Source organism: Ambystoma mexicanum, chromosome 1p (assembly GCF_040938575.1).
Source record: "Ambystoma mexicanum isolate Mex_15411 chromosome 1p, UKY_AmexF1_1, whole genome shotgun sequence".
Lineage (NCBI taxonomy): Eukaryota > Metazoa > Chordata > Amphibia > Caudata > Ambystomatidae > Ambystoma > Ambystoma mexicanum.
The window spans coordinates 213599900-213671988 of NC_090921.1; the positions used below are offsets into that span (position 1 = coordinate 213599900).

At 46.7% G+C, this 72089-nt stretch overlaps 1 protein-coding gene across 1 annotated transcript; it reads right to left on the reverse strand.

Moving 5' to 3' along the window:
- Positions 1–18320: 18320 nt before the first annotated feature.
- LOC138567876 (ribonuclease kappa-A) lies at positions 18321–34005 on the reverse strand. Its single transcript, XM_069646370.1, has 3 exons — positions 33669–34005; positions 21618–21697; positions 18321–19908 (listed from the first exon to the last, which is right to left on the reverse strand). The coding sequence occupies exons 1-3, from the start codon at positions 33744–33746 to the stop codon at positions 19764–19766; spliced, it is 303 nt and encodes a 100-aa protein (XP_069502471.1). The 5' UTR covers positions 33747–34005; the 3' UTR covers positions 18321–19763.
- Positions 34006–72089: the final 38084 nt, after the last annotated feature.

Here is a 72089-nt window from a genome sequence, read left to right on the forward strand (position 1 = left end):
CACCATGGGTCTGGCATGGATTCAAATGCTCCTGAATATTCCCCATCAGGCTGAGAGTCTTCGGTAAAAGAAATAATTGTTTCACTTTCACTTACAAACTGTATTTTTCCTCTTAACCAATCACTGCACTCTGGGTCATACTGCCCCCAGCCAATACCTACCCTCTCACTAAGCCCCTCCTCTGGCAGCCATCTTCAGATTTGGTAAGCACATAAAGAAGCAGTATGAGCAAGAAGAGCCGCAGAGGGGTAGGAGGGAGGGTTTGCATGTGAATCCATGGCATACCCATGCTGGAGAACAATAGTTACAGGTAAGTAACATGTTCCTTCTCCAGCATGGGGTCTGGCATGGATTCACATGCACATGAATACAGAATACATAGCAGGATAACATTACACAACCAAATGAGGTGGCAAAGCTCAAAAGAAGCAATTACTCTTACCTCCGGAACAAGCTCATTTCAAGCAAACAGGTTGCATAGCACTGCTTGGACGACTCTGGACTCCTCCCTGGAATCCCTGTCGACGCAGTAGACTCTAGTGTACATGGACCTCCAACTAGCAGCCCTGCTGATGTCCAGCAGGGGTACACCAGACAGGAACGCCGTTGTTACAGCAATCGCTCTGGTGGAGTGGCTGTCTGACGGCAGGGCAATGGTCAGTTCGCCAACCGATGACTGTGCGTGATGCAGCTGAGTGCCACATTGAGATGGAAGCCTTGGACAAGACCTTCCCATGGTTCACAGGTTAAAAGTTCAAAAACAGTTGAGATGTCTTCTGAAAACTCTTTGTGCATGCCACATAGAACTTTAGAGCACTAGCAACGTCCAGCAAGTTCAAGGCCCTTTCAGCAGGTGACGAAGGCTTCAGAAAAAACACAGGTATCACCAAAGGCTCGTTGAGGTGGAATTTCAACTGAACATTCGGCATGAAGGAGTGGTGCGTCCGCAGCAGCACCCTCGATTCGTGGAATGACAGATACGGCTGCTTGCAGGATAAGGCCTGGATCTCACCCACCCTCCTGGCAGAGGTGATGGCCACAATGAAAACTGTTTTCCAGGAGAGGAACTTGAGAGGGGCCTAATGCATCAGCACGAAGGGAACTCCCATGACCCACGTCAGCACCACGTTGAGTTCCCGCGCCAGGTCAGGAGCCTTATCCGGCAGGAAAGATTGAAACAGTCCTTGGAGGAACTCCTTGACGAGACGGTGGGACCAAAGAGAAGATCTTCCTGGAGACCTGGTGTAGCGGGAGATAGCTACCAGATGCACATTGATAGAGGCAAGCGCTAGCCCCGCCTTGGCCAAGGACAAGTATGGAAGAATCTGCGTGCCGTGACCCTCAGAGGAGTGATCTTCTGCGTCCGGCACCACATAGCGAAAACGCTTCCACTTGTGACTGTAGCACTTAACAGTCGACGATGCTCTAGCCTTGGCAAGGACCTCCCTGCAGTCTGCTGGCAATGTGTATCCCCAGAACTCTAGGGCAGCAGGAGCCAAGCCCTCAGGTTCAGCGATCCTGGGTCGTGATACAGGATTGTGCCTCCTTCTCTGGCGAGCAGATCCACGACCACCGGTAGCTTCCCCAAAGGCGACGCTGGCAGGCTGAGAACATCCAGGAACCATATCTGCCTCGGCCACGCTAGGGCGAGGAGTATCATCCTGCATCGGCACTGTTTGAGTTGATTGATGACTCACAGCAGGAGAGGCAATGGAGGGAACGCATACAAGAACAGGCCTTATTTATTTGTAGTTCCTTTATAGCGCTACTAGTTCTTATATAGCGCTACTCGCCCATGGGACTCAAAGCGCACAGAAAAGGATGTGTGCCCCCTGCTTCCCGGCTGGCGGAACCTGCTGGCAGATTTCTGCAATTTGGAGTTCGCCACCGCCGTCGCAAACAGATCAAATGGGGCCTGCCCCACCTAATGAATATACGGTCCACCAGGTCCCGCCGAAGTTCCCAGTCGTGGCAGAAGCGCAACTCCCTGCTGAGGGAGTCGGCAATGGTGTTCTTGACTCCCGCCAGGTGAAAGGGGATGATGAACATCTCTTGTTCGACGGTCCAATGCCAAAAGTTCTGTGCCTCTTTGGAGAGCGCTGCAGATCGAGTGCCCCCTGCTTCCTGATGTAGAACATTGTGGAGGTGTTGTCCGTGAAGATCCTAACCACCTTGCCCTTCAGAGACGGAAAGAATGACTTAAGGGCCCACAACACTGACCGTAGCTCCCAGATATTGATGTGGAGATCCTTCTCCTCCGGCCGCCCCAGACCTCTGCCGTGCAGATGTGCGGTGTGGGCTCCCTAGTCCCGCAGGAAAGCTCTGGGGTGACCGTTTCCTGGTATGGGTGTTTTGAAACCCTGTGCCCCGGGGGATTTTGGAGTGTACACCCCAGCACATTATCACCCGACGGAACTCCTCATCGAGTGAGATCTTGACCACAAAGCTTCTGGAAACTTGTTGCATCTGTAACCTGCAATGCCGAATAAGATAGATGCAAGACGACATCATGCTGAGCAGAGACTTGCTGGCCCACACCATGGCGGTCTTCAGTTCCAACAGCTGTTGCGCTTTCCCTAGCATGGCCGCTACCCTCTCCGCCGAGACCGTGTTGAGCCTGGCTCCTAGGAACAGTGCGTTCTGCGATGGTGTCAAGCAGGACTTTGGATAATCGATGGAGAACCCCAGATCCATCAGCAGTTGAGAAGTCGTCATTCGGAGGCTACCTCTCGTGAAGAGCCAGTCGTAAAGGTACGTGTACACGTATATCCCTCGTAGACGTAGATGGGCTACCACTGGTGTCAGGCACTTCGTGAACACCAGGGGAGCCACTTTTAGACCGAGAGGGAGGGCCTTGAACTGGTAGTGCCTTCCCTGTAACTCGAAGCGTAGAACTTTCAGTGCTTCCTGTAAATGGGCACATGAAAGTAGGTGTCCCCCCCAGGTCCAACAATGTCAAGAAGTCTCCTTCCTCTGGTTGGCCAAGTATGTGCCACAACGTGACAGTCCTTAATTTTTGGGACTTGAGGTACTTTTTGAGATGCTGCAGGTCTAGAATGGGCCTCCAGCCCCCAGTCTTCTTTTTGACTAAGAAGTATCTGGAATAGACTGCGGAGCTCCAGTGTCGTCTTGGAACTAGCTCCATCGCCCATTTTCGTAGCATGGCCCCTACCTCCTGCTCCTCCCAGGAGTTGGGGGATGTGTTGCTCCTGCTGGGCCACTGGAGGGATCTTCAGACAATTGCACTGAAACTCCAGGGTATGTCCGTGGGCGAGAGTGTCCAGCACCCATCCGTTGGTGGAGATCTTCTCCCACTGGCTGACAAATCCAGTCAGCCGGCCTCGCACCGGGATGCATGGGTTGGAGCCCAGCATTGTGACCAGTTCAGTCCTGCTTCAGCGACTGCGTTTGGCCTCGGGGGTGAAGACGGCATTGACCACCTCCACTGAAGGCCTTGGAACGACCTCTGTAGGCCTCCTGGATCATGGACCGGGAGGGCTGAAGGTACGAGGAGAAACCTTTCATCAATTTGCCCGACTTTCCTCCAGAGGCACGAAAGTTAGATCAGTGCTGTTGGAGAGCGCCCAGGGTACGAGCCGTCTCTGTATCCGTCTTGATGGCCTGCAAGGACTCGTCGACAGTCTTCCCAAAGAGGCTATCCCTGTCGAAGAGCATGTTCAGCACCCTCATCTGGACCTCCTGGTGGAAATTCGTGGCCTTCAGCCAGCCTCAACAACAGAGGTAGACACTGTTACCCATCTGACGGAAACCTGTGTCAGCGATGTCCAGGGCCACTGTGATGCCAGCCGCTTCACCTTCCTGGAGGAGTGCAATCGCCTCCACCCTCTTGTCGTCGGGCAGGAACTCCAGAATCAAATAATAATGGCCAAACAGGAATGACATGCTGTAAACAAGTGCACAGAAATGGTAAACATTCTTAAGTAGTGTCCATGATCAAAAATACAATCACATCATCTGTATTGCTTTGTAGTAGAATCTTACCTGGATTCACAGATCATCTCAATACTTTTCACTGGATTCCCCTTGTGCATATAAACGACCTCTCCAAGAACCAAGGTCGCTCAAGCTGAGCTACATGATGGGAGGAAAATCATTCTGTTCCCCCGAGACAGAAGTTCTTTTCTTGTTTTCTTGAAGGAAGAAGATCCAGAGAACTCAGGCATGAGCAGCAGATGCAGTACCAGAACTGACAAGGGCAAATGGACTCCTCACAGCAGGATTACAGAGTCTGAACCTGTGCACGATATTCAGTGAACTACAGATACTGTGGAAACAAAATTGCAAAAACAAACTTCTAATCCATTTCTATCTAGTAAATTCTTATATTGCGCCATACGCATGTGAGCCTCAAAGCCTCCGAAGAATGCCTTTGAAGATGTACCCGGTGGTCTAGCGTGTCAAACGCTTCCGAAAGGTCAGCCATTATGACATGTGAGATCAAATTGTTACTGAGGTTCCAAACATCTCCTACCACCTTACACGACACATATGGCTGCCAAAGGCATATCCATTAGCACATCAACACTTATCGAGCCATGGCAAAGCTCTCCACTTTAGCCCCAACACATGTTCCAACATCAGCAGCTAACCAGACCAGTGTGTTATAGCCCGTCGAATCTTAGGCTCTTCTTTGTGGATAATGTACTTTCAATGTCTTCACCAAACCTAAACAAAACAGATCGGTACACAGGAACCTGGTAATTTCTAACCTGCACCCATCAACATCACAGGTTTTGCGCCTGCCTCTCCCACTATTGACAGGAACTTCCCAATCCTACTGCATTCTCCATCTGTCCTCTTCCTTCCCTGGCTCTCTACACTTCACTGGCCTCTCACTTCATTACTAAAACTCAGGACACCCTGTCCTCACTCTCTGCCAAACCACTCCCTTCTCCCTCACCCTCCCTCAGGCCTCCTTTGCCCCCTCACTGCTCCCTTTCCTCCTCCTCTCCTCTTGCTCTCCCATATTTACTGAAGTTTCTAGACAAGTCTGCTATATAAAAGTCTCCTCCAAACAGGTGCTCCCCTGCTCCTCCAGAACTATCAAGGACAACATTGTCTTGCTTGCTCCAGCCTTGGCTGATTTCTGCAATCACTCCCGTCACTGGATCCTTCCTGTTACTCCTCAAGCACTCCCTTGTGCACCCGCTCCTCAAAAAGCCTTCTGCCGACCCTTCCTGTCTGGCCAACTACTGCCCTATCTCCATTACCCTCTTGCTGGGCAATTTCCTGGAGAAGATGTCCATCTCCCAGCTGATCCACCACACTGAATCTGTTGGTGTCTCCAAGACCACCAGTCTGGCTTCAGAGCTGCCAGGGGCACTGAAACTGCAATCCGGACCACCTGTGAAGACTTCCTCTCTAATCTTGATTCCAACTCTCCTTCCGTTCTCATTCTGCTTGACATTTCCTCTGCCTTTGATACGGTCAATCATGCCACCCTTATAAATCGTCTCTGTGATACCATGGCATCACGGACCTGGCTCTGGACTGGCTGATCTCTCACCTCTCTGACCGACCTTCCCAGGTTCAACTGGGCCCTTTCCTCTCCAACATCTCACTCTCCACCTGTAGAGTCCCTCAAGGCTCTATCCCCTCTCAACATCTATCTTGCCCCTCTAGCCTATTTGAGCTACTTCTCTCCTAGCTTCGTGGTATGCGGATGACACACAGCTCTCCTTCAAGCTTCCCTCCTCCGCTCTCATTCCCGACTATCTGCCTGTCTGCTATTCAGGCATGGTGCACTGCTAGCAATCTCTGCCTTAATGCCAATAGGAATGAGATCATTCTCATTGAGACCCCAGCTCCCTCCTACACTCTGGCCACCCTCCATGGGCCCCCCTCCATCCTCCTTTGAGGCACAAAAACCTTGGTGTCATCTTCGACTCCTCTTTCTTTCCTCACATCATGGAACTTGACAAGAAGGCCTGCTTTCTGCTGCACCTCCTCGGAGGTAGTCTCCCTTTCCTCTCCTTCCCCCAGAAACTCAATGCCTCCAGAGCTCTGGTCCTCTCTAGGCTTTACTACTGCAACAGCCTCTTCCTCATCCCCAACCTGCCTAATTCCTCCCTTCGCCCCCTTCAACTAATCCAGAATACGACTGAGAGACTTATCCTTGGCATCAAGCCCAGGGACTGCATCTCTCCAGCACTAAATTCTCTCCACTGGCTCCCGATTGCTGGGAGAATCGAGTTTAAAACCGTCTGCATCATTCACAAGGCTTTCTGGGGCCTGGGCCCATGCTACATCCAACTCTCCCGCTCTAAATACCTCCCTGCTAGAGCCCTTCAGTCTTCAACTCCAACTCTCTGCAGATCAGATGTTTTTCCAAGCAGAGATTGGGGGTGTAAAACTCTCTCCTCTGCAGGTGCCTCCCTTTAGAATGGCCTCCCTGCCCCTCAGACTTGAGCTTCTCAAGACCCTCCTTTTATTGTCCGTCCTTCCCTCTCTCCCTCCCCTTCTAATGTCCCCCTCTGCCTCCTGACTGGCCACCTGGTTCCCTCAGATTCATACAGGCCTAGTCAGGCCTGCATTCTTGAGCCCTCCCAGCCCTGTTCCTCACACTTAGCACGTGGACCTTCTTCCCCTGCACGCTCTGCTTCCAAACCCGACTTTGTCCACCTGGCATCCCCTGGCACTTGCTAACCATGGGTCCTTCCACCATGACCGGCACGTCCCCGTCCCGCGCACTTCTTGTTACTGCACTTGCATGATCTAAATGTCACAAGGCCTAGGAGGACCGTTTTTTGTGTCACCCATGTTCCACCCCCCTCTTGTCTTGTTGCACCTTGAAACACATTGTGTATAGCCGCATTATAAATAACCAATAAATAAATGAACTAAATAGACCCCTAACCTGCTTCTTCTTACAGAGCCAATCACAGTGAAGCCACAAAAAGTGGAAGAAGGGCACTATACAAAAATGGCATTACATTTTAGTAGGAAGGCATCCCCATAGAGCAAAGACCTTTCCTTGCTTTCTTTCCTTTCCTTGCCCAGGATGTGCACAACAGGCCTTTGCATGCTGCCTGGTGGCAAGAAATCCCACCCATGAGAAATGCCATCATTGCATCATGATTCAACTCTCAAATACAAGGCCAATGAATAAGTCGACAACCTACCTCTGTTGATCAGACCCACAAAATGCACTGCCGTGTTGAAAAAGACCTTTGAAATAGTCCAATGCCAAATAAGAGAGACCATCAGAGAAGGACCGGGAGCGAGCATCGGGCATTCTCAACTGCTTCTTCAGATAAACATGTACGTGCAGTGCCATGCCGGATCTTGGAGCACCAGATTAGAAATAAAAGACTTCTCTTTTATGAGATGGCCAATAGGTCTTGGACGTTAAGGGGGCCGAAGTGAGCACACAAACTCAAACTGGAGGAATCTGCTGTTACAAATGACTGCGCAAATTCTTATGAGAACATAACTTGATGAAGACAACTTTGAAAAGGACACACAGATGTTCCCTTTCCCAGAGTCGTTTTGTCAAAGGCCCTGAACAGCAGCAGATACATCCTGAGATTATCCTGGGAGTTCTAAAGCTGATCACACTGATCATTAGGACAAGATTAATGTACAGCTGTCCAAAGTCTCATAAAAAGGAATACGCAGCCGCAAGAAGGAACAGGGATCTGGACATCCTACTGCACGACGACAGTCAAGTTTGTTCTCAAATACAACAACGTTTTCAAGTTAGTTTGTCCGCTGCACAATTAAGCTCTGGCATGAATGCGTGCGATTTGTTTAGGTGTCCGACAAGTGGCATTGTTGTCCAAAAAGTCACTAAGGATCAATTGTGCACACTGGTGATTCACATCCTGTTGAACATTACATTTTCCTTGTATAATGTTATTCAGGGGAAAATGTGCAGTCTCAAGTTGGCGATTATGTCCGTTTTACCTCTACAGTGTCACATTTTAGTGCGGCTATGAGTCAGAGTAGAAGAGAACACGAACACACACACCCCGCCTCCCCCCCCCAGCTTCCAACCTATGCAGAGAGGGGAAATTCCAGCCACATTCGAATGTCCATGCTCATTGCAGCAGTATAGCTGCACCACTCTCGCACGTGGATGGGAGACTTGGTTGGGTTCGTCTCTCAGTGCTCGAGCTGGATCACAGTTTAGGGCTTAGGTTGCAGCAGGATTCCTTTCTGCTGAAGTGGTAAGAGTCTATGTTTGTATACATTTGGACGATAAAACATCTTGAATGTGAGCTATTCATATAAGTTTAGAGTGAGGCTTGTAGACAAGAGAGTCAGGACTGGGATACTTCGCCCATCAGCAACATATCTGGAAGGGGAACTGAGATTCATATCTTGTAGGTTGATTGCAGGAAAGTGCATACATGCAACTTGTGCCGTGCAGCCGGTGGAATCTCTGCAGGCTTGTGCAGTTTGCCCGCCAGGGAATGAGCTAAAGTAAAGCTGCTCTTTCATGCTGCTCTTATTTCGGAGCATGCGCACTGCCGGTGAACCAAATGCACACTATTCTCCTCATGAGTGGAGTTCCAACCAGGAACCAACCAGGTAGAAGAATTTCCTTGTAATACAATAAAGAGCAAGATGATACGTGTTGTTTACTTGCCTCCAACCCCCTCACACAGGAACTCTATAAGGTTTTCCAGCAGCACTAGTCCTGAAAAAATGGACCATCTGCTATAACTTATTTACACAAATGTATAACAAGTTTATTATTCAAATAATTCAAACTGAATTTAAACAGAAAACACTACCCTCACCTAACACAGTGTACTAAACATTAAAAAACAAATATAAAACATCAGATAACTTATTTATACGACACAGAAGATATCACATAACACACAAAAAAAATCTCAATGTGTCACTAAAACAACAAGCATCCCAACATGTTTCTGTTCTTAACTGCCCAGTTCAGGCGAACATTCTTCAGGGGATAAATTTAAAAGCATCCACTAATCTCTTCCACACCGTGTTGAAAGGGTAGATTCAGGCACCCAAGAGGGTAAAAGGAAAACAACCTCCAAGCCTTTAAATGGTGAAACTTCAAAGCACGTCACAGGATGACAAATTTGCTGGTTTCCCTCCAAATGAGAAATCAATACTTCAACAAAGCGTCACAGTCCGCTAGAGTATCGCCACACCTCCACAAATGTAGGGATCAAGACTGCAATTCACAATTCAGTAATGAACAAGTTGAAATGGATACGATGTTGCGAATGGGCCAACTGAAATTACCCCCAGATGCTTTTCCTTTGGAGGGAATTTACTCTTTTTAACATTCAAATCCAAGAAGCCATCTGGACCAAAAGGCACACATTATGAGTTTGCAGACATGGCAGTGCTGGGGGCATGGGGGTGGAGGGGGTAATCAAAGAGGAGTGCCAGAAAATCTACACTACAGGAAAACAGTCGGTCTTTGGGGCAAGAAAGGTGTGCCTTCATGTAGAGGGATCTACAGCCTCACAAACATCCGGATGCCAATTAGACGTCTTATGGCAGGCATAACACCTCATAACCAACCCCAGAGATAGTGATTTGAGTGTCCCAATTTTTGTTAAGAGAACAATGCTGAAAGGAACATACAAAAACTCATGAGCTGTATCAGGAAGGAGCAATTCTGCAAGACACTGCAATTTAAGCCTGTCAGATAGCTCACAGATGGCGAAACCGATGAATCTGCAGGAAAATCAGACTGCACAAGAACAAAAATCTCTCAGCTTTGCTACCAATAGATGTAAAGGTCCGGCCGAGGATAAAACATCAAGCAGTCAGTCACAATGTTGCAAGCTCTCCCTTTCATCTAATGAGCACCAAAAGGACAAAGGTGCACAAGAAGAGTCCAACCAGACCAGCACATCTTCAAAAGGCACTTCTAGAGAAGGTAGCACCGATGTTGTGCTTACACAGCCAGAGCCGAGAGTAGGAAACTGTTATATAATAAAAATAGATCCAAGACAATGCACAATACTGCTAACACATTGGGGGACGTGTGAAGAGGAGAAATCCCCAGAATAGGAGAAATGTTACTGCAACAAAATAGGAGTACAGTCAGTCCCAATGCAAGTCTCACTGTCGCACTGCAAAATACCCTCCGAACCATCCAGAAAAGAGTAAGGAACCAGGGTGGAAATCAACGCATCTGCAATGGAGCCCAGTGTAACCAGCTAGATGTCTTTCGGTGTGTGCTTTGCCCAAGGCTCCCGCCTCTTCTTATGGCAAGGACAGGAGCAGGCAACGGTGGAACTACACATGCACCATTAGTATTGAGACTCCTTTTCTTACCCTTCACAATGGATTACGGACCATGGGTGGCAACGGAACTCCTGCAAGTGGTAAATGGGGAATTGTGTAAGCCAACAGAGGCTCCTCTACTGAACTAGCAAGATCCGTCAAGGCGTAGAGCTCAATTTTCAGAGGATGGACGTGTGGTTGCTCTCCAGGCTTTTGTGTGTGGAAATGAGTAAAGGTCTTAAAGCTCTTTTACAACACTGACCTTGCCTGGATGAGAAGAACCTTCAATAGCAAAGGACTGGTACAGACACAACATGCATCAGACCCTTTAGAGGGTACTTGTGCACAGAATGGTTGGTCAAAAGCAGCATTTTAGATATTTAAAAAATAAATAAATAAAATCACATTTGGACTCCTGGGATAAGCTCAGACAGGTTTGGTCGGATGATTTGAATTATGCAATTTCACCTAGTGAGCGGGATGGTATGCTCAAGGTTGGTTTCAGGACCAGACTGGACATGAGTTGAGTTTGATCGGACTGATGATTTTAGGGCGACTTTATTGGATGCCTGTGCAGCTGGATGGTTTGAGGCTGTTGGATGAGGATATTTGCTGGGTTGTGGTGGAGATAGGGGCACTCTGCTTCATATGCTTTCAAACTGCTCGAGAGTACCTGGGTTCTGGAGGGGAGAGGAGGGGAGGGGCGGGTTGGATAGGGTAGATGTGGTGCTAAATATCGAGTTCCTCAGATCGCCTGCTCAAGTGGTCTTGTTGTCATGTGAAGGGAGATGTGAGGTTGCTGGGGAGTATGATGAATGGATCAATAAAGCTTTGTGATTGTGGCAAAGCTGATTTTCAAAGACTAGAAAGAAAGCTTGTGCGAAGATTGGTTGGTGGAAATAAAGGTTCTGTCTAGTTATGAGAAGGTGATGAATATGGGGTCAGGAGGATCTCTACAGTGAGTTGTGGACACCGTTTAATAGTTTGTATGGCTGATTTTCGTCACAGGGGTACATTGTGGATGTTGTTTGGGGAGAGGCTTTGTGTTGAGGAGGTGAAGGATGGAGGTGTGTGTTTTTGTGCATCGTATGTCTTGTTCTTTTAGGTTGCTGGTTGTATAACTATGGGGTGTTTTTTTTATTGTTGCTGTTTATTTAATGTTTCAGAAACTGTTTTGTACATGACTCGGACATTACATGATTTTGTGGTTGTTATTACTCATTGTAATTCAGATGTTTGCTTTCTGTCCATGATTGTGTATTTATACGTTTTCACATAGACTCAACAAACTTTAAACAAACTAAAAAAGAAAAGAAAGTTTGTGAATTTTAATTTTTTGCCAGCCATCAAAGGGCCCTCGGGATGCTTACAAAGAGTCTCTTGTCACCTTAACCAAAATCGCAGTGGTTCATGATGAACTTCACAGTAATATCCACTATTACCAGGGCACGATTCCTACTGAGAAAAAAGAAGTCGGCAACCCGTGCAGATTGCCAAGGCAAGTGAGCCAGGCTCTTTGAAGCTCTGCGGCTGAGAAGAAACAAGTGCACCGTATACACACTGTGGGCCCGATTCTCAAGTTGGCACAGTGAGCATGCTAAAGAGCACGAATCACTGACCCAAATCAGGACGCCCAGGCTCCACCACTATTCTCAAGTGGACCTGGGTGTCCCCGTAGTGCACGACAGTGTACCGTGTTCATTGTGCCTGCTTTTTTATGCAACAGGCGCAATAGAACAATCTCGGCAGCATTTCGGACCAAAGTACTGCAGCATGGAATGGGACATTTGTCCGTGCTGCATTTGCACAGCACATTTTCATTTATACTTTCAGGTACTGCCCAACCCATCCTCCCCACCCAAACACTAATGTTTGCCCGCCCACCTATACTGGGACAGTTTCCTGTGGCACTCCTCCACAATACTAGCAAAATGATACTGTATATGTGCACCAAAATGGCGCACATTTGAAAGTGGAGGAGTGCCACAAGAATATCCGTCTAACATGGTAGGTAACGAATGTGGCAGGTGCTAGTTTGGTTTCCCACCCATCCTAGCAACCGCAACATATAATTTTTTTTAGGCATCACATGGTTTTACTACAACGAAAACCTTAAGCCTTTTCTTAAAATTTACATTCATATAAATAAAATTAATAAGAACTTGGCCTGGCAAAAAACAGAATCATAAACGTTTTTAAACATGTTGTTGTTGCTTTCAATTTTCACCTCCACAATCTAAATCGCTTTGTTCTGGCATCCTTCCTTTTACCATTTTATTGTTTTTTCCTGGTCCAGCAGTTCAATTTTCTTGAAAATCGTTGTTACCAATCTAACCATGGGCAAGTTAATGTTTGTTTTTTCTCCTTCGATGAAGATGTCCCACCATACAGCAATTTCTCTGGTCGTAATATTTTTCGCAACTCTTGTTTCAGTGATTCAATTGCGTCTTGATTTGGACATAATCTACACTTGTTTGTTCCAACTGTCTTTGCTCTTCTGTAGTTCATTTCGTTTGTAGGCAAAAACCGCATAAGTTGTGATCGCTCATACCAATTTGGAAAGATCCTCAAGTAGGCTGGAATCTTATTTAGTTTTCTCGGAACTGCCCAAAATTCATTATAGCTTTTATATTTCACCAGGACATCTTGAGTCTGGATCCAATCTTTTGTATAAAGTTTTTTCTTGGTTTTTGAAGGGTTATTAAGAAGGTCCTCTCTTGTTTCATTCAGGTCTTCTAGAATCACTTCACACAACGTTTTCCATTTTTGAAGCTGATGTTCATGGGTGTCACTCAGGGCCTTGTTAAGAACTTCAAACCCTCCCGTCAATGGTGAATCATAACATTTTCTGTATAGTGAGATGATCTTCGAATTCACTACAGCTTTTAGGGAAGTCAATGCGAGCTCTCTCCTTATTGCTTGAATTGGGAGAGACGATGGAAGTTACAAGACTGGCCACCAAAATATACCCTCTAAAATTGACCAAATACTCTCAGGGAGGGTAAAAGCTGTTTCTGCTCCGTAGGCCAATATTGGTATTACTTTTGTTCTGGAGAAAGATATCAAAAGGCAATAAAGAGAATCTACAGTACCTTCCTAGGAGAATCTTCCCCTGTGTGGCCAGATTCTGTGTTTTCTTTTTCATTAGGTCTACTCTGGGGGTTTTCATTGCTGCTATTATTAATGCAAACTCCTAGGTAAATAATAGAGAGTTAACTTCCAGGATTTTTTTGCCTTTCAAGCTCCAGTTGAATTTGTTATTTTTGGATTTTGATAAACAAAGTATATGCGACTTATCCGGATTTAATGAAAGATCGTTTGCGTCAACGTATACCTGCAAGGCTTCCAACTGATGTTGCAATCCTACTAGCATCTGGTCCATAAGGACGATGTCATCTGCATATAAAAGCCTTCCAATATACGTACCAGCTAATTTTGTCGGGAATGCGCGAGTTAGTTCGAATGCCTCATCAATGTCAGAGACATACAGATTATATAGTTCTGGAGCTAGAGGACACCCCTGTTTCAGACCCGTACAAGTCAGAATCTGGTTAGATGTTAGGCCTGTTTCATGCAGTCTAACTTGAACGGTCGTGTTAGTATGTAGATCTTTAATTCCCTCTAGAATCGTTCTCGGAAATTGCTATTGAGACAATTTATCCCAGAGTTTTCCTCGACTGACCCTATCAAATGCCTTTGATAAGTCTATGAAAGCAACAAATACTTTTTTATCTTTAGAACTTCTGGTTCTTGCCTTTAGCAGATTCATCAAGAATAAAGTGAAGGCCTGCTTCTCTTCACAAACCCGACTGCCAGGGATCTCTTCTTCCTACTGCCGCACTCCATGTGGACAAAGCTTTCAGAAGGATAGTCGCGTATATCTTGCCCAACACATCAAAAAGGTCTATGGGCCCATAGTTGCGAGGATCGGTCCTCAGCCCCTTCTTGAAGATGGGCTCGATTATTGCGTCTCTCCAAGAAATTGGCACCTTTCCTACTGCTGTTATATGATTGATTAAATGGTGTAGGAATATTGCCCATTCTTGTGAGTTTTCTTTCAGTATGGTGTTGGTCAAACCGTCGGGACTCGGAGCTCTGAAGTTTTTGAGGTTCTTAATTATTACCTCAATGGAGACGATGTCTATGTCTAATTGTACATCCACTGCCTCAGTATCTACCATTGGCAATGTCTTGGAGGGCATACCAGATTGTAATTGGGTGTAAAATTCCATCCATGTATCTGCTGCAATAGGATTGGCCATTAGAGCATCTATTTCATTAATAATTGCCCACATTTCAGCTGTGTTCTTCTTTTTGATTTTTCCCAACATATTTATTGAATCTTGGTTTACCATATCTTTTTTATGTCTAAGAAGCCAATTATGGTATTGTTTTTAAATTTATGTATTTCAGTCCGGTTTTCTGGGTTTGTGTTCTTATTTAATCTCCTGATGTTCTTATTGAGATCTCTTCTTCTGTCTACTATCTGTTTGGCGTAGACGTGTCTCCTTGAACTGCTTGGCTTGTTACTACCCATTTCTGAACTGTTTTGAAGTCTTTCAATAATGGCAAATAATCAATGTTGTCAAAGTTTGTTTGCTTTTGCATGTGCATAATCAAATTTTCTAGTTTAACATTCAGCCTTGGAAGAGTTTCCAATTTTATTCTTAAGGTTGTTCTGCCTGGATTTACTACCAGTGACGTCAGATCTCCATGAACACTTTTTTTTGTTGTTGCTGATACATTTACAAGTAATTTTTAGGATGTTGTGATCACTTGCCGTTGTTTCAATTACCTCAAGCCTCTCCACTATGTGTGACATATTAGATGAAATACATATATAGTCCAAAATGTCTGTGGAATGGGCCGTTTCCATGTAGATCTGTCCGGAAAGTCCCCCTGTATAATTCCATTCAGAATTATACAGTCTCTTGATTGAATTGCGTTCCTCCAACGTGTTCCTCGTATTGATTTTTTTGTTGCAGCTACCAGGTCTTAATCTGCGGGCTGGTTTATCGAGTTGAAACAGGAACAGTTTAAGTCTAGCCATTTTTCCCTATATTTTTTTATTAAAGCTATTGTGTCTTCTGGTAGTGTTGCATTTACTGATATTATTGTGTTCCAATAGACATTTAGAATGATCAGAACTCGTTGAACAGTTTCTGGCATTTGGTCCAGTTTTAATGTTACCAACTGGATATATGGAGTTGGATATTGGGTCTGGACCACGGACCATCTCAGGTCGTTTTTGATCGCCGTCAACAGACCCGATTTTGGTCTTCCCGGCGCAAAAAGGAGCAAAGGGTTCAGTAAAACTTTGTATCCCGCCAGGATTGGGGATTCTTGTAGCCATGTTTCCTGGAGGCACAAAATGTTTACCTTAATTTCCTGAAGATCACCTTTTCTAAATAGACGGCCAAATCCTCTCATATTCCAACTCACCCACATCCACTGGTCCTCTGCAGATTTGTTCGGACATTTTTGGTTTTGCATTTGTTCTGCTGCCAGGTTTGCCAACCACTTCCATTTTGCACTTTCCCCTTCAGGCTCTTTGTTTATGCTCTCCATCGTTTGAAGATGGGCCAAAGTTTTATTATTCCTTTTTCTGCCTGACGGACTAGTTGTAGTTTTAAATGTGCCCTTTTTATTGGAGGTTCGCTGTTCGTTTTCTCTACTTCCAGCTTGTTTGTCTACCTGTAGTTGTTAGTATTCACAGAGATCAAAACCCATAGGGGGTAACTGATGTGCTTCTTCCAGAAGTAGCTGTTTTACCAACATTGAAACTGTGTGTAATAATACTTTATCAGTCCGATCATCTTCAAGGAATTCAACTATCGCTATATCTTTGGAAGTTATTAGTCTCAGTGCTGGGATGTGGTGCAGTAATCTTACGTTAGCTCTATTGAGGATTAGCCCATCGTTGTAATAAAGCATCCTTTCCAGTAAATGGCCCTCTAATTGGTCAATGTTTCTAGTTTTTTTCCTCACCCAGCCCTTTGTGCATCTTACCCTTCTGATACCCCTGGTTTTGTTAACCTGTTTGATGATGACAGACTCCTTTTCCTTCACATATATTCGGAAAGTGGCACATTCATACCGACTTCGGAAGAATGCGCCACCTTCAGAATAGGTCTTAAATACCAGGTTGTTAACGCTTTTTACAATATTTTCAATACAACACCCACTTGAGAATCGGGCCGTGTGAAGCTGTGACATACTGCATGATTATGTAACACCCTGAACAGAAAACCTTAAACCGCTTGTCATACAAAGGCACACACACACAAAAAAAAATCTGTCTCAAAAGAAAATGATTTAACACACCAAAATTGAAAAGGTAAAGAAAAACTGCAACTCCAAAAAGCCTAAAAAACAGGGACAATGTTGAACAGTTTCCTAGATAGGCTAAAACAAAACAAAAAAGAAACTAAAATGGTTGACCTTGTTTTTACTGTACTTATAGAAGAGGGGCACCTGGCAAAAAGGAGGGATTATTAAGTTCTAGGCCACCGACTTTCCTATGGAAAGATTCGACTTACAGCCTAGCTTGCTGCAGCAGCAGGGTTCTGGACTAGAAATATGGAGGCTTCTTCAGGTCACAAGAGCGTAGTACCCACACTGGTGCATCTCTATATTCTGCTTTTACAAGGGGCAGTTGTTTTTTTTTTTTTTTTTAACATATGTATACAATTGATTTGTGTAAATATACTTTTATAGAACCTTGAATGGAGAACTTTATTTTGGAACGGTTGTACTATTGCTGTTTGGGTTGTTAATAGCTCAAATTAATACCCCTTCCGAGTGTATAGCCTTTACACAGACCACGTTTCCAAAAAAAGTTTAAGGAGGTGCAGCTCTTAGCAGGGCCCATTTTAACTTTGATTGGGATCACTGTTGGTTTGGAAAGGTGTAGTGGCCGAGTAGGCAGTTTTGCCTCTACTCATCCTTGTACCCATGTAGAGCAGAAGTTATTTCGTCACTGTGCAAGCCTCCCTGTAATTGCAGATTTGCACTAATAGTGTGTCTGTAAGGCAGGATTCTATCAGGAGGCCTCAACAAGACTATTAGCGAAAAAAGGTTTGTTACGCATTCGCATTTCTTTACTGCTTGCAAGAGGTTAAATCACGAGAAACCCCTAGTCAGCCTCCTTCACCCGACTAATTCTTAGCGCCCCTCGCATAACCTGCACAACCCATCCCCATCAGCCTTCCTACCGCGCCAAGCAACATAGACTAGGCAGTCAGAACTCTCCCATGCGGGTAATCGGACACCAAGGGGAAGCAGGTAATGAGTGATCAAGGAGGGTGGGGGGTGGGGGGAAATTAGCGAGCGGTGTCTCTACAGGACCAGGCACTCCAGGAAACCAGCAATGGCACGGACAATGAGCTCGATTTTCCATAGTTGACTATGCATTATTATGACCACCCTTGAAGGCAACCTAATATTTTGCTCTCTACAAAGATGGTACTTACGCTGATGGTATTTATGTCTTATCTTACACATGTGCATGTGATTTGTACATCAACTGCAAGTTAACCATCGAGGAAGGTGTGCTGCACATAACATACAGCTGAGCCCTCAACTGTGGACAGTTGCCCTGGCGCGCAGCATGGCGAGAGAAAATTATAATAAATAAAATGCGCTAGCGTAGTGGCAATAAATGTTCACATACACCATTGAACAGATCCTGTCATTTACATGTCCGCTCAGACCACGGTCTTCCGAAAGGCGTTCGTCCACTACAGCGCTTCGAGGCACTATGCAAATAGCAAATCACATATCTTTTACAAAAGACAAGAGCAAGAAGACATCTATGCTAAAGCTGCATACCGCAGAGGGTCTTCAGGTGCGGCAACCCGATAATAGGCAGACGAGGGGTTACATCGAACTAGTACACAGACTTCCAATACTAGCTTCCCCTAGAAGATCAACATTTTGTGACACTGGGACAATTAACTCATCCCAGATGTCAGGTTCCGTTCTCAGCCAAAATTGGAACTAGATGAAAACAGGCTAGGCATGTAATAAAAAGTGGAATATTCGTTTTTGATGTATGTGCATATTAAGAGACCACCAGAAGATACAATCACAGCAAACTTTATTTTCAACGTCCTGCAATATAAACACATCTTGCTTCCCAGGTGCCAGAATCAATAATTAATCATTTACACACTTCAAACACGAGGGAAAACCAATGGCATATATACACAGATGGGCTCAGGGAAGTTAGGGTTGCGAGAGGGAAGCAAGTTACAACGGGGACAAGCCATCTGCAATAAGTGACATAATAAACTGTGCTCAAATCTCAACAAGCGGTGGACGTCACCCACTCCAATACCATAAACCAATCATAATTAAATGACCAGGTCCACAGCAGCCAGGTAATAACTTAACAATAATGGTCTCCCGACAGCGGTCTGTCCTCTACAACCCAATTCATTTACCATTAACCATATGCTAGGAAAGAGTCAGACATGACAGGGGCAGAAAAAACACAAATCAACAACTGTCCTTGTTCTCAATAACAAAGAAAAGCAGACAGTGAAGATACTTACATTGGACCATCCTACCCCAGCGCCCGGTTCTTAGAACACAGGATTGGTGGCAGAGCCGCTTGCACGTTACCTCACAGACCCATTTACAGAGGACAGACGGCAGCCTTCCTGCCCTACAACAGTAATCATGCAGGGGCTAGCAAAACTAACCCACATGACGGAGTTCCCCTAGTAAGAGGACATACCCCACCCATGAAACACAAGACACTTAAGCAATGTTCACTCTTCATCCTTCTCAATAGGACAAGACATCACAGGAATGTAGTATTCGGAGATGGCCCCGAGGGTACAGTGCACAAACACCCACTTCCAGAAATAAATATTAAGCTTCAACAACCTTCATTAAAAAAAAAAACGAACAATGATCAGTGTGAAGTGTGCCCACGCCCCATCCCACAGTCATATGATGCACTCGCATTTTATACTACGGGTGCCCTGCTTGCCCGAGCAGTTTATTATTTATTATGTATGGCCTGTAGACATCATGACACCTTACAGCTGTCATTGTTAACAGATTTTAAACTTTAGCCAAAAGTATGATCTGTGGTGGATAGCGTTCAAGCAAGTGTGTTTGAGTAGTGACACTTGGGGCAACAGCCCGTCACTACCCCCCACAACGAGCCACCTAAGGGCAGCCAAGCAATTAACTAGTAGCACTACATGAGAGCAAAAAAACAAAAAAAAAATATAATAATTGAACTTGGGATGTTCTCTGGCCAGCTTTTGGGCGATTGGTGGTCAGCAGAGTCTTTTCTGGGGTAGGTTTTGTGATGGGACTTGTCAGGCAAGCCTGCAGATGGCATTAGGAATGTTTCGGCATGTTTCTGCCCAGGCCTGTGAGGATGCCCATGGTGGAAGCTGGTTCAGGACCTTGGGGTGGTGGATGAGGCGAGTTGGTTCAAGAGGATGACTCTCTGCGGCTTCTGTCTGGCGTACTGGGGGATGGATGAAGTGCCTGCGGCTACCCAATTAGCGCACCATGTATTCCTTGCGTTTGTTCAGCCGGACCTGGCAGAAGGAGAAACCACCCAGAGCAACGTAGATCCCGGCGGCGATGAAACAGTTATAGCTGACCTGCTCATACAGGCGGTAGATTTTCGACGGTGGTTGCGTGCTGTGGGGAGACAAGAGGATATCAAAATCAGCCAATGCCATTATTCACAGAAATGGGCAGGGGTGAGAGACGTCCACTGCTAAAGATGAATGTGGGGGCAACTAAGAGTACTTGGTGCTGAAGACCAGGTTTGAGAGCATACTGTGTGCGTGCCCGTACTGGAAAGTTATAGGTGCGCTGGCAGAGCTGGGTGTGGATCCTAGTACTCGAAGAACAAGAGGGGTGGAGATGCAATGTATGATTGAGCTATACATATGCAGAAACATGTCTAATACTTGCGCGTGGTGCAAGTCAGGATTGGGATACAATGATAAAGCGGTATGCGAGGCTCAAAACAAACTAGTCAGCTGGTCCTGATGATCAGGATTAAGCTGCATTGGCAGAGCTGCAGGTGGGTTCCAGTAATGAACAGCAGTGGCACTTAGAGCCAATAGTAAAGGGGACAATCAGCTGTATGCGGGGCCAAATAAAGACTATCAGTCGATATTAAAAAGGTCCTGATTGAGGTGCACTGGCAGGACTGTAGGCAGGTTCCAAAAGCAGTAGCGCTTATGGCCAGTAGTAGTGTGGACAAGCAGTTGCATGTGGGACCAAAGAGGACCGTCAGTGGGTGCTAAAAGGTCCAGATTGAGGAGCACTGGCAGAACTGCAGGCAGGTTCCAGTAGTGACGCATTAGGCTGGTAGTAAGGTTGACAAGCAGTTGCATGTGGGACCAAAGAGGACCATCGGTGGGTGCTAAATGGTCCAGATGCACTGGCAGAGCTGTAGGCAGGTTCCAGTAGTGAACAGCAGTGGCGCTTTAGGCCAGTAGTAAGGTGGACAAGCAGCTGCGTGTGGGACCAAAGAGAGGACCATCAGTAGGCGCTAAAAGGTCCAGATTGAGGTGCACTGGCTGAGCTGTAGGCAGGTTCCAGTAGTGAACAGCAGTGGCACGTTAGGCCAGTAGTAAGGTTGACAAGCAGCTGCATGTGGGACCAAAGAGAGGACCATCAGTAGGTGCTGGACCTACTAATGGGATAACAGGGTGCTGCATGTCTGGGCCAACGTGCACTGCCAGAACAGTGACTAGCATTCAGCACTAGAATCCGAAGGGTCCTGCGGGTCAGAACTCAGAGGGATGGGCCGTGCTACAGGGCAAGTGTGTAGCGCACAGGCGGGGCTGCGTGGGAGTTCTAAAAAGGGAATAGCAGCGATGCTGGAGTACAGGAATGGGATGCAGTATCGGAGATGTGGAAGGGCGGGAAAATGCTGCAGAGCATGCCTGTGGGACACCCAAAGAGCCGTTTGCAGTTCCCCATTCTCTAATAGTAGGATGCAAACACATCACGAGTGCGGCAACAGGATGAACGTTTACCTAGAGGCCGCTCTCTGACTAAGCAAAGCAATTACATAGCACCCAAACCATCTTTTACTGTAAGAGTAAAGCTAGCACCCCAACACATTGCTTTTTGCACACAGGCATACCCCATTCTCGAAGGCAGGAGTTGTCTGATGTGGTTGCACCTGGATGTATCCAGCGAGGGGAGTGCTCTCTACGAATGTAATACCTACCTACCAACCAACCAGCCATTGAACGGCCTCTCAATGTACTGGCTCATGCCCTCCCACACACACACACTCGGTATTCACCTCATCAATATAAAGTTCATTGAGCATTTCAAAGTCCGGGCAGCCGAGAGTCACGTAAAGGGCTAAGATCAAGACTTACTCGTGAAAGTCCTCCTCGGTGAAGGGCACGTCCTCGATGAGCACCGCCGAGTGCACGTTGAAGAAGATCCCCAGCAGGATCTGTGAGGAGGGAAAACAGCAGTTCAGGCATGCGACAGCAAAGTAAATAGAAGGAGGGTGTCGGAGCGACTTCCCTCCCTCGCCCCACCAAGGTCAAACCACCGCCCCGACCGCTGCAAGACCAAAAGAAGCCCCGCGTGATACCCATCGCTTGCCGTGAGGCCCACGGCCGCCAGCGCCAGGCGGTTCAGAAAGCTCCGTTTACACAACACACACGTACGTGCACGCTCGTCTGGGCATCAGCCGCACACATCCAGCTGTAACAAGACCTGGTGCAGTGAAATCCGTGCACCTTCCAGCAACCCTCGGAAATTACAAGAACACTGTGTGTGGCCACAACACACCAAACAGGCCCCCCCAGCACTTTGTGGATCCGACCAATGTCTGCCGGGCTGAGTCAGAGGTCAGGAAAACTCCAGCGACCACGGTAGAGGAGGACCGCAGCCAGGGCCAGAGTAGCCAGCATTGCATTAGAGAGGGAGTGGGCCACGACAAAAAAGTGCTGCTACTCTCCCTCCGCCCCCAAATGCACCTTGGAAAATTACGGCTAAATTGACATACAATAATTCCTGCTCCCTCCTCCCCCATAGGATGCAGGGGGCGCTAGGGTGGTCAACTTTCCAGAATGGTTTCGCAGATACTTTAGAGCTGGTAGCGCATCAGAAGCGGCCTGCAGTTCAATATGGTGTCATTGTTGCCCCTTTTTTGCTAACATTAGTCGTAATTACATCTTAACAGATACACAGCACAATAAAAACCAGTAGGACCATTGTACATGCAGGACACTCATCTGTTAGAGCTCTGTCCAGGCCCTGTGGGACAAAATATATGCAAACATCCAAGTTTGCATACACGTTGACAACATAAGCGACTTCATAGAAAGAGCACTGCAAAAAACATCACCAGTCTTTGCTACTTTGAGTCACCAAGGGAAGTGACATTACAATAATTTGACATTTAGTGTCAAGTAACTTTGTGGTGGGAAATGCACGCACGGCACTATTATTATATGGGTAGCAGCTCTACAGCTATTAAAAACATGAGTAGAATTTTAATTTTTATAACAGCTTATAACATAATGGTATAATAATATAAGCTATGAGCTGAATCACTTACAGAGACTCCAGAGAAGACACGGACATTAAATGATTTGCCCCAGATCACACACACTGGTTAGGGAGTGAAAATGGGATGTGGGCAATTTAAGCAGTTGACCAGCTAGCTTTCAAGGTTTACTTGATATCTATTAAGGCTTGCGTTTATGGAAGTGCCTTGGAAAAACACATGCTACATAAAAAACGAGCTTCTCACAATAAACTAACCTTACACTATAAGTTGTCATAGAAATGTGATAAGCAAAATGAGTAGGACTTTAGCTTTATTTTCCACATCCTGCATGAAAGGTCACAGCAGCACCAGGCACACTACTGCCAGACAAAACATTCTCACTTGACTTTCAAATCATTTCAAACACAGCATGTGGCACTTCCACTCCTAATCACTCCCAACTCACATTGCTTAAGGGACAGAAGTCCCTACTAATATTCCCCCTGTTGATGTCTAATTGCTGCCACTGTAATGCTCGGTTGATATGGAGCAACCCTGAGAGAGCTACTCTTCTGCCATGAGCTTCAACTAGCAAAGGCTTTGATCAGGATGAGGGTCAAGGCAAAGGTAGACTTTTGGCGTCCCGCAGAGGGTGCCTGCAAATCGCGGGACAAACCCCATCAATGCGGACAAGTTCTCCAAAATACGGGACGGTTGGCCACCCTATGCGGCGCACCTGCTGCAACAAGAACGTTACTTTCTTAAGTCCCTGAGCACATTCACTAGTCCGACTGCAGAATGAAACCCTTCCATTTCTTTCTGGAGTCAGATGCCCTCCGACTCGAGAAGGAAATGACCCGACTTCTTTCGGAAGTCGGACTAGTGAATGCGCGCAGGACTGGAGCTGAAGGCAGAACACACATCACTGTCTGGTGTCTGTGTCCTGCACTGCTTCAAAGTGCAGCTGCTGCAGTGGACCAGAGCGGGGTGGAACATAGACACCCATTTGTCGTGTGCTCCTGTTTGAATGGTAGCACCCTCAGTGTTAGGGTGGTCAACTTTACAAAATGGTTTTGCAGGACAGGCTGCATGTGGTAGCGCATCAAAAGCCCCCTGCAATGCGCGCAATTTTTATTTTTTTATTTTATTGTGTTCGGTTTATACAAACCTTTACAATCTTTAAAGATAAAGAATAAAACATCCAGCACAATAACAATTTAACAATGAATTAAAACATACATAAGATTTATAAAAATAATATTTCTATACAGTAGTTTGTGCTTAATACATCAAATTCAAATTCTTATATCGAAAGTGTAGCAAGTTCATTCAGTTTTGCTTCAATAATTGACAATAATTCTATCAATTTCAAATTAAATGACAAACTAGTACTGCACATACAACGGTTCCAAAGTGCTTCCATAATAGTATCTGTTTGAAACTGAGCCTTTAGATTAAAAATTTTATTACGGGATGGTGAGAAGAAGGGACAAGCGATGACCATATGTTTAAGTGTTTCATCTGCCTCCAAGGCTTCACAAAAACGGCATAGAGTGGAAAAGCCGGTTTGAGATGATATATTCCAATTTTTTGTTTTAGATAGAGTTCGAAATTGATTCAAGCGAAAACGAATTAGAAGTTTTCTGCCAACCGCAGAAGGAAATTGAATCAAATAAAATGCACGATCACCCCACTTTCTACGAAATTGGTTATATTCAGAATACGATGGGTAAGTTCCCATTTTATCTGTAAGCTTACACCAAAAGTAGAGTTCATATTTTTTTTTTTGAGCAGGAAGCAACAAGGTCATACTTTCGGGGGTTTCATCAATAGCATTTAGAATTGCATTTAATTTGTTTGTGAATACTTTGAGTGAGTGAATACTCGGATTTTCAAGTCGTTTATTCAATTTAAGATATAAGGAGTTTGCCGGAGGATCCAACATTTTAGTATAGTTTTTTATATTTCGCCAATTTCTTTTTACAGAAAGAGGCAACAAATTAATTTCGTGGCAAATAAAAACATTTGGAATGGATTGAGCTAAACCCAGGGCAGACTTCCACATTTTTCCCTGTAGTGTATCGAGAAAAGAATCAATTTCATGTAAACATATATCCAAAGGATATAATAAACAGGGTTCAACTTTGAGTAAGTAAAAATGAATAAGAGGTAATAAAGAAAATAAACAATATTTATGGAAAATGATTTTCATCTGAGCGGCTAAAGTTTTAGCTTTATTATTAAGAAATGCTTGCCACATGCTTAAAGAATAAGAATCCACCAGTGGATAGCCCAAATAGCGGATGGATGAGGTATAGCAGAGTTCGACTCCTTGCAAGAGCCATGAGAATTTGTTTGCTTTGCATCGCCCATCATAAAAGGTAAGAATTGAAGATTTAGTTGGATTGACTGTGAGATTCATATTATGAGCGAATTTAGCAAATAGATCAAGTTTGTTCTGAAGGCCAAACGGGGTGCGGTCAAAAATGAGGAGATCGTCTGCAAAACCGATCCAATCAAGCTTGAGTGCACCCAACTTGGCTGGAAATACATACTGATCTTTCCAAAGAGAGTCAATCCCATATAGGTATAAATTGAATAGAACTGCCGCCATATTGCATCCTTGCTTAACGCCAATTTCGGTGCTGATTGAGTTAGTTAAAGCACCATTACGATTTAAGCGAATTCGATAAGAGGTCTTGAGGTGCAACAGGGCGATCAGTGCAACCAAAGAATAAGGGATTCCTATTTCGATCAGTTTGGCCCAGAGAATTTCTCGGATTACGCTGTCAAATGCAGCTGTCAAATCCAGACTGGCCATATACACAGGCCCCATGTGTGCATTTTTCATCTGTGCATAGAGATGCGCAAGAATTGTTGCATTCAAAGGACAGCCAATGAACTTTCTAAATCCAACCTGGAATATTGAGAGCAAGTTATTGTGTGTGATATACGTTTGAAGCTCCTGCAGGAGTAAAAGAGAGAAAATTTTAGATGAAGCATCAGTAAGTGCAATGGGGCGATAATTACATGGTAGTTCAGGGGGGCCTTTTTTATAGATAGGTATTATGTGAGCTGAGTGCCATGTTAAAGGAATTTCCCCGGTTTGTAAAACCGGATCTTTAAGATGTATGCCCAAAAAAGGGGATCCGATTTATAAACGCACGGGGGGAGCCCATCTGGACCTGGTGCTTTGGAGTTGTTAAGTTTGTTGATTACATCAATGATGTTATTAACCGTCCATCCAGTTCTTGTATTACGAATGAACATTGGATAGTGGTTTTTGACAAAAGAAATGCGGTCGGGCAATTTAAATTTTTGTGTTATAAAGTTAGTCCATGCATCAGCAGAAATTACGCATTGCGGATCAGATTGTTGGCCTGATTTTAAAGAGCGTAGTAATGACCAAGATTGCCTGGTATTATATTTTAATAGGTGATGCATCATATTTTGATTGTCGGCAATGTACATGGAAATTTTCAGAAATTTAATTCTGTTTTTGTGGACTTGTTTTGTTCGATTTAGCGCGGTTGACCTACAAAGGGAGGGAGACATAGATCTCATAATCTCCCTGATTTTTTTGTACTTCTCTTTTTTTGAGTCAGCAACCAATTTATTGAATTTATGTATATGATTTGCATTGGATTCGGTAGTGGACCATTTAGACAGGGCAATTTTTTTTTAGGTGGAATTGGATACGTTTCATATTGAGCTCTTCAGCTTTACGTAGAGAGAAATAACAATCACGGAAGTCAGTAGTGATGAGCGGATCCGCCGCAATCATTTGCAACAGTTTACAACACACTTTCGGATTCCATCGTATAGATAATAAATGTCGATCAGATTCGAGTAAAGTTAAGCTAGGCATAGCGTCAAAACGTGCAATAGGTAGTTGAATAGATAGGCAAATTAACATATGATCCCCAAGTTCAGGGTCAGAAATAATAACCGGTTTAATAAAAGAGTATAGACATGTTGATACAAAGAAAAAGTCAAAGATTTAGAATTACCCCTATGCCGCAATTCCATACGTTATAATTCCATCCCCAATCAACCTATTTGGTAACATTTGTGACAGATGGCATTTTAAACACATACCAAAACTAAATCTGCAGGACCATTGCAGATGCTGGAAATGATCTCTTAGAGTCTTTCCAGTCTCTGTGGGGCAAAATACATGCAAACCTCCTCATTTGCATTTGGATTGCACCAACAGAAGTGACTTCACAGAAAAGAACAAAGAGCATCATCAGTCTTTGATACTTGGAGGCACCATGAAAGTGACTTTAAAATAAGTTGCTATGAGTAAGCCAAGTGGCAAATAACTTGTGCAAAATACTTAAACTGCACCATTATTATATATGGAGCAACTATAAAGTCATTAAGCTTTTTTTCAATAATAGCATGATATATTAACATAAGCTATGAAGTGAATCACTTACAGAGCTGTAGATAAAACCTTATGATTAAATGATTTGCCCAGGATCACACACTTTGGTTAAATGGTGGAACAGGGATGTTGGCAATTGAGCAACAGAACACATCTTCCCTGGTCCAGTTGATCTAGATATTTATTAGGGTTTAGTTTTGTATTTCACGTGCTTAAACAAAACTTTATTTATAGAAATGTATTGGAGGCAAACCACATTACATAATAAACTAACTTTGCACTATATACATCAAAGAAATATGTTGAGCAACAAGAGTATGGCTTTAGTTGTATTGTCCCCATCCTGCATGCAAAATCACAATAGCCGCATGCAGATTAATGTGAGCCTAACAAATCCCTCTTATGCACCCTTCTCACTTCTGATCACCCACATTCAATGTTTCTTAAGGGACAAAGGTCCTGGCTAATAGTAACCCCTCCCTCCCATCAGCGCCTAATAGCTCTCAGTGTAATGCTCCGTTGACACAGAGCAACGTGTCAAACCCCTGGGACAACCGCTCTGCTGCCCAGAGCTCGAAAAATGAGGGTGCGAACGGGAGGTGTCACGTTGCCAGGACAATGAAGGTGCTGACTGACTGCAGCACATCTAGAGCTAGATCAATATGAAAGAGCTCAGCCAGAGACCACTTGGAGCTAAGCTCATATCCAGAGACTATGGGGTTTGGGAGAACAGAGACCCTCCTCCCCCTGGCAGGTAGGAGGGATGACCTCCTAAGATCTAGCGAGCCCTCTCGGAGATCAGGTCTACTCTAATGACTGGGTTGAACCAAGACTAAGGAGGTAAAGTCTGAGGGATGGTGCCAGGTCCTTTCAACCTTTTCAGTTGAAGCGAGCCTCGAGCTGCAGCCAAACCTTTGTTAGGAGTTTAATCACAAACAAAATACTTTGCTAACTCAGTATATTCAATGTGTTCTTTGCAGATTCTTTGTTGGCGTGGTCACCTCACTCGGGTTTTGAGGTATCCAGCAGAGTTCTTACCACCTCGTTTCATTTTTACTCCAGCTTCAACTACATTAACAAATTGCTGACAGAGCATACAAGCTTTTAACAGACATTTTACTTTTCAGTTCCCTACCAACTGCCTGTCTTCTGATAATCTGCAGCCATTAACCACTTCGCTGCATTTCGTTATTTTACCATTATAATCTATGTACCCAACACATTGTGCAGACTGCTTTTTCCACATGTGGGCAAGGGGGTTCCCAAACATAATTTTGCAATGTGCACCCACACATCTTCAGCTGACCCAGTCAACGTCTGAAGCCATCAAGAGGGAAGGAAGCCACTAGGACTGCAAGAGGAATCAGCAGACTGAACTGACATGGCACGTGTGAGGTAATTTCTAGAAACCACTGGAATTGAACATGACCTTTGAGGAGTACCCCTGCCATACTACTTATCATCCCTTCTTCTATGTCCCAGGCCCTCTGCACAGCACTGGCCTCTCACTTCATTTAAAAAACTCAAGACATCCTGTCCTCACTCTCCTCCTATCACCTCCCCTATTCCCTGCTCTCCCTTTGGCCTCTCGGCAACCACCCCTCCTCCCTCCTTCTCTGCCTTTCCCCTTTTTTCTGCTGACGAGGTTTCGAGACAAATCCGATCTATGAAAGTCTCGTCAAAACAGGTCCACCCCTGCTCCTACTAAACTATCAAGGGCCACATCGACTCCCTGGCGCCTGCCTTGCCTGACTTCTGCAATCACTCCTTCGCCTCTGGAGTCTTCCCATCCCCCCCTCAAGCACTCCCTTGTGCACCCCCTTCTTAAGAAACCCTCCTCCGACCCCTCCTGCCCAGCTAACTATCGCCCAATCTCTATCACTCCCTTCCTGGGCAAGCTCCTGGAGAAACTGGCCATCTCCCAGCTTAATCTCCATGCTGAATCTGTTGGTAGTCTTCATGACCGTCAGTCTGGCTTCAGAGCTGCCAGAACCACGGAAACTGCTCCCCTGAACATCCGTGAGGACCTGCTCTCAAACCTTGACTCTAATACCCCTTGTGTTCTCATCTTGCTCGACCTCTCCTCTGCCTTTGACACTGTTAACCACACCATCCTGCTCAACCATCTCCGTGATAACCTGGGTATCACTGGTCAAGCTCTGGCGTGGCTGTCCTCCTTCCTCTCCAATCGACCCTCCCAGGTCCAACTGGGTTCCTTCCTCTCCGACATCTTTTTCTCTACCTGTGGTGTCCCCCAGGGATCTAACCTCTCCCCCTGGCTGTTCAATCAGTATCTTGAATTTCTTGCTCACCGCATAGCCGCTCTCTGTCCCAACTTTCAGTGCTACGCGGATGATACCCAGCTCATTTTCAGGCTACCCTCGGCCTTCTCTTCCACTTCCCTCATCTCTGACTGTCTTTCTGCTATCCAGGAATGGTGTGCCACCAACGACCTCTGCCTTAATGCCACTAAGACTGAGATTATACTTATCGGCACACCCACTCCCTCCTTCCCTGCAGCTCTCTGGCCGGCCTCCCTTGGCCCTCTTCCTGCTCCTACCTGCACAGCAAAAAACCTCGGGGTCATCTTCGACTCCACACTCTCCTTCTCTCCTCACATCTCTGACGTCTCTAAGAAGTCACACTACGAGCTACACCTCCTCAGAGGTATCCTTCCTTTTCTCTCCTTCCCCCAGAAGCTCACTGTCTCCAGAGCTCTGGTTCTCTCTAGGCTGGACTACTGTAACAGCCTCTATCTAAATCTTCCTGCCTCTACTCTCCGCCCTTTGCAACTCATCCAGAACAGGACTGTGAGACTTGTCCTTGGCCTCAAGCCCAGGGACCGTATCTCTCCAGGACTGAAATCACTACACTGGCTCCCAGTGGCTGCAAGGATTAAGTTCAAAACCCTCTGCATTGTCCACAAGGCCTCCTGGGGCCTTGGGCCGAAATACCTTCAACTCTCTCTTCCTAAATATCTTCCTTCCCGAGCCCTTCTCTCATCCACCTCCAACTACCTCAGGGTCAGCCGCTTCTCCAAGCAACGAGCTGGTGGTAGATCTCACGCCGCAGCAGGGGCCTCCCTCTGGAACAGCCTTCCTGCCTCCCTGAAACTTGAGGAGAACCATCTCCGGTTCCGGAAGCACCTCAAAACCTTCCTCTTTGCCTCTGCTTTCTCTCCCTATTTCCCCTGCTAAAATCACTGAACCTGCAACTGGGCCACTCACCAATCTCATGTCCTGGCCCAGCCACTCTTCCTTGCACTGCCTACATGCACCACGGGACTGTCTCTGTATCCTACAGCCCCTTCTCCTGGCACTTACCTTTGCACTTGCCACCACTGGCCCCATTATTTATCTCGTATTCTATTAACCATGTACTGCACTTTCCTTGCACTTGCCACCATCTGGCCCTATTATTTATATTGTATTCTACTAACCATGTACTGCACTACCCCTCTCCCCTTCCCTTGCACTTTTTTCCCCAGTCCCCCTACCCTTGCACTTGCGCGATCTGAATAACACCTGACCTAGTAGGATCATTGTCTGTCTCCCTCTGTTCCTCCCCGCGCCTTGAAACACTTGTGTATAGGCGCGTTACAAATGCCATATCATATCATATCTTCCCACCAACACTCGCCCTCTCATCTAGGAGTGAATTAAATACTGGAAGTCTGGTGGAACAAAACCATCATTTCGTGATCATGTTAGCACCACAATGGCGGTGGTCTTTTCCGCCTTCACCATGTAGGAATGTATCTGACCCGTTATATTAATATGCTTTTATACTGTGCCAAATGACCACCATGGCGTGTCTGTGGTGTGGCGTATTGTGCCCCAACAAAACTATCACCTGCTTCCTTGAAACTTGGATGTACAGTTTTCTATCAAGTCAAGAGATGATTTCATGCGCACTTCATCAACACAACACTGGTTCCCGAGGGAGCACATTTTAAAAAAAGGTGTCTCTCTCTCTCTCTCTCTCATAAAGATATGAATACAGTAATGGCAAGTTCATAAAAATGATAACAGTTCCTTTTCAATAATCACCACCCCAGGCACACGTAGCTAGCTGCTCTGTTAAGCTTCTAAACGAATACACAGAATGCGCTAGATCTGGATTAGGGCCAGGCAGGGACTTTTGCTTACGACCAGAGGGACAAAGGAGTCTCTTGGCTTAGACACTCAGCTCCAAACACTGGTCAGTACGAAGGACTGAACCCACTCCTCAAGCCGTTTCTTCCTTTAATACAACTCATGATTGTGCTTAGGGGTGTATAGTAGGCGGGTTGAGAGACACACACGCTGAATGCTCACGAGACCTCCAGACCGCCTGCTTGTGACCGTCACTAGTCACATTTTCCCGAACTGCAAGAGGAAGTGGAGAGAAGGACTGAAAGACCGGGGTTACTGGAAAGGGAAGTGAAACTGCGGCATATGCTGCGAGCAAGTCGTCCATCACAGAAGCCCTACAACCTCTAGGCCAGTGTCACAACACAAGCCAAAACAACCGAATGTCGAAAGTTCCCAACAGACTTACTAAGAGTTTAGTGCGCCACATGCTGGATGGAAACATGCATCTGTATTTGGTGTCAGACCCTCATGAATCCTTATGTACTTCTGAATGGGATGACAAGGAGCTGGAATGATACACACAGACCCATACTACTAAGCATGCATTCCAGCAATCAACTTTATATGACAGAGAGTTTAGCAGCTTTTGCTGCTGGATAGCTGGGCATCCCCCGCCCCCGCCCTCCAAATACTTCCACCCACTTCAGAATGGTGGTGCTGGAAACTGGAGGGAGAATGTCCTATTTCAACACTTTTTATCATGAGCTCAGAATTGGCCCCTCAGTGTTTCTAAGGAAGGACTCTTCGTGGAAGAACACTTTCCTACTTGGCCCCTTAGTCTTCCTCATGTGATCAAATGCAGACTGATGAAGGATGAAGAGCGCTCTGCCACAATTCAAACATATACTTGCAGTTTGCAGGCAGATTTCTGAGTTCTAAAGGGTTTCACCCTTCATGTTCAGAAGGGACCTGTTCTGTTTTGCCGAACAGTAATCTACTTGTGTAGCAGCATAATAAAACTGCATAACGAGTACAATATTTGAAAAGTGGACAAAAGTCCACAAAAGCTGGAAATGCAGACAAAGCACGGCCTACTTTTCGCACGCATCACTAGCACGAAGCAGCTCTTACACTGCAGTCCTAGCTTTGCTGGGCACAGGTAATATTTTGTTATTTTGGAGGCCACTTCTAGGACAAAAAGGTCCTGAATGCAATAAGAATATAAAGGGAGGCTAAAAGCTACGAAAGCTTGATTACTTCACACTTTGAGATTACTGTAACCTGCATAAGGGGTTATTGCATGTTAAGATCTAACGCCACAGTCCAGAAGAGCTTATGAGGATACCTTGTTTTACTGAGGCTTGCATCTTACTTAGAAGGATGCACAGACTATAAAGGCAAGCGGGGCATTTAAAAGGCATATGTTCCTTCCCCCAACCAACCGACTTAAGATCTACTACCTTACACGATGCACACAACCACCCACACAAGTGCTCCACAGGCTAAGCTGTTAGCACATCAACACTAGTCAAAGCACGACTTACCTCTCCTCTTTAGCCCTGCCCCACATCTACAGCTAACCAGGCCCAAAGCGCTATGGTCTCAGATCCTGAGATCTTCCCTATGAATGACCTACTCTCAAGTCTCCTCATTCAAACCCATTGGAAGCAGATGGCACTCAGTAATCAGGTACTACCAACCTGCACCCACCAATACCACAAAGTCTCACATCTGACTTTCCCACTAATGAACCCCAACCCCCAGCAAGGGACCTAATAGTGACAGAGACAGGCGCTATACCAGACCATTAAATGTAATGAATGATCATGTACATGATCCCACACATCAGTCATCACTGGTTGAGTTATCTGCTGCAGGCAGTCCCATATTACAAAAGCACTTCTGAACATACAGAGACTGCATGAAAAGATCCAGCAATTATAACCATTAGAGATGATAATGGAGCGGGGTTGGAACTCTTATAACATGAGCTAGTTCGCCATACTTTTGTCAAGACTGTATTTTGAGGAGGAGGGTACTCATCACGCCCAAGCGAGTGCCCCAGCAACATCCGGCAGCGGTATCATAACGTTAATTAAGAATACCCCCGGCCCGTCCCTACAGCGCTCTCTCTCACCTCTCCACGGCACCCCCTACCACTCGTATTCCACTAATCCTCTCCCCCAGGCTCCTTCTCCAGAGATCCCACTCCGATTTCACGCGACTGAACCTTCACAGCCGTATTTTCACAGCTCACGCTCAGCTCTCATCCCGCATCAAACCCAGACCCCATTCAGCTCTCATGCCCTATCCTCACCTCCCACAACTGTATTTTCACAGTTCCCACTCAGCTCTCCCTATCTGCAGCCCCACAGATGCATTCTGCCGCACCGCCCATCTCTAAAACCACAGTCCCGTGTCGTCTACTCAGCCTAGTACCCACAAACGGTCGCCAACTCACCAGCATGATGACTCCCCAGATGCTGAGCACTATACCACAGGCCGCCATCTTCGGGCCGCAGCACAGGAGGGACACCATGGTGGCGGACAGGTATGGGGTTGGGGGGGTCACCAGGTGTCAAGCACTGAATGGGGGTCCAGAACGTGGGCGCTGGTGAACTCAAAGGACTCGAGCACAGTGTAGAATGTACACAATCGTTGACACCGGTGGAAGTGGCACGAAAGGAACAGGAATGTCACACAAGAACCCGCACTGCTGGCTTCCTGCCCTCGGTCCCCTCCCAGCTCATCTGACAGCTAAAAGCCTTCTCCTTCAGATCCAGCCCCGCCTCATTCATAGACACAGAAAAGGGACATTTCCACAACACCGCATCAGCCATACAGAAAGGAGTTCTCATTAGACGCAATTGTGACGTAAAGACGTTTCTTTTCCCATTGCAAGAGGGCGACGTAACCTTGCGGCATATCGCAGTACACCCCAACAGATCCCAAAGGGCGGGCATTGCACATACCTATAAACTCCTTTTCCAACATGGCGTATATGTTGCAGGGTTCTGCACCACTTGGTAAATCACACTGACTCGTCATCACGTGATAAGCATAGTCATACACGTCATGTGAAAACAGAATAGAAGTTCCTGGGTCTTGGGCAGTTAACTCCATAGTTGTTATGTTTATCCACACGATATATTGCCGTTTAGTATCCCTTTTTCATTGGTGTTTCTCAAAACGTGCTGATATTAGATGGGTCAGTAACAATCTGACTGGTTTCCTTAACTGGTTGTCTTTCAAAGGGTAAAACCTGGACATGGAGTATAGCAACGCTTCTCTCCCTTTTCCATGCACTAGGCAGAAAAAGAAGCTATTCATTGGATAAGGCAGATTTTGATAATGGTTCGTTCATACATGACACCACTCTAAAGCACATGGGAATGAGATTTATCATAAATCGCTGGATTTAATTTTCCCTTAGAAATGCATGAGGGTTAGAATTATTTTAGCATAGGTGGTAGTTGCCAACATGATCCCTTCCAATCTGTAGGTGCTTATGAAGTCCAGTTTTAGTTTGCATCCTGGGACTTGTAGTGCAAGCTTTATAATGGGAAATATGAATACAAGTCCAACAATGCAAAGAAAAAAACAGGAATGGATGAGCACCTACAGAACGGAATGGATCATGTTGGAAACTATATTTTAGGCAGGAGAAAGTGAAAATTAAAAATATTTTTTATTGAAGAACCGGGTGTCTCCTGTCCCAAATGTATGTTTGTTGGACCATGGTGGAGGGGATGCTGAGGAGGCACCCTTGTTCCAAATCAAGTATGTGTAGCACAGAGCTCTCAAGCTGTGCCACGAGACCAGCAAAGCCATGCGCAGCCTGATCACTCAGAGAGTTCGGAGAGAGAACACTGGGATGCAGGGACAATTGGAGAGGGACTTATTCCACATATCTTTAGCTGTAAAACAAATAAATATAATATAACTTGACTTGCGTTTCCCTCGTTCTGTGACTGCAGCACTAAAAAAGTTGGCGACGGGCGCCGAGGACTTGTTCGGAGACCCGCAGCTGTCCTGTTCTTCAGGACACAGCGTAGATGTCATCAGGTGAGCCGTTTCTTGGTGGGCCAGTTGATAATACGAGGACAGCCATGGGTGAATACCCATATATTCATACTTGCATCTCATTAGTGACGAGGCTGTGACCCCCGTTTCACTTTCAGGGGTAGAACAAAGGACAGCAGAGCATCGATAAGCTCCTTGCAGGCAACCACATTATTACTGTATTGGCCAGTGGAGAGGGGACACTCTTACAGGCACATACAGTGATACCTATTTACTCAGTGGAAACACACTGCATACTTTAATATCCAAATTAACAAGGAGGGGGTCCTGGGAGTCCCTCTGCCAGACATTAGTCCTGGTTACGAGAGACTTACCCAGAGTCTTTAGCTCACTATCTTTCACAGAGAAGAAATATCCCAAACATATCAGTCTTTGTCCTGCCCTGGGGCAGTCCAGCACCGAAATGCTAGGCAATTCTCCTCTGAACAAGAGTACCAACAGAAACCCCAGACACGTGTTTTGGTCTGGTTGGACCTCATCAGTAGGGTGGATCTGTGCCTTTCTAAGAATAGTGAGCAAGGGGTCCACGTCTGGATTCCCCTAGTAACTTAGGGTGAGACCCAAAGTTACTTAAATATGCAAATTAACAAGGGGGGTCCTGGGAGTCCCTCTGCCAGACATTAGTCCTGGTTACCAGAGACTTACCCAGAGTCTTTAGCTCACTATCTTTCACAGAGAAGAAATATCCCAAACATATCAGTCTTTGTCCTGCCCTGGGGCAGTCCAGCACCGAAATGCTAGGCAATTCTCCTCTGAACAAGAGTACCAACAGAAACCCCAGACACGTGTTTCGGTCTGGTTGGACCTCATCAGTAGGGTGGATCTGTGCCTCTCTAAGAATAGTGAGCAAGGGGTCCACGTCTGGATTTCCCTAGTAATTTAGGGTGAGACCCAAAATTACTTAAATATGCAAATTAACAAGGGGGGTCATGGGAGTCCTTCTGCCAGACATTAGTCCTGGTTACGAGAGACTTACCCAGAGTCTTTAGCTCACTATCTTCCACAGAGAAGAAATATCCCAAACATATCAGTCTTTGTCCTGCCCTGTGGCAGTCCAGCACCGAAATTCTAGGCAATTCTCCTCTGAACAAGAGTACCAACAGAAACCCCAGAGCAATTGCCAGTGGTTTAGATTCATTCGAAACCTTCCACCCATCACTTTTGTGGTCAGTTTGTTTCTCCTTGTGATAGAGGGTATGCCCAGACGTGGGTCCCTTGGTCGCTGCGCCATAGGGAACCAGGATGCACCTCACTGAGGAGGTCCAACAAGGCCGAAACATGTCTGGGGTTGCTTGGTTTTCTGTGCAGAGAGGACCTGGCCTAGCAGTTCGGGCTGGGCTGCTACCTTCGGTGGCGGCAGCTGCTGACTGATTTGCACATGGCTGGTCCCCTTTTGCAATGGCGCAGACGGGCTAAAAAACAGTGGTGTGGAAGGTTGCCCAGAGCAATTGCCAGTGGTTTAGATTCATTTGAAACCTTCCACCCATCACTTTTGTGGTCAGTTTGTTTCTCCTTGTGAGAGAGGGTATGCCCAGACGTGGGTCCCTTGCTCGCTGCGCCACAGGGAACCAGGCAGCACCTCACTGAGGAGGTCCAACAAGGCTAAAACATGTCTGGGGTTGCTTGGTTTTCTGTGCAGTGGGGACCTGGCCTAGCAGTTCGGGCTGGGCTGCTACCTTCGGTGGCCGCAGCTGCTGACTGATTTGCACATGGCTGGTCCCCTTTTGCAATGGCGCCGACGGGTTAAAAAACAGTGGTGTGGAAGGTTGCCCAGAGCAATTGCTAGTGGTTTAGATTCATTTGAAACCTTCCACCCATCACTTTTGTGGTCAGTTTGTTTCTCCTTGTGAGAGAGGGTATGCCCAGACGTGGGTCCCTTGCTCGCTGCGCCACAGGGAACCAGGCTGCACCTCACTGAGGAGGTCCAACAAGGCCGAAACATGTCTGGGGTTGCTTGGTTTTCTGTGCAGAGGGGACCTGGCTTAGCAGTTCGGGCTGGGCTGCTACCTTCGGTGGCGGCAGCTGCTGACTGATTTGCACATGGCTGGTCCCCTTTTGCAATGGCGCAGACGGGCTAAAAAACGGTGGTGTGGAAGGTTGCCCAGAGCAATTGCCAGTGGTTTAGATTCATTCGAAACCTTCCACCCATCACTTTTGTGGTCAGTTTGTTTCTCCTTGTGAGAGAGGGTATGCCAAGACGTGGGTCCCTTGCACGCTGCGCCGCAGGGAACCAGGCTGCACCTCACTGAGGAGATCCAACAAGGCCGAAACATGTCTGGGGTTGCTTGGTTTTCTGTGCAGAGGGGACCTGGCTTAGCAGTTCGGGCTGGGCTGCTACCTTCGGTGGTGGCAGCTGCTGACTGATTTGCACATGGCTGGTCCCCTTTTGCAATGGCGCAGACGGGCTAAAAAACGGTGGTGTGGAAGGTTGCCCAGTGGTTTAGATTCATTCGAAACCTTCCACCCATCACTTTTGTGGTCAGTTTGTTTCTCCTTGTGAGAGAGGGTATGCCCAGACGTGGGTCCCTTTCTCGCTGCACCACAGGGAACCAGGCTGCACCTCACTGAGGAGGTCCAACAAGGCCGAAACATGTCTGGGGTTGCTTGGTTTTCTGTGCAGAGGGGACCTGGCCTAGCAGTTCGGGCTGGGCTGCTACCTTCGGTGGCGGCAGCTGCTGACTGATTTGCACATGGCTGGACCCCTTTTGCAATGGCGCAGACGGGCTAAAAAACAGTGGTGTGGAAGGTTGCCCAGAGCAATTGCCAGTGGTTTAGATTCATTCAAAACCTTCCACCCATCACTTGTGTGGTCAGTTTGTTTCTCCTTGTGAGAGAGGGTATGCCCAGACGTGGGTCCCTGGCTCGCTGCGCCACAGGGAACCAGGCAGCACCTCACTGAGGAGGTCCAACAAGGCTGAAACATGTCTGGGGTTGCTTGGTTTTCTGTGCAGAGGTGACCTGGCCTAGCAGTTTGGGCTGGGCTGCTACCTTTGGTGGCGGCAGCTGCTGACTGATTTGCACATGGCTGGTCTCCTTTTGCAATGGCGCAGACGGACTAAAAAACGGTGGTGTGGAAGGTTGCCCAGAGCAATTGCCAGTGGTTTAGATTAATTCGAAACCTTCCACCCATCACTTTTGTGGTCAGTTTGTTTCTCCTTGTGAGAGAGGGTATGCCCAGACGTGGGTCCCTTTGCTCGCTGCGTCACAGGGAACCAGGCTGCACCTCACTGAGGAGGTCCAACAAGGCCGAAACATGTCTGGGGTTGCTTGGTTTTCTGTGCAGAGGGGCCTGGCCTAGCAGTTCGGGCTGGGCTGCTACCTTTGGTGGCGGCAGCTGCTGACCGATTTGCGCATGGCTGGTCCACTTTTGCAATGGCGCAGACGGGCTAAAAAACGGTGGTGTGGAAGGATGCCTAGAGCAATTGCCAGTGGTTTAGATTCATTTGAAACCTTCCACCCATCACTTTTGTGGTCAGTTTGTTTCTCCTTGTGAGAGAGGGTATGTCCAGACGTGGGTCCCTTGCTCGCTGCGCCACAAGGAACCAGGCTGCACCTCACTGAGGAGGTCCAACAAGGCCGAAACATGTCTGGGGTTGCTTGGTTTTCTGTGCAGAGGGGACCTGGCCTAGCAGTTTGGGCTGGGCTGCTACCTTCGGTGGCGGCAGCTGCTGACTGATTTGCACATGGCTGGTCCCCTTTTGCAATGGCACAGACGGGCTAAAAAACGGTGGTGTGGAAGGTTGCCCAGAGCAATTGCCAGTGGTTTAGATTAATTCGAAACCTTCCACCCATCACTTTTGTGGTCAGTCTGTTTCTCCTTGTGAGAGAGGGTATGCCCAGACGTGGGTCCCTTGCTCACTGCTCCACAGGGAACCAGGCTGCAACTCACTGAGGAGGTCCAACAAGGCCGAAACATGTCTGGAGTTGCTTAGTTTTCTGTGCAGAGGGGAACTGGCCTAGCAGTTCGGGCTGGGCTGCTACCTTCCATGGCGGCAGCTGCTGACTGATTTGCACATGGCTGGTCCCCTTTTGCAATGGCGCAGACGGGCTAAAAAACGGTGGTGTGGAAGGTTGCCCAGAGCAATTGCCAGTGGTTTAGATTCATTCGAAACCTTCCACCCATCACTTTTGTGGTCAGTTTGTTTCTCCTTGTGAGAGAGGGTATGCCCAGACGTGGGTCCCTTGCTCGATGCGCCACAGGGAACCAGGCTGCACCTCACTGAGGAGATCCAACAAGGCCAAAACATGTCTGGGGTTGCTTGGTTTTCTGTGCAGAGGGGACCTTGCCTAGCAGTTCGGGCTAGGCTGCTACCTTCGGTGGCGGCAGCTGCTGACTGATTTGCACATGGCTGGTCCCCTTTTGCAATGGCGCAGACGGGCTACAAAACGGTGGTGTAGAAGGTTGCCCAGAGCAATTGCCAGTGGTTTAGATTCATTCGAAACCTTCCACCCATCACTTTTGTGGTCAATACTTTAATATCCTACACTCTGCAGCAGACGATTCCAGAGCACAGATCTTCCTCATCCCAGTGTTGAATAAGGTGGCGCAACTGTACTCTCAGACTCAGCCAAGACCTTTCTGCCGAGTTTTCATCACATTGTATGTGTTGGAGCACCACAGTAATGACTTGTCACTTGCTGCAGTAATGCATTTAAGTTTTTTCCATTTCTGTCTCTGAAGAACTGTTGTGTGATCACGTCTTCAAACAGAGGAGAAGGTGATATTGCCTATAACAGTATTACCCCACCAGCTTTTTTTCTACTGGGGTTTGGAGAACCCATTGTACCCTGGAAAAGGTGGATGAAGTTGTTCAAACAATATTCAAATGTGGTATGTGGTGTAAATTATGGTTGTCCATGATTTGATCGAATGAGAAATGCCTGAGGGATAAAAAAAAGAAATTAATTTAAACGCAAATGACTTTTGGTTTTTTCTCCTGCTGACCTTTCTGGTAACCCGCACTCCCCTCCTTAGTTACCTTTTGGTGACACACTTGACTGTGTGCCGCCGACTCCCCCATTCCTCCGCAATGCTGGGTCCCTTCACTTACGTGCATGGGAACGAGCATCGCAGAGAGCTTTGAAAATTTATTTTAAATGTGAATGTGTAGGTCGCGGCAGACACTCCGGCAACCCCTGATGTGATTGCAGTGAATAAGGGTGCGAAAGACACCCCAGCAATCCCCACTCTCCTTGTTCACTATAATTGCACCAAATGGGATATTAATTCGAAATTTTCGGATTCAGTATGGAAAGGAAGAAGTCGCTTTTCCTAAACTGTTTGGGGTCTGCAGGCCAGGAGAAATTCAAACATCTTCCAGATCTACTCGACAGTGAAGCTGAGAATTTGAATGAATATGAGAAAGCCATTAAGAAGATGGGCAAACATTATTAAAAAAAATGGAGCACCATACTGGAGTGCTATAAGTTTGGAAAGAGAAAATAAGAAGGTGAAAGTGTAGAACAGTATATCATGGTCCTGACGAAGTTAGCCAAGACCTGCAACAACAATATCCAGCTAGATGAACATCTCAGGGACCAATATATGTTGGAATGTACCAGTGGAAATTTAGAGAAAGGCTGCAGTCAGAAAACGACCCTCAGTTGGACAGTGTTTAAAGAATTGCTAAAGAAGTGGAACATACTGATAAATGTATAAAGGTGCTTGAGGATAGAATAAAAGGGACGATTATAAAGGCAGAAACAATACTGCAACCAGTAGCGGCATCACAGACTCAGGATGCTATTACTGCTATTAGTGATACTCCTTCGGTGAGGAGAAAATCGACAGATACGAAGCAAAGAGGATGGATAGATAATCGCATAGGGAGGACAAGCTTCAGGGCGAGGGGACGGAGTAATGTGAGGCAAAGCAGCCCTAGAAGGTGTTTCAGATGTGACAGTGCAATCCAGTGGGCCGACAATACAGAATGTCCAGCTTTGAGAATCATCTGTCCTATTTGAAAGGGGAGAGGTCATCTTGCGAGGTGCTTTAGGAACAGGAAGACAGCCACACATTGGATTAGCAGTGATTACAGTGAATAGGAAGCTAATGAATGCGTATACTAGTAGTGGATGATGATGAAGAGCTGGACAGTCCCAGAGCCCCTTTCTCGGTCGACAGAGTCACGATAACCATAATAATTGATTATGGTGCTAAATATACTCTCATGCCACAACATGAATGGGAAAAACTAGGATGCAAATATCTCAATGAAGTCGATATAAATCCAAGGGCCCAAGTATAGTGGCACAAGGATCAAATTATTAGGATGGTCTGGGCATCACTGAATTTAAAAGTCTCAGGAGGATAGCTAAGGGGCAACATGCTTGTCTTGTGTTAGGACTGATTTTCTATACTCTGGCCTGGTGGACAGATGTATAGAAGGCCAACCTATATTGTGACAGGAACAACTCTGGGAAGCTGTAGCCAAACCAGTTTAGGTAGCAGTGCCAGGAGGTCTAGGCTAAGTTCTTCAGAGGGGGTGAGCTTGTAAAGAATCCACAATGAGGTCACACAATGGGCATCACAAATTGCACTTAGAGAGGATGTATACAAATACAGTTATTTAATTATGGCCAAAACACAAGCATTGGCAAAGCCAATAGTGTTAGAAATAGGATTTCTATAAGCCCATTGACTTATGAACGGAGTATAGGGGTAGGTTAAAAGCTCAATAATGTACCCCCCTTACTCTGAATCTTCCCCAGTCTTGGTAGAACAAAGGAAGGGTATCCTACATTGCTGTTCCCGGCAAAATATGCAGTCCTCAATTTTCAGGGGTTGCAGGTTCGAGCTTCACTCCAGTTGGTGTCTTTTGCTGGTGCAAGGACTCTCGGTCAAAGAATGTAAAATCAAATGAAGCAGCATCCCTCTCAGGACTCGACTCGGTTCAGGTAAGCAGGTTTCGGATGGTGCACACAACTGGACTCAGTAGCCGCAGTCTGACTTTCTGGTCTATCACGGGTCCCCTTTGTGCTAGGATGCCAACATTAAGCAGGAGGGAGCCTTGTAGTGGCATTGTTGGTGTTCCAAGTTTCAGGCAGCGAAGTTAGCAAGGTAGCCCAAACATGAAGCCGGTCAGCCACAGGACGGTTACTGGGCACTTCCCAAGGTGGTTTTTGTGCTGGGCACTAAGCAGACATCGGGAATGGATGGTCCTCCACTCCAAGGGTCGTAGCACCTTCACAGGCCTACTGAAGATCACAAGCAAGACTGGCTCCACCAGGGCTGCAGCAGAAGTTTGTTGCCAAGCCTCCTTCAGTCAGGTTTCAGGTTTCTTTGAGGGACTCACAGCTGGACAGGATCATTGGATCCTTTAGGTTGCTCCAGGATCTCTGAAGAATGGGTGCAGTGGTCCTCTTCTTATCATAAATGCCAGGTAGGAGCTGAAACTCCCACTAGTCAATAGAAGGACTAGCCCATACTCACACCCCAGCAGTGGTCCAATCAGGACCACTGGCGGGAACATTCATGCATACCACTCAGACACACAGAAACCAGAATGTGGATTGGAGTCAGACTGACCCAGCCCACATCCTGCCTGCAAACACACACATCCCTCCAGAAGCCCGCCAAAAGCTGCTGCTTTCCTGGGTACTGGAAGTCCTTATAAGGAACCTCCTGGCCTCTAAGGCCTGGAAGAAGGCTAAACAACAAGCTGGAAAAAGAACAGACGAAAAATCTCGTGACATGGCCATGTTTGACCAGTAGCCACAGTTAGTAGCGAAATGCAGTAAAGCTAAAATGAAATTCCTCAAAACGTGGGGAAAAGTCACTGCTGCCACCAGCCCATCCTTTAAGCACATCCAGAGTGATCAAAAAATCCTCTGAGTGTTAGTCTAGGGGAAAAACAAACATGCACCCCATTGTACTGCAGTGTAAGCTGCTTTGTGCAATGATAAAAAGTTACCCCAAGTGATACAAAAGTAACCACAAGTAGCAACATAGTAACACAACTAAGGGAAACACTGTTTCACACTACTGATAGCCTGAAGGGCATATCAATTTCCCCATAACATATGAACAAAGGCCGGTGCAGTGACACCTAAGGCTTCACTGTATTGCTAAAAAATGAAAGCAAAAAGTTGGGGGGTGCCATAAAGATGTAGGGAAAGGTGCAGTAAAGAGAATCTTTCCTAACACCTTGGAAGCAAGATGACATGGAGCAACACAGGTTCGATCCCCGTGTCCGCGCTTAGAAACCTCTGGGTATTAAGCGCGTTATAAATAACCAATCATATCATATCATATCATAGATAGAAAATCAAGGGAAACGTGTATGTGTCGAAGAAAGGGGGACATCCCCATTGAGCTTGAACCCAAAGCGGATGATGTGTTATTTGCTATTGAAGGTGTGGAGAGTGAAAGACATCTCGTAGATGAAGTGTTCCAGGACAATATAGGGTGTTTACGTGAATTTGTACACAAAATACAAATGAAAGAGAATTGTGTGGCTGTAGCCCAGAAAACTGTGTACTCACCCGCTGTCGATGAGAGAAGAAGTTAAGCAGGTGATTAGGAAACTACAGGAGTAAGGCATCATAGAGAGTATTGTTGCATCAGAGTGTGTGTCTCTTTAGTTGTGTTAAGAAAGAGATCTGGCAAACTCAGAATTTGTGTGCACATAAGGGAGTTGAATAAGTGTTTTGTTCCGGAGAGACACCCAATATTCAAGAGATAATAACAACTATGGGTCCTGCAAAATATTTTCCTACATTAGACCTCACATCTACGTATCATCAGGTGAGGTTGCATGAAGACTCCAAATGCCTGATGGCATTTTTCACTCCTGAAGGACTATTTAAATACAAGCATATGCCGCTTTGTCTCGTATCGGCAGCCTTAGTCTTTCAAATGATCATGCATCATTTGTTTGGTGAAGATGAGGGCATTCTTTGTTTCCAGGTGTTATGCTTGAGCTAAAACATGGCGCTGATGCGCAATGTATTCTGGGAGCACTCAGAGCCATAATGGATATTTACTTCATGCCGCAGTGAAAAGCTGTACTCATTTTGCTGAGAGCTGAATTTACTTTGCCGAAGAAAACATGCTTTCCAAACCTGGTATGCAGTCAAGGACATTCTGCTGGGAAAGCTGGCTTTGGTATGTCTAGTTATGAGTTATGGGACTGTTTTCCGTGGCGCTTGTTCTTAGAGGAGGGAAGCGCTTTGCTCCTTGAGGTTACTGTCGGTTGACCCAGCTGGCAACCAACGGTTGCCCATCAATGCGCAAGTGCATTTGCCAAAAGGTTCGAGAAATTACCACCCCTTTTTGAGGAGTGCATATATGCGGATCCCCTCAACGGTCAGATGGGACAAGTACAAAGACCTCAGTCGGAGGGGGAGGCTTCCGTCCGGCATACCTGTGGGCTGTTGTGCTCTCGGCCTGGCTGTTATCGTGGTCTTCCAGCCGCTTCTGGCAAGATGAGGGATTTAGTCACACCCACGGTGATGTATTTTCTTTTGAATTCTCTGTCTTTTCTGTGATTTATTTCTGTGTTATCACTTGTTGCTTCCAAGCTTTGAATAAATAGCCATATAAGTGCTCATTATTTTCTAAGCGTGCGTGTGGTTGTAAGTCATTGCGTCGTCTACCTGCGTTTAAAGTATTGGCTCTGCAATTGCATTGGTGATTAATGACTGTCCGTGCACTCTGGGAGAGCAATGCATTTTGGCGCTGTGAGCAGGGTTTTTGTGATGAATTGTTCCAAATATTAAAGAATCTGTTTGAACGCAGATAGGCTTTGTTTATATTGCAAGCAAAAGTAATTTGGCAGCGAGTGTTGGACTGTGTTAATCTGTTTTTTTTTCTTGGTGTGTGCGTGCCTGTGCAAGTGATTGCAGTGTGGAAAGGAAAAAATATATAGATATAAAGAGGTTTTGTTCAGTATTGCAATGATGAATAGTTTGTTCAGGAAAAAGAGCATTCCCGCTGGCGGTGAATGTTCTGATGTTATCATTCCAGGCTGGACTAAGAGCCAACATGATAAATTGGCCCAGGTGTGGGCATGCGGCGCGGGGCTAAGTGAAACATGGGATCAGGGATTGGGAGATGCTGATCCGTCTGATGTAATGTTGTGCTTACAACAAGTTTCAGTGGAAAGGGGAAAGGAATGCACTGCGCTGGGTAGGCGGGGTTGGGTCCTCCTGCATGCCTATAGGAAAATACAAAGGAATTTGGAAATCAAAAATGAGATTTTGCGATTGGAAAGAGAGCTGGCTGCAGAAACGCACACTGCGTTAATGCAGCAGATTCAAATGAAACTTTCTAAAGATAAGGCTGACACATACCAGGCTGTGGCGAGAGGGCAGCAGTCAGAGTAGCCCGGTATAAGTATAGGAAAAGATGGGGAGGGGTCAACCAAAGAAAGGTGGCAGCTGTAATCGCTACCGCCGGTGTGGACTGGGATCCGGATAATTGGGATGGTGACATTTTTGACTCAACCAGTCCAGAGAGTAGTTCAGCAAATGAGTCAGACCCCAAAATGGAAATTAAGCAGAAGACAGTGGTTGCTAAGCCAGTTAGAAGACGGCGAGCCGGGCCCCACTCGCAGAATCCTACAGGCAGGGTTGTTGATTTAACCACGCTGGAGGATTACACCCAGCAGGAGGTTGGGGAAATTATTACCCGTTTGAGGCAAAAATCAGGGGAACCTTTATTGACATGGATGGTGAGGTTGCTAGATGGGGGCGCTGCGGGGTTGCTGGTAGATTCCATGGACTCACCGCGTTTTCTACCCTTGTCAACTGACACCAATCTACAGGAGGTCTTAAGGGCAGGGCCGCCCCCTGATGAGAATGGTCACGATTCACAGGTGTCTTTGTTGCACCTAGCAGCCCAAGCATGTAACCGTAAATACCCCATTACCACAGATTGACCTAGCGAGGAAACAAAGTGATATACTTTGAAAGAGGCAATTCAAAAGGTCAGAGAGCATGCAATGAAAGAGGCCATTCACGTAGATGCTCCAGGACACATGGGGGCCGTGCTGCTCTCAGTTTCAACTAGAAACATGGTGATCAGAACTGCACCACCCGCATACAAAAGTGTCATTATGACTTTGCTCGTAGGTATGACGGGCAAACCCACTGATGAGGTAGTGGATGCCATTCGGCAACTGGCAGATTTAGGGGAGTGGGACAAGAGTGATGACAAGCCACGGGAGAGAGAGGGGCGTATTGAGAGAAGAACTGAAGGCAGGAGGCAAGATAGTAGAGACTCCCGAGTGTCCATAAAGGACATGTTTTTGGCTTTGTTAAAAGATGGTGTGCCACGAGAAGAAATTGATGGCATTGAAACTACGGTAATGTATGAATTATGCAAAAAGAAAGGGCTTGCAGCCAAAGAGCGCTATAAACAGGTTAAGAAACAGGTAGTACCCAAGCCACAGGGAGACACCTCACCTTCCGCTCCTCCTGAGGAAGAACAAGAAGAAGGGTCTATGGGGACACCTTCCCCGTACCAGCCAACATATGCTGATTTGAGGAAGGTGGTGAATGCGATGCTAGAGGCAGAGTCAGGTCACACTCATTCGAAATTTGACTAGGGTTACGGCCAAGCTCCGGCAGCGTCTACTCGCATAAAAGTTGATAGGCAGCCCCATGTTAATGTTAAGATTTTTTGGGGGCCAGGAAATACACAAGGGGTGCGAGCATTGATAGACACCGGGGCGGAGGCCTCTCTGATTCATGGCAATCCAGCACAATTCAAAGGCAGAAAATGTACTATTACAGGTCTCGAGGGAAAGGAGACCCCCGCAGTACAAACGGAAGTGGAGATGAAAACAGGCAATTTGAATAGGCAGAAATACCAAATGTTGATTGTCCCGATACCTGAGTACATAATTGGCTTTGACATTCTGGAAGGGTTGACTTTGGGACTGGGAGGTAAAACATACCAGTTTGGGGTGAGTGCATTGATCTGCACACCCATTACCGTAGGCAAATTGAAGATATCCCCAGTGCAAGTCCCTATGGCAACGAAGCGGGTAGCAATGAAGCAATACCGCATTCCTGGGGGGCACAAGGAAATTTCAGACACCATCAAAGGGTATGTGGAGGCGGGTGTGTTACGCCCTATCACCACCGCATGGAACAATCCTCTCTGGCCTATTAAAAAGGGGGATGGGTCTTGGAGGATGACGGTGGATTACCGTGAGTTGAATAAACACACGCCTCCCTTAGTGCCCGCGGTCCCAGATGCCATTACCTTGATTAAGAATGTCCAAAAGTTTGAGGGTACTTGGTATGCAGTGGTAGATTTAGCTAATGCATTTTTCTCTGTGCCAATTGCTGACGAGTGCCAAGAGCAGTTTGCATTTTCTTGGAGCGGGCGTCAGTACACCTTTACAAGGTTACCTATGGGGTACATACATAGCCCGACTATCTGTCACTGGCTGGTGGCAGAGCACTTAGACAAGATACCGTGTAAACCTGACATACAAATCTCTCACTACATTGATGATATTTTGATTCAGGGCAACGATGAGCGCAGTGTACAAAACCAGTTAGAAGCCATTATGGAAGGATTGAAGAAGGAAGGGTGGGAGATTAACCCGAATAAAATTCAAGGCCCAGCTGAAACAGTGATATTTCTAGGGATTCAGTGGCATAATGGGCATTGAGAAATGGTGCCGAAGGCCCGACAGAAAATACTTGAGTTCACCACTCCAATGAACAAAAAGCAAGCTCAGCAGTTTATAGGGCTGTTTGGGTTTTGGAGACAGCACATTCCCCATTTAGGGCAGATACTGGCCCCCCTCTACAAAGTGACATGAAAGAAATATGAGTTTCCGTGGGGGGAAGAGCAGCAGAAAGCATTTGATTTAGCAAAAGACACCGTGTAGCAGGTGCTTGATCTATGGCCATTGAAGGAAGGCGAAGTGGAATTGAATGTGTCTGTACAAGACAATTATGCTAACTGGAGTGTGTGGCAGAAACAGGACAGGAAACGTGTGCCATTGGGGTTCTGGAGTCATAAGTTACCCGATGCTGGTAACTCATACACTCCGTTTGAGAAGCAGTTGCTGGCATGTTATTGGGCCCTTGTTGATACCGAGCAAATGACGGTGGGCCATGATGTATTGATGAGGTCAGAAATACCGATTATGCAATGGGTACTGAGCTCTCCTAAGACACATAGATTAGGACATGCTCAAGAAGCCAGCATAATTAAATGGAAATGGTACATTCACGACAGAGCCAAATCAGGGAAGAGTGGAGTTGCAAAATTACATGAGCAAGTAGCCAACATACCGCCCTCAGATTACATACCACCGGAAGTGCCTGAAAAACGCGATTCTCCTGTGAAATGGGGAGTACCTTATGGCAATTTGACCATGGAGCAGACAGAGCATGCCTGGTTCACGGATGGCTCAGCCCGATATGTGGGAACTGAGCGATACTGGAAAGCAGTGTCGTACAATCCCAAAACAAAAAAGATTTTGACAATGCCAGGGAAAGGGAAGAGCAGTCAGTTTGCAGAGCTTTATGCAGTTTACCAGGCATTGAAACAAGAGATCCCTGGTCGATGTCATTTGTACACAGATTCATGGTCATTGGTGAATGGGTTGGCCGTGTGGTTGCCAACCTGGCAAAAGAATGGGTGGAAGATTCATTCAAAAGAGTTGTGGGGAAATGAACTGTGGCAAGATATTGCAGAAATGTTATCACAAAGTGAAGTCACTGTGTATCATGTGGACGCGCATTGTGCCACAGACTCATTAGAACGTTGTTTTAATTCTGTTGCAGATGAACACACCAAGATTTCATCTGTGGATGCGGAGGCTCAGGAAGACAATTTGGAGGGTTTGGCCAAGTGGGCTCACCAGAAATGTGGGCACCTTGGAGAAAAGGCTACAATCAGGTGGGCACAAGCTCGAGGAATCAGTATTCCTTTATAGGTAGTTAAAACGATCATTTTGCAATGTCCAGTGTGCCAACACCAACAGCATAGGCCTATCCCTCAGATTGTTTGGGGTACATTGCAAAGAGGAAAACTACCAGGCCAAATTTGGCAGATTGATTATATCGGTCCCCTGCCAATCAGTAAAGGTTGTCAGTATGCATGCACTATTGTGGATACGTACTCAGGATACATGATGGTTTTGCCGTGCAAGCGTGCCACACAACTGAACACCATTAGGTTGTTAGATCAGATCATATTGCATTATGGATTGCCTTTGCAGATTCAAAGTGACAATGGGTCACACTTCAAAGGCAAATTGCTACAGGAATATTGTCAGGAAAAGAGCATTGAGTGGCTCTACCATGTGCCTTATTACCCTGCCGCTTCAGGGCTGATTGAATGAATGGGTTGTTGAAAGAACAGCTGCGCAAATCTGGAGATGGCAATTTGGCAGGCTGGCGTGATCGTGTGTTTGATGCAGTGCAAGTGCTAAACAATAGGCCTGTGAATAAGCATGAAACTCCTTTGATGCGGCTAGTGACTCCTGCCTTACAGATTCAACCCAATTCAGTCAGAGAAACTCTATTGTACTGGGAAATTACCCTGAGTTCTTTAGCTCCCTATCGGGCGACTCCAGAGTCAGCAGGGGTACACTTGCATTCCCATGAGGAAATCAGATTAGACCCAAGAGGGATGGCTGTAATTAAAACAGGGATTGGAGCACAAATTCCCCCAGAGCATATGGGATGGATTGCCCCTAGATCTGGCCTAACATTGAAGGGAGTTCAAGTGTTGGGAGGGATAATTGATGCCGATTACCAAGGCAAGATCAAAGTCATCCTGATGAATAGTGGGGACCAATTGTTACCGATCCACAAGGGCGATAGCGTGGCCCAACTGATTATTATTCCCATTAAGTTGTCCATGATTAAGAAGGGGGAGCCTCCTACAGTGTTAACTACCCCTGGGGATCGTGGTTTTGGCTCTTCAGACAGTATGGTACCGGGTGTGAAGGTGTGGGTGGAAACGCCAAGTGGCCCACTAGTGCCCGCAGATGTCATTGCATCAGGCAAAGACCAAGTAGTTGTAGTAATAGAGCTCGGTAGAAAGAAATGACAATATGTGCTCGCAGACAAATGTTACCTGAGAGAGTGATGTACAACACTGATATCTCTTTTCTGGGTTTGCCTTGTAGATCCTGTGTCTGGCTGGTGTAATTGTGGGACTAAATAGACTCCGTTCGGGAGAGTTTAACGGCATGCTGCTACCAATGAAAAATGTCACATCTGTGCCAGCGATCAAGGAGAAACTGATAATGATGAGTAATTATGTCCAAAAGCAGCCCTATGCCGATGCCGAAAAGCCAGCCAGATCGAAGACATGGATTTGTGAAATGCAGCAAACACGTCAGGCGCAAGTGAAAACAACATTGATACCAGTTATGCGAGAGAAACATGCTCCCATGATCACCCAAACGGAGAATATGTGGACATACCTGGCACAACAGGTGCTCAACATTACGCACTTTTGCCTTACTGACGTGCCCAATGCTGAAGCCTTACTGACTACGTGCTTAATAACAGTGCCGACGCCAGTTCCGGTTCTAAAGCATATTTTCGGCATCACGCACAATGATTCTTTGGTTCAAGATTCCGATATCAGGCAATCCTTTTCCGTCTATGAGTACTGCAGATTTTGCCAGGAAACAGATCGCAAATGGAGAAATTTGACACGTATTATAACCTATAATATAACTCAAGGTGATGTGTGTTACCTTATGACATGCAATGCAAAAGAAATTGGCAAATGCCAACAGCTCAATTTAACCAAACAGCAAAATCACACTGTGTTCGAGAAACAATTGTGTTCGCGAGTTCCATGCACATGTACCAGTGTGAATAACACTATAGGCCTCATTACACGGTAGGCGGTGGACCAAGGTCCATGCCGGTAAAATACCGGCACCGCCTTGGAGGGAAGGGGAATTACCGCCCTATTCCAAGGTTGGCGGGGCGGTAATTCCCCCTTCCCCCATTGCCCTTCCCCATTCCCATTTTTTCCCCATAGGGCATAATGAGAATGGGGAAGGTGCTAATTACGGTACCACAAATTGCAGTACCGTAATTAGCACCCTGGTCCCTTTGCGGGTTGGTTTTTAACACCTGCTAAAAAGCAGGCGTTAAAGTACCAACCTGCAAAGGGACCTCGTAGTAAGGCGGTAAGGGTTAACGGTCACCGGTACCATTACCGGTGACCGTTAACCCTTACCGCATTCCGTGTAATGAGGCCCTATGTCTTGTAATCATACAGTGATAGTTGCCAGTCATTTGAATCATGTGAAACTTCCAACAGGATGGCTATTTTCATGTGGCAACATCACATACACTTATATTACAGCTAACATTTCCAGAGGTCCATGTGCCTTAACTCGATTAGGACTAATGATGTTCCTTTTACACCCAGCGATATCTTGAGGCAAAAGGTCAACTTTTGAGTCTGTGGGTCTATCCCCCGATTGTGATTCACATGTGCATTTGCTATCAGAAGCTGAGGTTCTAGCATTAACCCTTTCATTAGTGGGAGTTTGGGGTTTAGCTGCTGGGGGTTACAAATCTTTGATCAAAGGACTCAATCATACTTCTCAGGCATTAGAAGAGTTACTCCTTGATAGCAAAGTTATTAGAAAAGCAACTTTGCAAAACAGGGTTGCTGTTGATTATCTATTGCTAAAGCATAATTTAGGTTGTAACGCAGTTGAAGGTATGTGTTGTTTCAATCTAAGTGACCATTCACGATCCATTGAAAGTCATATTCGAGATTTGAGGGATATCATTTCTCAAGTGTCCCAAGATCATACTTGGAATTGGTGGGATTTGATTCCTGATATTGGGGGTACACTGCGTTACGCTTTTGCTTGTATTTGCATTATATTAGCTATCATAATAGCTTGTTGTTGTTGTATTCAATGCATTCCCAACTTAGTTTTAATATTTCGTCGGTTTCAGAGACCGGCTCCTCTGCCACTGGGCTATGGAAGATAAATATCCAAGGGCTTGAGCGAAAACATGGCACTGGTGCGCAGTGTATTCTGGGAGCACTCAGAGCCATAATGGATATTTACTTCATGCCGCAGTGAAAAGCTGTACTCATTTTGCTGAGAGCTGAATTTACTTTGCTGAAGAAAACATGCTTTCCAAACCTGGTATGCAGTCAAGGACATTCTGCTGGGAAAGCTGGCTTTGTTATGTCTTGTTATGAGTTATGGGACTGTTTTCCGTGGCGCTTGTTCTTAGAGGAGGGAAGCTCTTTGCTCCTTGAGGTTACTGTCGGTTGACTCAGCTGGCAACCAACGGTTGCCCATCAATGCGCAAATGCATTTGCCAGAAGGTTCGAGAAATTACCACCCCTTTTTGAGGAGTGCATATATGCAGAACCACTGAACGGTCAGACGGGACAAGTACAAAGACCTCAGTCGGAGGGGGGACGCTTCCGTCCGGCATACAGGTGGGCTGTTGTGCTCTCGGCCTGGCTGTTATTGGGGTCTTCCAGCCGCTTCTGGCGAGATGAGGGATTCAGTTACGCCCACAGTGATGTATTATCTTTTGAAATCTCTGTCTTTTCTGTGATTTATTTCTGTGTTATCACTTGTTGCTTCCAAGCTTTGAATAAATAGCCGTATAATTGCTCGTTATTTTCTAAGCGTGCGTGTGGTTGTAAGTCATTGTGTCGTCTACCTGCATTTACAGTATTGGCTTTGCAATTGCATTGGTGATTAATGACTGTCTGTGCACTCTGGGCGAGCAATACACCAGGATGGCATTTTGATTTATGCCAATGATCTGCAAGTTCACAATGAGATTTTGGAATCTGTATTCAGGAAACTGCATGCTGCTGGGATGACGTTGAGCCGAGAGAAATGTAAGATCAACAGGAAAGAAATTGAGTATTTGGGGCACATCATATCTGCATAAGCAATATGTCCAAAGAGGCGATTAGTGTTACACTCACCTGGTCTCTGCGGAGGTGTTGGGGCACAATCGCAGCCCTCCCAGGGATGAAACTCCTCTTGTCTGTTCCTCCCTCTGCGTCTGTGTGGGGAACTACGTTGATGAGCAGTGTGGTTCCTGCGTGAATATGAGGGGGGTCGTATGAGTATGCAGCCTGTGGTCCCTGACCCCTTCTCCAGACCTTTTCTCCCTGGATGTGGCTTCCCTGGGGTTGCACTACTCTTGAGGCCCACCTGCTGAATGATGATGATGAGCTCTCCATCCTGCTGCTTCTGGCATGGGCGCTTGTTGAAGGGAACCGAGTTCCTTCACTGGTCCCTTGCCGTGGGAGTCCAGGCCAGCTGCAACTAGTCCACTTCTCTTGTAGGTAAGTGTTTCCCTTGTTTCCACTTGCCCGCTTGTCTTCCGACTGTTGTAATTGTATTTGTAAAGTTAGTTCTCTGTCCTTTGTATGTAATGTCTCTTTTCTCTTCTCTCTCCCCTCACAGGTGGTGTAGCCATGCCGGCAGTAGCTGCGGTAGAAGAAGCGGAGCCGTTGGTATGGAGGAGCGGGACTGAGATGGTCCAACTGCTAGTAAGTAGCCTTTAATGGTGCCTTAGGGTGCGTGTTGGGTTTTAAATGCGGCGCGACTCTGGGTTGGGTGTTTTTGTGAGTTCTAACCTTGTCTTGTCTTCTTATCTCATTTCAGGACTTCAGCTTTGTGGGACAGAGAGCGCAGGTGCTGCAGCGTCGATTCTGGATCTGCCAAGAAGATGGAGCGTTGCCTTGAGATCCAAGCCAGGGTCCAGGTAAGGATGCTATTGATGCAGGATCACAAGGTAAGTAGCTGAGCCAGGCGGCGGTGAGCATCACGTTGCACGGAGATGCAAAGTAACGCAAAGTGTTTGCTTGAGGGCGCCAGGACTGAGTCCAGCCAGGGCCCCTGTGTTTATGAGTCCCAAAGGGTCATAAGTGAATCACGTGACCCATTGCCCCCGTCACTAGATGGTGTGGGTTTTGTGTTCTGGGGCCCGTGGTCATGACAGCATTCCCGCTCAAGGCCCCTCTCAAGGGGGGTTCCCCCCCTGGCCCTGCTTTAGTGGGGTTATTGTGGTGGAACTGACTGATTAATCATGGAGCGTGGACATGTTCACTTGGTTCCCAGGTCCAATCTTGGGGTCCATAACGTTTCCAGTCTATAAGGTAGTATAGCTTGGACTGGACCATCTTAGAGTCTAGGATCCTTTTAACTTCGTATTCTGGTTCTCCTTCCACTATTTCGGGATCCGGTGGAGTATCGATCCGTGTACCTGGTCTCAATGGTTTTAGGAGGGAGACATGAAACACTGGGTGGATCTGCATGTGGGCCATTATTTCTAATTTCATGGCCGGAGAGTTGATCACGGCTTTGATGGAATAGGGTCCCAGGTACCTGGGACGGAAGATTTGTGGTCCCTTCAGAGAAATGTTTTTGGAAGCTAACCAAACTTTTTCCCCGACCTGATAATTTGGAGCCTCCTTTCGGTGTCGGTCTGCAAACTGTTTCTGCTTTTCTTTGGCTCTGGTAAAATGTTCTGCTGCCTGCTTAAGGACTCGAGTGATCGTTTTATGTAAGGTCGTTACCGCTGGCATCTCCAGTGCTTCAGGCGAATCAAAGACAGATGTTCGTGGATGTCAAACATATACTGTGTAAAATGGCGTTTCTCCTGTACTGGTGTGGATGGAATTGTTGTATGTATATTCGGCCATCCAGAGTATGTCCTTCCAGGTATCTTCGGTTTGTTGTAACATGCACTTTAAGTACTGCTCTAGAGTTTGATTGGTCAGTTCGGTCTGGCCATCGGTTTGGGGATGATCACTTGTGGACAACCGAAGGTCGATTTTGGCGATTCTGCAACATCTCCTCCAGAGAGATGAGACAAACTGAGTTCCGTGGTCTGATATCAATATTGATGGGAATCCGTGTAGTCAGACAATTTGTTCCAAAAAGACCCTGGCCAGAGTAGAGGCCGTCGGGACCCCTTTTAGAGGAATTAAATGGGCCATCTTAGAGAACAGATCCACGATGACCAGGATGGTGTTGTATCCATTGCACGGGGGAAGATCAGTAATAAAATCCATAGACAGCCTATGCCAAGGCGCCGGGGGCACCATCAAAGGATGGAGAAGGCCTGCAGGACTATGTTTTTGAGACTGGTGCTGAGCGCAAACACCACAGGCCGCGATGAACTGGGCAATATCTTTTTCGCAAAGTGGGCCACCAGTAATGTATCTTTATTTTAGCTTGAGTTTTAGCCATTCTTGGATGTCCTTCTATTAAAGAGTCACGGTAGATTGCTATAATTTGGTTTTGCAGTTCTTTATCCGGAACGTACATTCTCCCTTGAAAGTGCAGTAGATTGTTCACAATAGTGTATTGGTCTCCTCTTGACAGCCCTTCCTGCTGTTCTGATTGATTCATAAAGTGTTGAAGGTCAATTTTTAGGTTGTCCAAAGTGGCAGTTGCTGCAATCGTGTTCAGGATTCGTTCTTCAGGAATGATTGCCACAGGGTCTGGTGTGGTGAACGCCTTTTCGTCTTCGCTCATTCATGATAGGGCATCTGCTTTTCCATTGCGCACTCCAGGTCTGTAGGTAATGACAAAGTCATATTCCGCAAATAAGAGAGCCCAGCAGAGTTGGCGTGATGATTGTGCTTTTGCAGTTTTCAGATATTGTAGGTTACGATGGTCTGCAATGACGGTGACTGTGTGCCTGGCTCCAAGAAGGTAATGCCTCCATGCCTTGAATTACTCTTTTATTGCTAACAGTTCTTTACTTGTGATCGCATAGTTCAATTCGGGAGCGGAGAACTTACGAGAACAGAAAGCCTCGGGATCTCGCAGAGACAAAACCGCTCCCATTGCTATTTTGGAAGCATCAGTTTCAACAAAGTATGGCAATTCGGGTCGGGGGATGCCGTAACATGGGTGCTGATGTGAATGCTCATTGTAGGGTCTGGAAGGCTTCTTCTGCTTCTGTGGTCCACTGAAAACGTTTGTTCTTTCGCAGCAGGGATGTGATGGGGTGAACAATCTGGGAGAATCCTGGGATGAACCGACGATAAAAATTGGCGAACGTGAGCACACTTTGTACACCTTTCGTGGAAGTTGGTGAGGGCCATTGGAGGATGGTATCTACTTTGTGCGTTTCCATGTGTACCCCTCGCGGTGCGAGTATAAACCTAAGGAATTCAACCTCTGTCACTTGAAAGAAGCATTTCTCCAACCTGGCGTACAGCCGATGTTGTCAAAGTCTTTCTAAAACAGCCCAGACATGTCTGACATGATCCTCCTTGGTGGTTGAGTAAATGAAGATGTCGTCGATATAGACGAGTGCGCACACTTCCAATAGTTCACGGAGCATATCGTTCATAAAATATTGGAACGCTGCATGGGCATTACATAGCCCAAAGTACATAACCTGATATTCATAAAGGCCATATTTTGTGTGAAAGGCTGTCTTCCACTCATCCCCCTTTTTGACTCTTACCAGATGGTAGGCTGTAACGCTCACCTGACTCCCACGGAGGCGCTGGCCTGGTTCGCGCTGTTGTGACCTCGTCTAAGGTGATGCGCAGGGGTCGGGAGACGGACTGGACCAGGCCCCAAATCTGGCTTGTCTGACTCGCAGAAGTATCCTTCTCTAGGTGAATATAGGGGGTTAACTGTCTGCGGGGTAATGCAATCGGCCTCCCACTTACCCATCTCACCCTCCTCAAAACCCCTTTCTGCTTCCCCGTAGCGTCTCACCTTAGGGTCTGGAAGGACGAGCTCTCCATCCTGCTTCTGATGCCGGGGCGCGTTGGTATCCAGTTACTTCACTGGATTTTCGGATTGGTGAGAACCAAACTTGCTTGGCTTCCAGGTACATTTTTGATAAGTGGTTCCCCTTGTGTCCATGCATTAATGTTCTAATGCTAGTGTCTTTTTCCCCATAGGGGCCGGGGTACGGAATGCCGGGGAACAGGCACCGAACCGAGATGAGAGGTGAAATCCTTGTGGAAATCAGGTAAGTCTTTAATGAGCGTCTTGGTAATGTCTTTTCATTCGCTCATTAACGCTGATGTCTTTTTCCCCTTAGGGGCCGGGGTCTGAAAATGCCTGGATGCGGCGCGGACCCGAAACGAAAAGGGAATGACCCAGCAGGTAAGTCTTAACATGGAGATTTAGCTTCCCTTTTCCCTTCTTTCTCTCACCTTCGTTATTGTCTTTTTCTCCCTAGGCGCTGGGGCGCGACTGTGAATCCGGATGGTCACTGCAGAACATGGAAGCGCCCTGTAAGATGAGTAGAATGAGGCGCTGCAGCGATCGATGAGATGTGCTTTTAAAAATAAATGTCTTCCTTTTCAGGATCGTCGGCGAAATGTCTCCGGGATGCAGATTTAGCAGGTAAGGCCTTTTCCTTCTTCTGTTCTCTTGTTCCCTTCCTTTGCAGGTGATTCAGGATGCTGGCAGGCGTGGCAGAAGTCAGGATGCAGGAGCAGACACGGTGAGCATCCAGCTGCTAGATGCAGAACAACGCGAAGCACGTGTGGCTGATCGGGTGTGGTTTAAATAGCCTTGGAAGAAGTTCCTAGAATGTGTCCTTCCTCCAATCAGGTATGTATCCTTCCCCGACCACGCCTGGGTGGTAAATGAGTCCCACAGGTAAAGTAGTTCCTTTCAGGCCTCAAGGAGGCCGGGGTTCTGCAGCATGGTCTGCATCAGGTAAGTGCACCCAAACACTTTCATAATGAGCCTGGCGCCTATGGCGCCAGGACTGACGTTTTCTATGAGCCTGGCGCCAGGACACTGTCCAAAGGGCCCCTATAAGGGGTTGCTGGGACCTTCCCCGGGGACTTGATGTCCGCTTTCGGGGACGCAGGGCCTGAGCCGGCTCCCCAGGAGTGGGCATCGTGAGAGCGGCCCCTCGTAAATCCAATTTGGCGTAAATGTTCACGTTTTTTACTTGATCCAGAAGTTCTGGAATGAGTGGCAATGGGTACCGTTTTTTTACCGTTATCCGATTGAGGGCTCTGTAGTCAATGCAAGTTCTCAGGTCTCCCTCTTTCTTAGGTATGAAAAATAAGGCAGAGGAAGCAGGGGATTTTGACGGGTGAATGAGGCCATTGGGTAAATACTGATCTAAGTGTGTTTTTAAATGTTGGTTTTCTTTCTCCGTTAGGGCGTAAATCCGACTGCAAGGAATCTGGGCTCCTGGTACAAGATCAATTTGGCAGTCGTACGTTCTGTGCGGGGGTAAAGTATTCACTTGCTCCTTTTGAAATACATCTTGGTAATACAGGTATTCAGAGGGTAAAAAACGGGTGAGAACTAATACGATTACTTGCTTTGAATTTGGTTTAGTGCGATCTTTCACTAAGCATTCTTTGTTGAAACAGGTGTTAGCACAGTCGGGGGGAAAAGTCAGAACTCTTTTACGCTGGTCGATCTTGGGATTATGGGTTTCCAGCCAAGGCATCCCTAATATCATTTGGAACAGAGGAGCACCAATGAGATCGAAGGTGATGTCCTCTTGGTGACCTCCCTGACACGGAAGCGTAACCTTTTTGGTGTAATGCGTCACTGGGCTAGATGATAACTGAGATCCATCAACCGCTGTAACATTTTCCGATCTCTGCTTCTGTCTGAGAGGAAGACCTATCCGGATAGCCAAATCTTGGTCAATGTAATTCCCCACATCTCCACTGTCAATATATGCTTCTAAAGCATGCATTTTCGATGGGTGTTTGTGGTTTACCAAGAGCACCAGGATGACTAGGTGTGAGGGCTGTATTGGTTCCTTTTCACCGCTCGACAAGTAGACCCCTTCGCTTGCTGGGCGTTGGAATTTCCCGGAGTCCAGCTCTTATTCACTCTTGTCAGTTGCTCGACTGTTCTCCTGGGTGGTTTCACCGGACATTCTCGGAAAAAGTGTCCAGCTTTGCCACAGTACAAGCAGAACTGCTGCTGTCTTCCTTTTACCCTTTCCGCCTTGATGAGAGGGCTCTGCAAGCCCCCGATCTGTATTGGTTCCGACTGTTCATGCGGCCTGGCCTGATTCTCACGAGGTCGCACATAGACCGCCCGCCCTTCAGCTCTAGCTCTATCCATTTTCCGATTCTGCAATCTATGATTGAGTTGAACTGTTAGGTCAATATATTCAGCACACCCCTCCGGGGGATTTACTACTTGGGCTAGAACGTCCTTAAGCTTCCCTTGTAATCCATGGTGAAAGAGCATAGTTCTTTTTCCCTCTGGCCTATTTGTTTGGACTATAAGACGGTTGAAGGAGGCGATGTAGGTTAACAAATCTTGGTTACCCTGCCGGAGTGACAATAATTTATTGTCCACAGCCTGACCTTGGGCATGCCATTGTTATGCTCACCTGTTTATCCACGAGGGCGCCACACGATACTGGATGGATGTCTAAGTGCTATCCCGGACCCCTCTCTGCTTGGTTATGTGCCAGACATTGGGTAGCACCTATAACAGAAGAATGGAGGGTTAATATACTCGTTCTGTGATGGATAGACGCCCACCTTCCTCTGGTCCAAATCCCCTCCCTTGGGTTTATTGCTCACCTGAGGTTTTTGTGCATTGAACTCTCTGTCCTGCGTCGCTGTGCAGGGGAGCGTGGTTGGTGCGGGCGTTCCGTGGACCTAGTTGCTTCACTGGTCTGTTTGTCCTTATGTCGGGTCTAGACCGGCTGTGACTCCGACTCTGCTTGCTGTCTTCCAGGTGAGTTATAATGTCTTTTCCGTCTTTATTCTGTCTCTTCCTTTCCCTCCATTCTCTGTCTTCTCTGCGTCTTGCTCCACTACGCTGTTCCCTAACAATGTCTCTTTTTGTTTTCACAGGGATGGTTGCGATCTCGGAGTTTCCGCACCGATTGCGAAGACCACAGTGAGTTATTGATGGGCGGAGCGCTGCACTGCTTTGTTAACGCTGACCTTGTTCAGGGGATGGGCGAGGTAAGTGAAGCGCAGGATGGATTCAAGACCGGTTACTTCACAGGTAAGTGTTCTTGCTCTCTAATGCAGTTCTTGTTCTTCCAGGTTATTAATGGAATCCAGATCTAGGGGCTTCAGGATCGGGCTGCCGGAGAAGCAGATGAGCAGGAGCTGGACACAGTGAGCGTTACGTTGCAGGAGTGCAGAATAACGCGAAGCTTGTTCTGTTGTTTGGGTGTGGTTTAAAAAGCCCAGGTAAAGTAGTTCCAGGCCACGTAGTTCCAGGCCCAGCCACACCCAAAACACTAGACTGCATGGATTTGGTTCTAAAGAACTGAGCTGTGTAATCGGCCTCCATGTTGGATTAAGGTCCAAAACTGGTATTGCTTTATTCCTGATAATGAGCCTGGCGCCAAAGGCGCCAGGACTGACTCCATGTATGTTTCTGATGGCATTTTAAGGCCCTTGGGGCCAGTGTGAAGGGCTTTAACCCCACTGCTGCCAGGGGGCTGTTACACCTGAGGGGGTCAGGGGCATGGATCATGACAGCACTCCCCCCTAAAGCCCCTCTCAAGGTACTTCCTCCGTCCGGCCCTGGTTTGGTCGGGTGGTTCTGATGAAATCGTCTTACCAGGCGTGGCGCATGGACATGCTCGCTGGGCTCCCATGTCCTGTCCTGCGGGCCATATGCCTTCCAGTCCACTAAGTAAGATAACCTGGACCTGGTGAGCTTAGAATCTAGGATGTCCTTGACTTCAAATTAGGGTTCTCCATTAACCAGTACCGGATTTGGTGGTGTTTTGACCCGAGTTCCAGGCTGAACAGGTTTTAAGAGTGACACATGGAATACGGGATGGATCTGCATATTTGGCTAGTTTTACTGCCACAGGATTTATAATAGCCTTGATGGTATAGGGCCCTAGATATCTGGGATGAAATGTTCGAGTTCCTCTTATGGGCATATGCTGAGACGCCAACCAGACTTCATCTCCGACTTGGTAGTCTGGGGCTTTTCTTCGGTGTTGATCAGGGAATCTTTTCTGTCTTTCTTTGGCTTGGATCAAGTGATCTGCTGCCTTTTTGAAGGCTTGAGTGATGGTCGTATGTAAAGTCTTTACCATAGGCATTTCCAAGGCCATGGGGGTATGTAATTTGGAAGTACGTGGGTGCCTTCCATATACGGTATAGAATGGACTCTGTCTGGTACTGGCATGTAGCGAGTTGTTGTAGGCATATTCGGCTATCCACAGCGCATCCTTCCAGCTTTCTTCCACTTGATGTAACATGCACCGTAGGTATTGCTCTAGTGTCTGATTCGTCCGCTCCGTTTGGCCATCAGTTTGGGGATGGTGACTAGTGGACAGACGAATATCTATTTGGCCAATTGCACAACTATTCCTCCAGAAGTTAGACACAAACTGACTCACTCGGTCAGAAATCAGGACCGAGGGGAAACCATGTAATCATAAGATTTGCTCTAAAAACACCTTTGCCAGACTGGATGCGTTTGGTAGACCCTGAAGCGGAATGAAATGGGCCATTTTTGAGAATAGGTCAACAACCACTAGGATAGTATTGAACCCTTGACAGGGAGGCAGATCTGTGATGAAATCGAAGGAGAGTGTGTGCCAAGGTGCAGGTGGAATATCCAGGGGTTGCAGAAGGCCCGCAGGTCTTTGTTTCTGGGATTTATTCTGTGCACAAATGCGTAATGTCCTTTCGCCAGGTCGGCCACCAATAATTTCTTTTCACCTTGGCTAGGGTCTTGGCAATTCCTTGATGTCCTTCTACCAGCGGGTCGTCATAACCAGAAATGACGTGTTCTTGTAGTGCCTTATTCAGTAGATATAAACACCCTCTGAAATATGTGAGTTGGTTCTTTGTTGTGTAATGTTCACCTTGAGTGGTCCAGTCTTGTAGAGCCTCAGTGTTCATTAGTAGCCGAATTTCCTTTTGGAGTTCATCCAGAGATAACGTTGTTGTAAATCCTAGTAATTTGTCACCTTGAATAATGGCCACTGGGTCTGGGGTTGAATATGCGTTCTCATCAATACCCATGCGGGATAGGGCGTCGGATTTTCCATTCTGGACTCCAGGTCGGTACGTGATTATGTAATCATATTATGCAAAGAATAAAGCCCATCGGAATTGATGGGATGATTGAGCCTTTGCCATCTTGAAGCATTGAAGGTTACGATGGTCGGTGATTACTGTGATGGTATGTCTGGCGCCTAGGAGGTAATGCCGGCAAGCCTTAAAGGCTGCCTTGATCGCTAGGAGTTCCTTGTCTGTTATTGCATAGTTAAGTTCAGATGTAGTACATTTTTGCGACCAATAGGCCACGGGATGTAACTGGCCTGTTTCGGGATCCCTTTGGGAAAGAACAGCACCCATTGCCATGCTGTAGGCATCTGTTTCCACTACATATGGGAGATCTGGGTGGGGGTGTCATAGCACCGGAGCTGAGCTAAATCTTTTCTTGAGTTCCTGGAAGGCCTTCTCTGCCTCTTCTCTCCATTGGAACAGTTTGTTGTTTTTTGTAATAAAGAACTGATCGGGTGCACAATCTGGGACAAACCCGGGATGAATCGGCGATAAAAGTTCGCAAAGCGGAGCATACTTTGGACACCTTTGACTGAAGACGGTGATGGCCAGCTAAGGATGGCATCTACTTTGTGCATATTCATCCGGATGCCTCTGGGAGTGAGGACAAAACCAAGGAACTTGACTTTGGTGACAGGGAAGGAGCATTTTTCAAGTTTGGCGTATAGCTGGTGCTGTTGGAGTTTTGCAAGGACGGAGCAAACATGCTTGACATGGTCCTGTTTAGAAAAGGAGTACACCAAGATGTCGTTGATGTAAACTAGGGCACATACGTCTATTAATTCGCATAGTACATCGTTCATGAAGTACTGGAATGCAGCGGGAGAGTTGCAAAGCCCAAAGGGAATCACCTGATATTCGTAGAGCCCATACTTAGTACGAAAGGCGGTCTTCCATTTGTCTCCTTTCTTTACAGGCACGAGATGGTATGCCCCCCTGACGTCCAATGTGGGCATCCTTGACTTGGTCCAGCTGTTCTGGGATAAGGGATAGAGGATAATGGTTTTTAACTGTTACCTGGTTTAGTGCGCGGTAGTCGATGCACGTTCTCAAGTCTCCCTCCTTGGGGCGAGGCTGCTGGGGATTTGGATGGGCGAATAAAACCGTTTGCCAGGTATTGGTCCAGATATGATTTCAAGTGGAGATTTTCAGGTTCGGTGAGTGCATAAATTCGGCTACATGGGATTTGTGCACCAGGTACGAGGTCGATCTGACAGTCATATGGCCTACGAGGGGGTAAGGTATTAGCCTGTTCGTTTTAGAAAATGTCATGGAAATCGTGGTATTTGCTTGGTAGTGTATTTGTTACACCTAGTACCAATGACTCTTTAGCTTGGACAGGTGTCTCTGGGTCAGACGATGGCATTCCCACTTGGTAGCACGCATGAGCATACTCATTGGAGAAGGCTATTTTTTTGGCTCGCCAGTCGATGTTAGGATTGCGAGCCACCAACCACAGCATCCCTAGAATCACCCGGAACTGAGGGGCCTTGATAAGGTCGAAGGCAATGGCTTCCCGATGTACATCTTGTCACAGAAGGGTCAATCCTGCTGTTCGTTGAGTTACAGGACCAGAAGCTATCTCCGTGCTGTTGACAGTGGTGACCATCTCAGTTGTCATTTTCTGACAGAGTGGAAGCACCATCCTTATTGCCAGGCCTTGGTCTATGTAGTTACCAACGGCTCCGCTGTCTATGTATGCCTCCACAGCATGCATCCGAGACAGTTGTTGGTGACTGATCAAAATCACAGGCAGGGCAAGGTGTGAGGTCTGTGGCTCTTTGCCTTCGCTCGACAAACAGACCTCTACGCTTGCCGGGCCTGAAAGTTTTCCGACTCTTGTTCTCCTCCTTCATTCTCTGTAGCTCCAACTGTTCTTCTAGGGGGTTTTACCGGACATTCTCTGAGGAAGTGACCTGATTTCCCGCAGTACAGGCATAATTGCTGTTGTCTCCTTTTGTCTCTTTCGGCCTTGGTTAATGGGCTCCGTACCCCCACAATTTGCATGGGTTATGAAGTGTTTTCTGATGAATGCGGAATGTTCTCCTTTGAGCGTACATACACAGTCCAATTCTCCGTTCTGACTCGATCTGTCCTTTGTTCTTGCAGCCTGTGGTCTAGCTGCACCACTCGGTTGATGAACTCTGCACAGTCTTTTGGCGGGTTTACCACCTGAGCTAGGACGTCTTTCAATTCCCCCCGTAATCTTCAATGGAATAACGTTGTTCGTTTCTCCTCAGGCCACCCTGTTTCAACAACAAGTCTGTTAAAAGTGGCGATATATGTTAACAAATCTTGGCTGCCTTGGCGGAGGGACAGAAGTTCGTTATCCAGAGCTTGGCCCTGGATATGTCAGGCGAACAGCTTCTCCATCTCCTGTTGAAACCCCCTGAAATCCCGCAGTAGTGGGTCATTCTGGCTTACTAACGGTATGGACCAATCCGCGGCATTGCCACTCAGATATGACAGAACGAAGGCAACCCGCGATTGATTGTTAGGAAAGGCTCTGGGTCTACAAAGAAAATGGAGGCGGCACTGGTTCATGAATACTGCATATTTTCTTGGGTCCCCCATAAAACGTTCCGGTGGGGCCAAAGGAACTGCCCCAGGGAGGACCACCTGCACTTGATTGACGGATGTGGCTGGAACCGACGGAATACTTTCTGGCAACGGAGTCTGCCCAGCCTGTGTTTGGAGCAATTGTCTGGCTAATTCATCAGTGCGGTCCTTGGTGACAATCAACTCCCTCCTAAGGGCTTTGGTTTCTTGCCGGGCCGAGTGCACCTCGGCCCGTAATTCTCCCAGTAACTGGGCTAGTTGGTCAGTCTCTGATGTTTCCAGGTGGATGTTTTTAATTGAGGCTTTGCGTTCTTGTACGCTCAATTGCCATGCACACGGGGTGCCAGACAATACTGGATGGAGGTCTAAGCGCTATCCCGGACCCCTCTCTGCTTGGTTATGTGCCAGACGTTGGGTAGCACCTATAACAGGAGAATGGAGGTTTAAGATACTGATTCTGTGATGGGTGGACTCCCACCCCCCTCTGGTCCAAATCCCCTCACTTAGGGTTATTGCTTTTGTGCATTGAACTCTCCGTCCTGCGTCTCTGTGCAGGGGTGCGTGGTTGGTGTGTACAAATGCCACCCTAGATTGATTGTTGGGGAAGGCCCCAGGTCTGCACAAGAAATGAAGGCAGCATTGATTCATGAATGCAGCATACTTATTTGGATCACCACTGAAGCATTTGGGCGGAGCTAAGGGAACCGCCTTTGGAAGAACCACCTGACCACCTGTATGGGCGTTTGCGTTGACTGTGGTGGCGGAATAAGGTGGGCCAGCCTGTGCTTGGAGCATCTGCCTTGCTAAATCGTCCGTGTGTTCTCGATTCACAATGAGGTCCCTCCTTAAGGCATTTGTTTTCTGTCTTGAGGCATGAACTTCAGCCCGTAACTCTCCCAGTAACTGGGCCAACTGGTCAGTTTCTGAAGTTTCCATAATGCCCAGGCAGGGATTTGTAGGAGTCTTCGCATTCTGTTACGCTCACCTGGTCTCTGCGGAGGCATTGGGGCATGGTTGCAGCCTTCCCAGGGATGAAACTCCTCTTGTCTGTTCCTCCTTCTGCGTCTTTGTGGGGAACTGCGGTGATGAGCAGTGCGGTTCCTGCGCGAATATAAGGAGGGGTCGTATACGTATGCAGCCTGTGGTCCCTGACCCCCTTCTCCAGACCTCTTCTAGCTGGATGTGGCTTCCCTGGGGTTGCACTACTCTTGAGGATCACCTGCTGAATGATGATGATGAACTCTCCCTCCTGCTGCTTCTGGCAGGGGCACTTGTTGAAGGGAACCAAGTTCCTTCACTGGTCCCTTGTCATGGAAGTCCAGCTGCGACTAGTCCACTTCTTTTGTAGGTAAGTGTATCCCATGTTTCACTTGCCCGATTAGATACCGTCTGCTGTAATTGTATTAGTAAAGTTTGTTCTCTGTCGATTGTATGTAATGTCTCTTTTCTCTTCTTTCTCCCCTTGCAGGGGGTGTAGCGGTGCCGGCGGTAGCTGCGGTAGAAGAAGCGGAGTCAGTGGTACGGAGGAGCTGGGCTGAGGTGGTGCTACAGCTGGTAAATAGCCTTTAATGGTGCCTTAGGGTGCGTGTTGGGTTTTAAATGTGGCACCACCCTGGGTTGGGTGTTTTCGGGAGTTCTAACCTTGTCTTGACTTCTTTTCTCATTTCAGGACTTCAGCTTCGAGGGACAGAGAGCGGAGGTGCTGCGGCGCCAATTCCGGATCTGCCAAGCAGATGGAGCATTGCCGTGAGATGCGAGCCAGTGTCCAGGTAAGGATGCTGTTGTTGCAGGATCACAAGGTAAGTAGCTGGTCTAGGCGGTGGTGAGCGTCATGTTGCAAGGAGGTGCAAAGTAACGCAAAGCATTTGCTTGAGGGATCGGTGGGTTTATATAGTCTTGTTCCTGGCCATGCCCAGTAGCTCTGGCCTGCCTGCTGCCACACCCTGCCACACCCACTGAGTCAACACCTGAAGAATAGGCCTAGGGAACCACGCCCGATGAGTCAGCACATGGGGATGTTCTCTGGAATAAAAGCTTTCAGCACTTGGAAAGTTCTTGTAAACTAAAATCACTCCAGCACTGAAGTAAAATGAAATCACTCCTGCACTGAAATAAAGTGTGCACGGAAGTAAAATAAAAGCACTCCTGCACTGAAATAAAGTGTTACTGCTCACATCTCTATATGAGCCTGGCGCCAAAGGTACCAGGACTGAGTCCAGCCAGGGCCCTGTGTTTTTGAGTCCCAAAGGGACATAATTGAGTCAAGTGATTCATTTCCCCGTCACTAGATGGTGTGGTTTTTGTGTTCTGGGGCCCGTGGTCATGACAATTAGCAGAGGGCATTGAAAGTATGCCAGGCCCCACGTGCCGTGAACACGTACAGACCTTTCTTGGAATGACAGAGTATTATTCAAAATGTATTCACAATTTGTTGTCTAAACACACAGTAGAAATGCAAGAATTTATTAAGTTGAAAGGAAAGTTTGTTTGGGGTGAAAATTGTGAGGAAGAATTCAAATTCATTAAAGAGCATTAGCAAGTGCACCTGCAATGCAGAACCTCAGTGGAGACAGGCAAACATTCACCACGACTGATGCAAGCAATGTTTGCTTTGGAGCAGTCATGACACAAGAGGAAGGATGAAAGGCATTTCTCATTGCTTGTGCCTCCAGATTATTGAAAGGGGCTGAGAAAAATTAAGCTACAATTGAGAAGGAGGCACTTTTGATCAAATGGGCAGCAGAGAAATTTAGAAGTTTCATATGGAGAACAACATTAGAATTTCACACTGATCATAAGCCTTTAGTAGAAATAGGGTCTCAGCCAGGATCAGGAGATGGGTATCTCATCTTCAAGAATACAATTGCATGGTCAAGTACATACCTTGTGTCAGGAATTATGCTGCAGACTGTTTGTCAAGGATGACATCCGTAGAGGAACCAGAGAACGAGGAGAATGACCAAGAGGTAGTTTTGGAAATATCATTGCTTCCCATTCCCCAATAGGAGTGGGAAGAAGTCATGAAGCAGGATACCAATTTGCATAAAATCATTCAGCATTTGGTGGAGGGTAAACCCAACTGAAAATTGTTTGAGGAACTAGGTCTGCCTTCCTTGTGGAATGTGAAAGATGACATGTGTGTCCAGGGTGGAATGCTGAGGCATGGAGGCAGAATTATTCCACCTGAAGAGTACCAAGTCACCTCATAGAACCTGGCCATGAAGGAAACCGGGGTATTGTGAAGACTAAACAGAGAATAAGAAATGACTACAGAAAGCCATTTTGTGATCTACAGATTGAGAGGATTGTACACAATTATATCCTTTGCAATAGAAGTGACAAAGTTTGTGTGGGTTCTAGACATCCCATGGTCCTCACAGATATCCCAGCGCGACCATGAGGCAAGTTATGGATGGATATGATTGGTCCTATCTGGAGAGATTGTTTGCAGTCTTTCTGTGTGGTAGTGACAGATTTGCTCACCAGATGGGTGGAGGTATTGATTAATCCCAATATTATCATTAAGAGTGTGATTAATTTATTTGAGGAGTTGCCTGCTCAGGAGGGATATCCAAGTTTCATAGTAATAGACAATGGGTCACAATTCAGATCAAGAGAGATGGAAGAATATTGTCGCACACACTTCATAGTATACAGGAAGAGTGCCGTTTATCACCCCCAGACAAACGGAATAGTGGAGTGCTTTACAGAGTACTTAAAGAAACAATCAGGTGGGCCTAGGCTAATTGCCGTGACTAGAAGCTTGCTGTGAAGCAAAGGGTTATTGCTCACAGGTTCATACCTCATTGCTCCACTGGGGATTTGACATTTGAAATCAGCAGGGGAAGGAAGCCAATACTAAGCTTTTGCATGCATGGATAGGTAGGACTCTGATGTCAGGGAACAAGTTGAAAGCGTAGTGGAGAAGATCAGAAAGAGTCAATTGAAAAACAAATTGCTGTGTGACAGTGTGGGTGTGAACAGCGGCGGCAAAGTTCTCCCTGCTGTGGGAGACATGGCCAGAGTCAAGTTGCCTCCAGCCCTCAGAAACGGGGGTTGTACGTGGTCAGATCCTATTAAAGTAAATGATGTATTCAAGCATGCCATTAGGTTATGGAAGAGTGTGGAATATGGAGAGAGTGACATTTGTGAGGGGGTCTTGTGATGTGTGGAGTGATGGTGGTGTAGAGAGTGGTGCCAGATGAATGGTGAGAAGAAGCATGGAGACCTTTCCTTGCCAAACACGTCAGATGTGAAGTCGCTCATTTCAAGGTCTCGAAGCTGGTATCACAGACCAGAATATCTCAGAGAACATGTGTTGAAAAAGACTCTGGTTGTCCCATGAGAAGATGGTGGAACTTTGTGAAAATAAGGGGATGTGTAGTATGGCCTGACTGTGCCACGAGCCTCGCGAAGCTATGTGCAGCCTGATCACTCAGAGAGTTCCGAGAGATAACACTGGGGTGCAGAGATGGTTGGAGAGGCAGTGAAGAGACATGGGAGGAGACAGGGCACTGTATACTTATTCCACAAATTGTTAGCTGTAAAACAAGTACATTTAATATAACTTACCTTGTGCTTTCCTTCGATCCATGCCTGCAACACTACACCATCCAGCCCCTGATTTGAGGACTTGTTTTTCTTTCCCATTTGACATTTAGAAATACTACACGTCCCTGAATTTTAAGGAAAGATAGGACTGGCTGGCCTTCTCATGCATTGCCACAGGAAACGTGAGGGTTCTGGTAGCATCCCCCTTCTCAAGCATTGCATCTTTCATGCATTCACATGCTGTTTCAATATTCTTGTCATCAGACTGGGAATCCTCAGTAGCATTAAAGCAGTTTACCTTTACATTTTTAAACTGCTTGTTTCTTTAGTGCTCTATAACAGTCATTTTGTGTCATACTGCCCATAGCCAATTAGACAGGCCCCCGTAGCTCTAGACTGGCCCCCGTAGCTCCATCTCTGAGGGTCATCTTCAGGTTCTTAAATGCATATTAAGTGTTTGGATTCCTAAAGAAATCTTTCTTCAGATATTCAACGTTATTTTCTGTCTTTGATTCGTTCTTTCCATAATATCATCTGGTTGGGTGCTGTGCTGCTTCTTGCCAGCTAATATGAATGCCCCCCCCGGGCTGCTGTACTTCTTTTGTCCCATTTGAAGCCTTCAGGAGTCCATGGACATTATGAAAGACAGGAGAAAAAAAATCCTGTTCAAGGCCTGCTGGCCTTGTCACCTTGAGCATGTGTAAATCAAGGATTTTCATGAGCAATGTCTTTACTGTCTGTATCCGGACCACAAAGTGAACAACTGTACCATCTGCCTGTCGTTCCCACCCAAGACCTGCAAGGATTGCCACCAGGGGTTAGTGGCTTGGTTGGATAAAGTTGCCGGGGCCTCTGATTCTTCCTCTGTCTGCAGATAGGCCACTGCCAGGTACATTAGACCCCTGGAGCGCAATCCCTTATCAAAGAGGTTGAGGTTTCATGAAGAATCTTTCCATAGGAAGAGGACAAAAAAAGGACATGGATCACACGTGGGCTACTCCTTCGTGGACGATGTCATTGTCGCCTTTGTCTACCTCTACAGTCACCTTGTTGACTACTACGACACCAAGAACAACCTGGTCGGCGTCTTTGTCATCTAAGCACTCTTCGTAGAAGCGACACTAGTCCATGACTATGGCCCCTCCATCTACGCCATCCGCATCAATGTCTCATGGACAGACCAAGTCCTCTTCGATGATGACGACCATCATCCTATCGACGACTACGTTGACCACCTCGTCGACGACCAGATGAACTACTTCAGCGATCAAATTGATTATGTCTGTTTCGTCAAACACCTCGATGATGATCAAATCATTGATTACATCTAAGTCCACTAAGTAAACTGCCTCGTCAGCTAGACTCACCCTATCACCAAGCACACCTTAATCATCCACGACGTCTGTTCAAAGGCCCTTGGTTTCCACTTTGTGTTCTCTTTTCGTGCTCAGCCACTGTTCTCACTGGCTCTATATGCACTGCCTGTGCTTCCTTGCCCGACCATTCCCCTCCTGAACAAGTGCTACAGCAGGATGCCAATTCTGACATGGACATAACAGAGGGAGTATTCTCTGACGACAATGAAGGGAGTGTGCCACCTTTGGCTGTTATGCCACGCCAGCTCCTCTTAAGCAAGGTCCTGCTCTGCCCTGATCAACCTTCTGCAGTTGCTCTTGTCCCAGTTGACATACCTTCGAGACCTCACCAGGCTCCTACGCCCTCGAGGGACATTTCGATGGACATCTTGTCCACAATACATACACTGGTTTCAGAGCTCCAGCAATGGCTTTGAGCTACACTGTTGCCTTCTCGAGCACAGCCTAATGTGTTTCCTGTGAGAGAAGGTTTGGTTTCTCTGCCACTCTCAGGACCCTCCCAGGAGCCCAACCTTTGCCACCAGTTGCCCTACGACAACTATCTGACTCCGCACTCACTGTACAGACGAGTTCTTGGATTTAGAGCCAGGGCTCGGGGAGCCAGCAGATCTACCTCCAAGAGATTCACCTCCAGATACAATTGGCTCCTTTCATTCTCACAAGTCACGAGCAGCAAAGCTATTTGATCTTCTCCCAGAAGAATTCCTTTACCAAAGGTAAGAATCTGCCAGAAAGTCAGTGGTAGCCATTCCAGTGCTGGAAGATATTTGGGAGGGCAGCCTTCGAGTCATGAAGCATCCATTCTCAGTGCCACCCAAGAAGGATTGCTTCGAGAACAAGTACAAGGTCCCGGATTCATCACCCAAATGCCTATGCACACAACCCTGCCTAGACTCCATCATCTCTGCAGCTGCCCATAAGCGCTCTACCAATCCTTCATCCCCCTCAACAAGGAGGGCAAACAATTGGATGCTTTTGACAAGGGGGTCATCTCTCAAAGCGACTAACTCATTAGCAATCCTCTCTCACTATGACTGTGAGTTTTGGTTCAAGCTGGAGCCAATCCTTGATTTTCTTCCCAGCGACAAGCGGGATGAGCCACTTACACTGCTGCAAGTGGAAGAATTGTCATCAGATCATGTCATCCCTATTGCTGTGGACATCGCGGGCACAGGATTCCGCCAGATGGGTAACAGTGCAGTGTTTCACCGTCAAGGTTGGTTTAAGGCACCTATGTCCGGCCGGAAGTCCAGTCAATGTCATCGATATGCCTTTTGATAGCAGCACTCTGTTGGGAAGTAGGTGAATGAAAGCCAGCAGGCCATCAAGGCCGACACAGAAA

Excerpts from the sequence above, each read along its gene's own strand:
- LOC138567876 (XM_069646370.1), bottom strand. The coding sequence starts at position 33,746 with ATGGTGTCCCTCCTGTGCTGCGGCCCGAAGATGGCGGCCTGTGGTATA. Across the intron at positions 21,698-33,668 it reads TCTGGGGAGTCATCATGCTG|ATCCTGCTGGGGATCTTCTT; the intron begins GTGAGTTGGCGA and ends CCCTCCTCACAG. Across the intron at positions 19,909-21,617 it reads ACCGAGGAGGACTTTCACGA|CACGCAACCACCGTCGAAAA; the intron begins GTAAGTCTTGAT and ends GTCTCCCCACAG.